Source organism: Salvia splendens, chromosome 8 (genome assembly GCF_004379255.2).
Source record: "Salvia splendens isolate huo1 chromosome 8, SspV2, whole genome shotgun sequence".
Classification (NCBI taxonomy): Eukaryota; Viridiplantae; Streptophyta; class Magnoliopsida; order Lamiales; family Lamiaceae; genus Salvia; species Salvia splendens.
The window spans coordinates 2,147,398-2,209,459 of record NC_056039.1 but is presented as its reverse complement, the minus strand read 5'-3'; the positions used below and the strand labels follow the sequence as shown (position 1 = coordinate 2,209,459).

General features: G+C 36.5%; 6 protein-coding genes across 8 annotated transcripts; 4 read left to right on the top strand and 2 right to left on the bottom strand.

Moving 5' to 3' along the window:
- The first annotated feature begins 8,099 nt into the window (after nt 1–8,099).
- Nucleotides 8,100–12,244, top strand: LOC121743527 (glucomannan 4-beta-mannosyltransferase 2-like). Of its 3 annotated transcripts, XM_042136845.1 has the most exons (9): nt 8,102–8,718; nt 8,827–8,925; nt 9,503–9,755; nt 10,456–10,566; nt 10,719–10,855; nt 10,947–11,060; nt 11,132–11,334; nt 11,430–11,636; nt 11,813–12,244. In XM_042136845.1, the coding sequence occupies exons 1-9, from the start codon at nt 8,395–8,397 to the stop codon at nt 11,985–11,987; spliced, it is 1,623 nt and encodes a 540-aa protein (XP_041992779.1). In that variant the 5' UTR covers nt 8,102–8,394; the 3' UTR covers nt 11,988–12,244. The 3 variants fall into 3 exon arrangements, with proteins under 3 accessions (XP_041992781.1, XP_041992780.1, XP_041992779.1); XM_042136847.1 differs by lacking the exon at nt 11,813–12,244 and having other exon boundaries at nt 8,100–8,718; nt 11,132–11,239; nt 11,430–11,617; XM_042136846.1 differs by lacking the exon at nt 11,813–12,244 and having other exon boundaries at nt 8,100–8,718; nt 11,132–11,336; nt 11,430–11,617.
- A 13,882-nt stretch (nt 12,245–26,126) lies between these two features.
- On the top strand, nt 26,127–31,422 carry LOC121744827 (glucomannan 4-beta-mannosyltransferase 2-like). The gene is made up of 9 exons (XM_042138487.1): nt 26,127–26,743; nt 26,832–26,930; nt 27,372–27,624; nt 29,328–29,438; nt 29,806–29,942; nt 30,032–30,145; nt 30,230–30,429; nt 30,506–30,706; nt 30,790–31,422. The coding sequence occupies exons 1-9, from the start codon at nt 26,414–26,416 to the stop codon at nt 30,950–30,952; spliced, it is 1,608 nt and encodes a 535-aa protein (XP_041994421.1). The 5' UTR covers nt 26,127–26,413; the 3' UTR covers nt 30,953–31,422.
- Nucleotides 31,423–34,768: 3,346 nt separating this feature from the next.
- Nucleotides 34,769–35,612, top strand: LOC121743640 (actin cytoskeleton-regulatory complex protein PAN1-like). The gene is made up of 4 exons (XM_042136969.1): nt 34,769–35,040; nt 35,116–35,226; nt 35,312–35,392; nt 35,464–35,612. Exons 1-4 carry the CDS (start codon nt 34,789–34,791, stop codon nt 35,524–35,526), a joined length of 507 nt encoding a protein of 168 aa, XP_041992903.1. The 5' UTR covers nt 34,769–34,788; the 3' UTR covers nt 35,527–35,612.
- A 1,036-nt stretch (nt 35,613–36,648) lies between these two features.
- On the top strand, nt 36,649–41,196 carry LOC121743211 (tRNA dimethylallyltransferase 2-like). Its single transcript, XM_042136443.1, has 10 exons — nt 36,649–36,928; nt 37,013–37,067; nt 37,157–37,236; nt 38,586–38,654; nt 38,830–38,902; nt 38,988–39,112; nt 39,491–39,565; nt 39,777–40,154; nt 40,463–40,538; nt 40,653–41,196. The coding sequence occupies exons 1-10, from the start codon at nt 36,752–36,754 to the stop codon at nt 40,949–40,951; spliced, it is 1,407 nt and encodes a 468-aa protein (XP_041992377.1). The 5' UTR covers nt 36,649–36,751; the 3' UTR covers nt 40,952–41,196.
- An 11,542-nt stretch (nt 41,197–52,738) lies between these two features.
- On the bottom strand, nt 52,739–53,638 carry LOC121743881 (dehydration-responsive element-binding protein 1F-like). The gene has a single exon (XM_042137272.1). The coding sequence runs from the start codon at nt 53,593–53,595 to the stop codon at nt 52,903–52,905; it is 693 nt and encodes a 230-aa protein (XP_041993206.1). The 5' UTR covers nt 53,596–53,638; the 3' UTR covers nt 52,739–52,902.
- Nucleotides 53,639–60,139: 6,501 nt separating this feature from the next.
- Nucleotides 60,140–61,066, bottom strand: LOC121744629. Its single transcript, XM_042138228.1, has one exon. The coding sequence runs from the start codon at nt 61,064–61,066 to the stop codon at nt 60,140–60,142; it is 927 nt and encodes a 308-aa protein (XP_041994162.1).
- Between the last annotated feature and the right edge of the window lie 996 nt (nt 61,067–62,062).

Genomic DNA, 62,062 nt, shown 5'->3' with positions numbered 1-62,062 from the left:
TTTTTTTGTTAAAAAGTGAATTAGTATGAAAAAATATGTCTAGAAAATTACGAAAACAAAATAGTATGGAATATCTTTTTGCCATATTGATGTTGAACCCCATGATTCATGAATATAATAATATTCTAGTTTTTGAAACCGCATTCTATTTTTTTATATTATGCCCCTTACTTGTATAACTCATTTATTAGCACTTATAATTACATAACCAAATTAAAGACTTTTAGAAATTTGAATATAAAAAATTAATGAGACGCATTGGGCCATGCGCTAAAAACTCATTTTCAAGTTGGTAAGATAGCTATTGGGCCATAAATTGCTACTAATATTCAAAAGCAAAATTAAGCCCAATTAGAAGAAAAAAAATAGTAGTCCATCATTTACAAAGAACACTCGCAAGGAGCGGAGTTGTGCAATCGAAGGTCGATGGAAGGTGGTTCCCGGCTATTCTCGAATGCTGGTGGTGGGTCGGTTGACCCTCTCCGATCACCCTAACTCTGCGGCATCTGCCCATGAACATATTGGATAAGGTAGTATTACATTATAGAAAAGTTAAAAATGAAAATGAGATAGGAGTAGTTGATACAGTAGTAGACAAATAAAAAGTGTAAGAATAATATTACTACAAAGTACAAAACATTGGTCATTGTTTGTTCAAGCTAAGGTAAAGGCAGTTGGTGTGAAAGATATAGAGTGAATAATGAAGTTGGTTAGATAGTTAGTTAAGAAGTTAGTTACTTGCTTCATAGAAATATCTAGCTCTTTGTATAAATAGGGAGCTCGTGTGTTGTTTGTAGATTAATTGGAGTTTGATGAATAATAAATTCTCCTTTTATCTCAATCCTTGTCATACAATTGCAGTTTATCTTTTTCCACATGATATCACTAGATATTTGATCATAATTGATCAATTTCTTCGCTTCCGCTCATATTCAGCATCTTTCTTCCTTCTTCAACGATGAATCGCAATCCACGCGGTGGAAATCCACCTACAATTCCTCCAATGGAGGATACTTCAAGTCCTTATTACCTTCATCCGAGTGATAATCCTAGTTTCCAGCTGGTTCCTCACATTCTCACCGGATCAAACTACATCAACTGGAGCAGATCGGTTACCACGGTGTTATTGGCGAAGAATAAAATTGCCTTTGTCAATGGAGTTCTTCTTCGACCGGCCGATGATGATCTCTTGTTTCCAGCGTGGCTCCGATGCAATAGTATGGTTGTATCATGGCTTCGCAACTCCATCTCACCTCAGATCTGTTCGAGCATCATGTATATTGATAATGCGCATGAAATCTGGTCAGATTTGCGCGATCGTTTTTCACTACTTGACACAGCTCGTGCATATCAACTTAGGCAGAAGATTATGTCTCTCACGCAAGGAAATGATGATGTCAACACTTATTTTACAAATTTGAGAATAATTTGGGACGAGTACAGGCATTCACAGCCTATTGCTTGGTGCGTTTGTGGCACATGTCGATGCAATAGTGCATCAAAGTGGCACACATACCAGGAAGAATAATGTAGTATGCAGTTTTTGATCGGGCTTAACTCCAGCTTCTCTCAGATCGGGTCAAGTATCTTGTCTATGATTCCTACACCTCTTTTATCCAATGTGTTCTCTCTTGTTTTGCAGGAAGAGAGGCAACGCACAATTGATGGCAATTCATCTTCTATTTTTGCTGTCAATCCTTCGATGAGCGAGCAGTTATATTATGCCAATGCCGCTCAATCATATAATAGAAACAACAGGCTGTGCTCTCACTATGGCAAGACCAATCACACAGTTGATAGATGTTTTGTGCTTCATGGATTTCCTCCCAGTTTTGGCAAAGGAAGAGGAAAACTGATTGATAAGGATAACAATTTCTCCAAATCAGTGAATTTTGTGGAAAAAAGTTTTGAAGATTTGTGTGAAACATCCACTGGAGCTGCCATGCCATCTTCTGAGCAATGTCAGCAGCTAATTCATCTTTTGCAGACTCAGCTTGCTGCTTCTGCCACTCTATCCTCACCAACACCTTCTCCTTCTGCCGCACTAAATAATGCCTCCCCATCCACAAATTGTACTTCATTCACAGGTACTATCTGCTTCATACCTTTTGTAGCTTCAGTAATCACATCAAATCCACATTGGCTATTAGACACATGGGCCACACATCATGTATGTTGTGATTTATCCATGTTTGATAGCTATACTGCCATTAAGAATGCTTATGTTTATCTTCCAAATGGTGCAACTACACCAGTTACACACATTGGTTCCGTAACTCTCAACTCATCCATCACTCTTATATCTGTTCTTTGTGTTCCCAGCTTTACTTTCAATCTCATTTCCATAAGCTCCTTGATCTCCTCACTTCAGTGTACTGTTGTTTTCACTCACAATTCCTTTGAAATTCAAGGAGTTTCTCAGGCAACTGTGATTGGGAGGGGTAGCAGAATAGGCAACCTATATACACTGGATATTTCCGACTCTCCAGAAAACAAAGGTTCTGCCATTTCTTCTCTAATAATTTATTCAGATCCTTCTTCTTTTTCAGCCTCATTTGTTGCTCCTTGTGCTAATCTTGTTATTAGTATTGATGTATGGCACAAGAGATTGGGGCATTTGTCATATAGCAAACTAAAATCCATGTTTGATGTACTTCCTTTCATCAATAAAATTGCCCCCTCTTTATGTGAAATCTCTCCCCTTGCAAAACAGAAGCATATTTCATTCATGAGATCAGATAGCATAGCAGAAAATTGCTTTGGTCTAATCCATTGTGATACCTAGGGTCCCTTCAATCCCTCCACCGATCAAGGTTTTAAATATTTCCTCACATTGGTTGATGATTGCTCTAGATTTGTTTGGACTTTTCTGATGCAAAACAAGTCTGATGTTGTGGTGATTTTGCCTCAGTTTTTTTTAACACAGTACTCACTCAGTTTGGAAGGAAAATCAAAGCCATTCATTGTGATAATGCCCCTAAATTCAACATTCCTTCCCTATATTCTTCCTTTGGTATTGTAGTACAACACTCCTGTGTTGAGACTCCTCAACAAAACGCCCGGGTAGAAAGAAAACATCAACACCTGCTGAATGTTGCTAAGAGTCTTCTATTCCAATCACACTTACCTGTCCATTTCTGGGGGGACTGCATTCTTAGTGCATCCTATCTCATAAACAGAATCCCATCCACTGTTTTACCACACAATTTGACTCATTTCCAAATTCTTTTCCAAAAACCACCTTCATATTCCCATTTGAAAGTGACTGGATGCTTATGTTATGCCTCAACACTACAAAGAGGCAGAGATACGTTTTCACCTAGAGCAATCAAATGCATTCTTCTAAGATATCCCTCATATTTCAGAGGATATAAAGTTTTGGATTTGATGACCATGCAAGAATTCATCACAAGAGATGTTGTTTTTCATGAGGATATTTTTCCTCTGTCACACTTACCCTCAGCCATTTTTCCAATCCCATCAGATACAACAGATCCTTCACCTGCATCTGCTGATGTCCCAACACACACTACAGACCCTCCTTCATCCTCAGACCACTCTACTCCATCTATATCTTGCCCAAACACAAATAATTCTGTTCCAACTACCTTCAAAACTGGAAGAAACATAAAACCTCCATCTCACTTAACTGACTTCATCTGCAATTCTGTCAGTTCAGGCTCTCCTTACCCTAATTTTTCTTACTTCAGCCTATCTAAACTCTCCCCAGAATATCTCAAATATATAATCCTCATGTATGCTATCTATGAGCCTACCACATATAATCAAGCCTCCTAATACCCTGGGTGGCTGCAAGCAATGCAAGAGGAGTTGTCTGCTTTCTTGAGAACTGAAACATGGTTTGTTACTGTATTGCCATCCGGGAAAATACCCATTGATTGCAAATGGGTCTACAAAGTGAAGTATAACCCTCATGCATCAGTGGAAAGGTTGAAAGCAAGGCTTGTAGCCAAAGGCTTCACTCAATTAGAAGGTGTGGACTTCCTAGACACCTTTTCACCTGTTGCAAAGTTGACAACAGTGAAGCTTCTATTGGCTTTAGCAGCAAGCAAAGGGTGGTCATTGACTCATCTAGACATAAATAATGCTTTTATTTATGGAGACTTGGAAAAAGGATATATACATGACTCTTCCACCAGGCTATGCTGTTGACTGGCAGACTGTTGAAGGGGCAACATCTCAATCCACACTGGTTTGCAAGCTAAAGAAGTCTCTGTATGGCTTGAAACAAGCATCTAGGCAATGGTACTTAAAATTCTCCGAAGTCTTGAAGGGTTTTGGTCTGCAACAGTCTGCATCAAATCACTCTTTCTTCTTAAAAAATGATAACAATGGTTTCTTTGGCATTGTGGTGTATGTTGATGACATCTTGGTGGCCACAACTGACCCAGAGATGACATAAAACTTCAAGAATTTTCTCTCATAGCACTTCAAGTTCAAAGATCTAGGAGCTCCTAAATATTTCCTTGGAGTTGAAACTGGCAGAAACAAGAAGGGAATTCTGATATCTCAGAGAAAATATATAATGGACTTGTTGAGAGACACTGGAATGATGGGATGCAAACCTTCTGCAGTGCCTATGGATCCTTTGAAGAAACTGAGAGTAGATTCAGGAAAGCCTATGGAAGATGCATCAAAATATAGGAGATTGATTGACAGACTATTATACTTGTGCATCACTAGACCTGATGTAACCTTTGTTGTGCACAAGCTGAGCCAATATGTGGCAAAGCCTACTGATGAACACTGGGAAGCTGCAGAGAGAATCCTAAAATACTTGAAAGGATCTCCAGGCCATGGCTTGTTTTATTCAAGCAACTGCAAGATGAATCTGAGCATCTTCTCAGATGCAGATTGGGCATCATGTCAAGATACAAGGAAATCGATGACTGGCTACTGTTTATATCTTGAAAACTCTTTGATATCTTGGAAGTCAAAAAAGCAGAATACCATTTCAAGATCTTCAGCAGAAGCTGAGTATAAGGCAATGACTCAAGCCACTTGTGAAGTAGTATGGGCAGTTGCTCTCCTTGCTGACTTTGGAGTGAAAGTTAATAAAGCTGTGCCTCTATATTGTGACAACCAATCAGCCATATACATTTGCTCTAATCAAGTGTTTCGTGAAAGAACAAAACATATTGAGATAGATTGTCACACCGTGAGAGAAAGGTTCTTGGAAGGAGTCATTAAGCCCTTGCATATCAGAAATAATTTGCAAGTGGCTGACATATTTACCAAGCCGTTAGGGCCAATGGCTTTTCGTTCTATACTTAGCAAGATGAATTTTGAAAGCCTCTACAATCCATCTTGAAGGGGCATGCCGCATGTGAAAGATATAGAGTGAAGAATGAATCGTGCATGAAACAGAGATGAGAAGAGATTGTGACAGAGATGCGTGTGTATGGAATAAAAGAGAGTTGCATGAGATGTGAAGTTGGCTGACTCAGCATCCAGCTGTCAATGACCGAGCATCCAGTCAGCATGAAGTTGGTTAGATAGTTAGTTAAGAAGTTAGTTACGTGCTTCATAGAAATATCTAGCTCTTTGTATAAATAGGGAGCTCGAGTGTTGTTTGTAGATTGACTGGAGTTCGATGAATAATAAATTCTCCTTTTATCTCAATCCCTTGTTATACAATTGCAGTGCATCTTTTTTCACAGTAGGTTTCTGAAAAATGTTCTGCTGAGCACTTCTTCTGAGCGACAGTTGTAGGCGACATGACACGTCAGCCCCTCTTCTTCATTAAATTAATCCAATCATTTTCTTTGAAACACAACTCCCTCTTTCTTATTGTCAAAAACCAAATTTCTTTCAATTTTCACAAATGATTACACAGATTCAATTCTCCAGAACACTGCATATTTTACATAAGTTAATTCTTCTTCATTTCTTTTTCTCTCATGGTGACACGCACAAGAAGCACTAGCATCGCCGTTCTTCCTCTATCCTTTTATGACTGTCACGCCATATATGTGCCCACACAAACGCCTTTATCGATTGCAAGCCTTCTCCTCCTCCAATGGCGGCCGCGTCTTTTGGGAATTCTCCCTCAAAACGTATCCCGATTCTACAAACTTGGATTCGCTTAACAGTTTGCCCCTTTCGAAACACTCAAGTTCTCCTGAAACACAACTGAATTCGCAGCTACATGAGACTTAATGTGACCTCGAAAGACTTATCCCATGGTAATTTCTTGCACACGAAACGTGATTCCTCCGCCATGATTTTCGATTTTTTTTCAATCAACGAAATTGTGAATTCAGACTTCAGAGAGAGGGGGGCGATACTTCATAATTGTGAAACCTTATGAGAAATTTAGTGATGGAAGAATATATTTTGAAAAAAATGTACGAATTAAGATACATGAAAATGAAAGAAAAAAAATAAAAGGAAAAATAGATAGAAGTGATTTGAGATTGTAAAAATCAGGAAACTAGCCTACGCAAACATCACGAATGAAATTTATATTTGAGATTTTTTCACCAATTATTACTCAATAAAAAAGTAGAAAATACAAAACGCTAAAACTTAAATATTCTAAACATTACCACCTTCGCTAAAAAAACGTTATGAAGCTAAGCTGTATACGCAACGACTCAACTATAATTCGGTCCAAATATATAAAGTACTAGTACACAAAATAAATACAATTTATTAGTTTTAAATCAAATTCATCACTTTCACAGAAAGTTTTTTATTTTTTATCAGACCATACTGTAAAAGTATTTATTTTTTATCGGACCATATTGCTTGATTCTTTATCACGTAGATATTTGCAAAAGGTTCCTTCTATTATTTGATTTAAATTGTATTTATATTGGACCATGCCGGCTAATTCATTTATATAAAAATACATTATTTCATTTTTGTAACTACGCCCACTAATCAAGTTGAACCATTTTATTCAAACTATTTTTTTTAATTCAATCGTGATCTTGAGACAAACAAATCATTATTTTCGATTCCAGCAATTTTGTAGAATCGAGATAATGTGCACACGTCCGTACAATATGCGTAGGTGAATGCGTATTTATTTAAGAAAAATAAATAAAAACTAAGAAAAGAACTATCCCAATATGGAAATTTGGAATGGCATTAATGAGAATTGGTATTGATGAATAAAATTTAATTCAAATTTAGTGGGTAGGTGGAATTGACAAAACAAGCATGTTTTGTTTTCACCAAACTTTCCTTTGAATTTCTCTATTCTTTTCATTTTGAACTTTTTGTTGTGGTGCGATTTCTTTTCATGAAAACATACTATACTTTTGTTTATAACTGCCCTTAACAAAATAAACAGTAATTTCTAAAACAATTTATTCATTTAGGTGAATTTAAAGAGCTTTGTGCATCAACGTGCTAGTTCGTTTATTTAGGTAGCCATAATCCATCCACTTCAATTGTTCATTTAAGGAAGCGGCGAGATCGCTTTCAATAGTTGGAATTAAAAATCTTTTAATTAATGCTTCACAAATTTGCTTGCCTTTTTCGTTTACAAAAAGTATTATTAATACTATTACTAATAGGGAATGCACTTCCATTTTTATCTGGTTTTCGACTCCACAACAACCTTCTTTAGTAGTAGGAGACTGCATCTTGCCCGCAAGGGTGTAGCGCAGTTGGCAACGGAGGGGCAGATCTTGCTGCAATGAGCTTGGGTTCGAATCCCACTGCGGTCGTGTAGTTGCTTCTATCTCATCTCTTAGGTACAAGTATGAGGCCTTGGGAGATGGGCTTCTGGCAGCCAGCGGGTTAGACCCTCCCCCTTAACGGGCTACTACGTACCCTGATTGAACCCCCTCACATGATGTCGGGCCGGAGTGTGAGGGGCCGCTCTCAGGTACAAGTGTGAGGCCTTGAGAGATGGGCTTCTGGCAGCCAGTGGGTTAGGCCCTCCCCCTTAACGGGCTACTGCGTACCCTGATTGAACCCCCTCACATGATGTCGGGCCGGAGTGTGGGGGCCGCCAAGGCCACAAAATCGTCTTTTTTTTTGCTGCAAGGAGACTGCATCTTATGACAATTATTATTGATTTTGAAATAGAATTGACGAATGTAGGATATTTTCATATTCCCACCACCATTCTATTTTCGTGGGACAAAAATGTGCACTTTCCACGTGAGCTTCGTTTTTGGCACTCTCTGTATGCTCCAATTCTCCCTCTCCTCTCAATCGCCATATTAACGCACAACACCACCAAATCTCTAAGCCCAGAGAGCGAAATGACATGTTTGAAAAACCTCTGAAATCCCCACCCCTCTCTCCCTTTTTCTCGATTGCTTCAAGATTGGGGGAAAAAACAAAACTAGAAGTGGAATAAAGTGACGAGACACAAAAAAGGAAGCAACTTGACAACTCCCACGAGCCGAAAAAATGGGATCGGCTTCGGCGGCGGAAATGGCTGCGGTGGAATGGCTTCTCGGCTCGCCTGCTGACGTCATCGCGCCGGTTTGGAATGCGGTGAAATTGTACGCGATAGTGCCGGTTTTGCGATTCTCTCTCTACCTCTGCTTGCTGTGGTCGTTCTTGCTCTTTGTGGAGTGGGTTCACATGATGTTCCTCGCCGCTCTCGCCAAGCTGATGCGGAGAAGGCACGCGGAGAGGTACATATGGGAGCCGTTGAGCGATGATTTGGAAGGTGGGAGCCTCGATTTCCCCATGGTTCTTGTCCAGATACCTATTTACAATGAGATAGAGGTCGGTTTAGCTCTAATTTGGGTGAAAATTTGTTGCTTTTTTTGAGTTTTTTTTAAGTCTCTCTCTTTCACACATATACACACATTGGTGAATGGTGATTGGTGGCAGGTGTACAAGATCTCCATTGGTGCAGCGTGTAGGTTGTCTTGGCCAGTTGATAGGTTGGTAGTTCAAGTTTTGGATGATTCTACTGATCTTGTTATTAAGGTATTGTTTCTTTGAACTTTTGCTGATTAATGCTCTTGATTTTGCATTGGAGTATGAATGAAGCCTTGTTCATGTTTCAAGAATCTTTCAATTTTTCGGGAGATGTGATTGATTGTGCATTGTGCCAAGAATCCAGCCTGTTATCTTGGATTTAAAAATGTTATTCATAATAAAAATGTTATCTTGGATTTAAAAGTATAAACTATGAATTAAAAATGTGGTTTTGTGAGATGGCTACCACTATGTGTTTGTCTTAATCTTGTGATTGATAACAAGATGGTTGCAGGATAAGGTATCGTTTCTTTGATTTTTGCTAATTAATTCTCCTGATTTTGCATTGGAGCAGGGATGAATCATTGTTCATGTTTCAAGAATCTTTCAATTTCTCAAATTTGCAGCTTAGGTTTTCCAGAGATGAGATTGGTTGTGCATTATGCCAAATTTCCAGCATGTTAGGCTTGTCGTTTATCCATGATTCAGAATAAAAATGATATCTTGAATAAAAAATGTGGTTTTGTGAGATGGCTACTGCGATGTGTTTGTCTTAATCTTGTGATTAATAACACGAAGGTTGCAGGATAAGATTGAGAAAGAGTGTATGAGGTGGGCGAGTGAAGGCATAAACATTAGGTACCAGCTTCGAGAAGGTCGGAAGGGGTACAAGGCCGGCGCTCTCAAGGAAGGGCTGAAGCGGGACTATGTCAAAGAGTGTGAGTATGTTGCCATCTTTGATGCTGATTTCCAGCCGGAGGCAGACTTCCTTCGACGAGCCATGCCTGTCCTGATCCACAACCCAGAGGTCGCACTTGTGCAGGCTCGCTGGAGGTTTGGTAAGGTCCTCTCTGCTGGTTGATTGTCTCCGTTTAGCATAAAATGATTGAAGAAATTTTATAGCATTGATGTCTAAGTGGCTGCCATACATTAGTGCCTGATTTGTTTTAGATTCAAGTCATCAAGCCAACAAAAAATTAAAGAGGCTTTTTGAGGGAATTTAGCCAAGAATTAGAAGTAAAACTAACAGTGCAAAAACTGTCAGAAGATAAAGAGGGATAGAGAGAACTGAGATGTATGCCTTCTTCTACGTGTAAAGCTGGACTAGTGAGCTTAAAAATGGGAAAAACTCGGGATAAAGGCAAAGTCGGACTAGGAAGCTTAATAAACAGTAGTGTGTTATCCCAAAGTTCTGGTGGTGAGTGAACATGAAGTAGATACTGAAGCTACTAGGAAATATAGGCCTACGTTTATTGTGTAGAATCCTATTCTTGTAGCGTAGCATCTCTACAAGGCATATGATAGCACAACATACGAGTACTGTATCCTCCCATGAGGATACTTAACTTTGGAACATACTGGAATTTGACTGTATAGAAGTTTAAGAGTGTGAAAATACTGATGTGGATAGTATATGATCATTGTAGCATCTTTCTAGTGATCGAAAAAATATGAATTGCTCTGCTGTACTTGGCTGTGACTGTGAGGAGTTGCTTAGAATTGAAAAAATTTGTGATAACTTTTTCGTTGATTTTGCAGTGAATGCAAATGAATGCTTCTTGACAAGAATGCAGGAAATATCATTGGACTTCCAGTTTGTAATTGAGCAAGAAGGAGGATCATCCATTCATTCCTTCTTCAGCTTCAACGGTAATTTTAATATAAAACATCCAAGGACTCAATAGGCATGAAAAGACACTCTTGTAAATCTTGGTAGCTTGTTAAAAAAAGATTATATGGACCATATGCATTGGCATTTTTATGCTAATTGGTTGCAACAACGCGCATTACACTTGTCTCAGGAAGCGGTGGAGTATGGAGACTCGGGGCAATAGACGATGCTGGAGGCTGGAATGATCGAACCACTGTAGAAGACATGGATCTTGCTCTCCGAGCTGGACTCATGGGCTGGAAGTTTGTTTTCTTAGGCGACATTGAGGTACGCTCGAGGCTTTGGTTGTCACTAACAAGTTTCTCAACCCTGCAGTTTTCGTTGTGTTTTTCACAATCAGTTCCTGTGTCTTCTACAGGTTAGGAGCGAACTTCCTAGTACTTTCAAGGCCTATCGCTCTCAGCAGCATCGGTGGTCCTGTGGTCCAGCCAATTTGTTCAGAAAGATGGTGATTGGAATTGTAAAGAACAAGGTTCGTTCAGTACCAATACATCATTCATGCATTGCACAGTAATTCAATATGGTGTGTTGTGTTTCTTTCAGGATATATCGCTCTCACGAAAGTTCTACATGATATACAACTTCTTCTTCATCCGGAAGGTCGTGGGAACTATGTTCGCCTTCGTTTTTTACTGTGTGGTGCTGCCTTTGGTAAGTCTGATGCCTGAAGTTGATTATCCTAAATGGGGTGCCATTGTGGCTACTTTGATAATTGCCACCGTAAACACGAGCATCTCGACTCCAAGGTGTAGTGTAATTTAATGCCTAGCAAGTTGTTTTTTAGGCCTTAATTTGAGAATCATTTGCATTTTCTGATTAATGTGTGGTTTGGAGATTACAGGTCATTCTATATGGCTATTCCTTGGGTCCTTTTTGAGAACATAATGTCGTTTCATCGCACCAAGGCTTTGATGATCGGTCTCTTTGAGGCCAAGAGGGCAAACGAATGGATTGTCACTGAGAAACTAGGAGACGCCTTCGAGGGCAAATCCAGAGCTGAATTTAGTGCACCAAAGGGTCCTCGGCAGCTTAAGCATCTCCTAGAGAGGTATGTTTTGATTATATCGCCTCACACGACACTGTTATATATGAATCGATCACATGAAACTAGACCGGTCATTTAGAAAGTGTTTTATGCTCGTCTCGGGGAGTGAGAGGTAGCGATGATCTGAAAATGTGTTCGATCATTTAGTCTGACTATGATGATCATATTTTTTTTTCCAGAATACTACTACAGGAGCTGGGAATTGCTTCGTTTCTTTTCGCTTGTGGATGCTACGGGATCTTCTATGGGCACGATAGATACTACCTGTATCTCTTCCCTCAAGCCATCTTCTTCACTATTGCTGGGTTCGGCTACTTTGGCACGATAGTCCCGAGCTGCCCCGAGCTCTCTTAGCAGCAGCCGGGGTCTTTCCTGACACATGTTTGGATCTTTAGCCAAGAATAGGACTAACTTAGAACTGCTGACACATTACTAGCAAGATTTGAGTTGAATTTTGTGCCTCAGTTTTGCCAGAAATTTGTGATTCTTATGCCAACAATGATTCTTGAGAATAAAACTAGCTAGAACAGCATATTTGTTGACCATTATTTTGTAATTTTGGTTTTTGGATATTGAAGATTCCTGTGGTAGTGGATCTTGATTTTCTGTTATATTCATTTGGTGTTATTTTGAATTCTTGATCTTATATAGCATTTCAAAGTGGAAGATTTATTCGAGTTTGCTATGTTCCAATAATATAAAAACTTGTGTCAATACTCTATATCCAATTAACGGGCAAAATTCGCCAAACATTATATCAGGCCAAATTGCTAGAAAAATTATAAATTTTGTTCAAATTTTGGTCTATTTTTGTGAATTTGAAGATTAGTGGAGTACGTAGTACAAATCACGAATCTTAACAATTTTCTCAAAATTTCAATGACGAAATGTTGCTCCCTCTGTTTCACTGTAGTAAATGGTGTTTTGTTTTAAGCACTAATTTTAAAAAAAATGAGAAAGAGTAAAGTAAAGGAGAGAAGAGTATTCTCTATATTATTAGCTCTCTTACTTTACCCTCTCACCACTTTAACTATTTATTACTATTATTTTTCTAAAACGAGTATTCAAAATGAAATGTCTCTACTACAGGAGAACAAAGATATTATGATTTTGTATTTGTACTATGTTGTTGATTTGGTTTACGCATATTTCAAATCGATGACATTTGTTAAGTGTGATGAAAACATGATACATTATTTTCATGTCTACAAAAATCTAAGCATTAAAATCGTATCAATCAAGCTCCCACATTTACCAAGAGGAATTAAAAATGAAAAAAACATACGTAGGTGAACAAGTAAAACAATTGGATCAAGATTTTCCACTGTCACCAAACCAAATAAAATTGTACTTTTTAGTTGCAACAAGTAATAAACAAATAATGTTGTAACAATAACCAAGCTAACAGCTATGGTAGTCCTCAAAATGGGTTGGCACTGTCACACACCAAAACAACTCTCTTTGTAGTATACAGTACTAGTAATCAGTGGCGGATCCAGGATCCGAAAATGGAGGGGGCGGAATATATAGTATTACCTTGGTTTAGTGCGGACATGGCTATTTTTTTGTTGTTCGGGGCGACGCCGGAGGCAAATGGAGGGGGCGGACATGGTAAATTTACATCCCGATAAGGGAAAAATAGTCGCACGGAGGGGGCGACCGCCCCCTCTGCCCCCCCAAGATCCGCCATTGCTAGTAATTTATACAATAGTAGTATTTTGTATGTATAATTAATTAAAACAAAACCCACATAAGGTAACAAAACATATTAAGAAATGTACAAACTGAAATAAGGAGTATTTTTTAAGGTTATTTAATTTTATGAAGTACAATTATATTGCACTAATGCACAATGATTGGTATTGGAAGGTTATTGTACCATCCAATATCCATGTATTGAATAATATTTGATGCATTGTTACAATGTGAAATTAAAAGTAGTTACACCATGAATCTGACAAAATTCTCTGTAAATGGACCCTGAATAAATACACCAATATTTATATTATATGATTGCCGACAGTGTTAAAGGTAATATTCTATAGCTCTTATAACAAGCAACGTATCTGCAAAAAGCATATTATAGTATTATTTTGTGGAACAAGAAATTAATTAATTGACCCAACTTGAGATGCTACTCTCTGTGGTCTAGTCGTATAAATTTGGTGCCACGTCCCAAAAATATTTTTATGATTTATTTTGTACTACTCCATCCGGTCCTGCTTTAACAATCATAAATATTTTTAACACTTATTTTATAAAAATAATAATAAATAATTAAAATAGAGAAAATAAGAGGGAGAATAATGGAGAGAAGACTCTTATCTATATTATTCTCTCTTACTTTATCATTTCTCCACTTTAACTATTTATTATCGTTTTTATGAAATAAGTGCTCAAAAGTAACAGAAAATAATTAAAATGGAGAAAATAAGAGGGAGAATAATGGAGAGAAGACTCTTATCTGTATTATTCTATCTCTTACTTTACCATTTCTCCACTTTAACTATTTATTATCGTTTTTATGAAATAAGTGCTCAAAAGTAACAGAGATTGCTAAAGCGGAACGGAGGGAGTAAATATATAAGTGTACGGTGACAGTGTCATATAGTTATCGGACCTTTATATCCCCTATTTTAATTTGTTTATAAGCATCGTAGTCACATATATATGCATTTGATAATGTGTTATAATTAACATAAATCAAAATTAGATATTTTTTGTATAATTTTTTCATTTCTTATTCATTAATTTGTATGTGCTTGCTCATTGATTTTATATGTTATCATCATCGTTTTCATTTCTCATGAAAACTCCAATTCTAATTGTATCCCTACCCATTATAAAAAAGACCAATCAATATTTTTTATAGTACAAGACAATTATATATTAAGAGGTTAAAATTGGCGAGGTAAGTAAATAAGAAAGAAAGTACAAATCAATTAATTGTCTAACTGAATCAACCATCTTAACTAAAGACGACAACAAGAACAGAACACAGTAAAACAAATAGTTACACCCGCAAACAAAAAGCCCACGACGATAAATAATTCGGAGAGACATAGTTCTCGAATGGATACCATTCACAAATAATTCAAGATCAATTATAATATATATTGCATAAATGAAATAAAATGATTAACAATAGGGGCTGGCAATAATCAAATAATATGATAAGTTGGGAATTTTTTTGTCAGTTAATTATGATAAGCCATGTGCTGAAGCTGCATATTAACATGCATGCTAGATGGCACTCCAAGTATATTGGTGTCACTCCACACTATAAAACACACATTTGATCCAATCACAAATCTAAGTTCTAACTAGCCAATTATGTCCATCAAGTAATTATGTAAAAACACTTGACCTAAAAATGACGAACAAACAATACAGAAGCAACAAAAAGATAATGAAAAAGTGTTCTATCTATTAAAATTCTTAATATCTTGTCCCACATCGACTTGGTAACGATCCTAGCTCATCTATAAATGTATGGATAATCCTCTCCCTTATAAGGCCTTTTAAGGGGTGAGTGACCCATTTATAATATGGTATCAGAGCGGGCCTAAGTCGATGATGGATTTTATTTATTTATCTCTTCTCTTGCCTACCCACGTGATGGAAGTCTGATGTGTCATTCCGGCCCACACGTGAGGGGGCGTGTTAAAATTCTTAATATCTTGTCTCACATCGACTTGGTAACGATCCTAGCTCACCTATAAAAGTATGGACACGGTGAGTGACCCATTTCTAATACTATCCTTTTTGTGTTAAGAGAAATGCTTGAGCCAAAGATTGACGAACAAACACTTTTATCCAAACTTATAAAAACACACACATCCACATAATCCGACTAACCATATGTTCACCCACAAGAAACGAATGGTCTCATAACAACTCCAAACAAAATGAAAAGTTAAAACAACAAACACAAAACACATGATAAAACAATTGCTAAAACAACAATGAAATACAAGAAAAAAGCAACACATATCACAACATTATCTGCTAAAAAAAATTGATCTCACGACAATGTTAAACATTTGAATAGGATACAATATTAAACTCAAAATAATCAATGAGCGTTTCTTATTAAGGCATAGAAAAAGTGATTTGTAAAAGTATAAAATCAAAATATAATTAGTAGAAAGCTGAGGAAGAATGAATTCAAATTTGTTAGGTGACTGACTGAAATACGAAATTTAGGTGATCCGATCTTGTAATATAATAAAACATGGCGATTTTTAATTCCTTTTTTTTTTCTACCTTAATAACCACTACATTAAAATAAAAATAAAAATTGAAAACTTTCTAATGTCAACGTGGCGCAAATATATAACTTTATCTCATAGGTAGATCTCCCGCATTTTTCGGTAATAAACGTTAACGAAAGTCTCCTCTAAAATTAAAAAATTTATAACCACAATTAAAATACTTTAATTAAAAAACTCCTAAATATTGATATTTTTGATACGCCTTAATTCCAAACCATTTTAACTGGCTTCGACTCTCTATAAATAGTGGTACTAGATGATTATTTTACTTATATGTAATATAATATTTGAATTAATTAACCCGTTTAACGAGGGGTGTCTTTCTTCATCGACTGCTCCATGTCTTATTCTATGTTGTCTCATTAATTTCTGCCCTAAAATATAATAACAATGGGACCATGGCTTCACTAAGTGTGACCTGTCCCTTGATCCATGGCATATATTGAATATTCCATATATCATGTTCATGCCAATACAATCCTTCTTATTTACTTCTTGATCCATGGCATATATTGAATATTTTCTTCATCCTTGATCCATGGCATATATTGAATAATTCATTAAGCAAACATGGATTGCAGTTTGAAGTAAACTATGGCGGGGAAGAAGCTTTTTTTTTTCCTTTTATAATAACGGTTAAAACTGTATTTTCACAACTTATTTATTAAAAAAATACTAACAAAATTGGCATTGTTTGGCGGCTTCTTCATCTTAAAAAAGTGTAGATCGACAAGGCAATAATAGCGTTTCTGGTCGATCCTAAGATAAAAATAAGATAATTTGAAGTCTCCTGCTACCTAAATATGCCGCTGATGAGACAAATGTTGACGAATTTTATTGAAAATGCTAACAAATGATGGGTGGCATAGTAATAAATAATAACTCTCTAGTTTGGTGTTGTATTTTAATTGTATTACACTTCACACGAATAGCAATATTTTTTTATGCGTTGTTTACGTAGAATTAGATGGATAAAATCAAATGCGCTTAATGTATTTTTTTTTTCATTTTTTGTATGTTTTGATTAGTAGCATAGATTGCACCATTGGTGCTATAACTACATGATTATTTTGTTGGGTAATTTTAAATGATACTAATATACAAAAATTACGTATGAATCAACCACAAATTCACATGATTTAAGAATGCCTTTGTTCTTACTAGCATTGGTCAAATTCCTAGAAGTTTAGTAGACATTAAATATATTCACTTTTAAAATATAGCAATTATTTTTATAAACAAATAAATATAAATTTAAAGATCACGTTATTTTAAACTTGAATTCTAGACCTTTGGCTTCAGTCACTAGTTATTTTTGTTTATGACTACTATACTAGAATTTCATTTTAGTCAAAGTATCATTACATAAAATAATAACGTAAAACGATAGAAAAATGAATTTAATACTCCTAATATAATATTCCATGGCTAGTCAACAATGTGACTGCGTAATTCTGTTTATACACCTATAATTTTATCTCGTTTAAGGAAATCCACGTAATTATACTGGCTCTTTTTTTCTTTGATCGAGGAAATCGTGATCATCAATAAATAAGTTTCACTGTAATGAATTACCCTAAATCAATGCTTAACCCAAGCTTATGTACTTCAAAATAATTATGGCTTAATCATGAATAATGAATATACTATTTCCTTAAATTTTATTTTAAGTAATTTAAAGTAGTCAATATGCATGAGTGATTTGCCTTAAAATCATAAATATGTGCATGACTTTTTTTTATTACTACTAGAGTATATATATTTTATTATGAGCATGTTTTCAAGTATTATTGCTTTCGAGACAAATTCTTTTTGGATCTATTACTAGTATATACTAGTAGTGTTTACTTTAAAAAAAAGTATTTACGGTGTGTAGTTGTTATACGTAAAAGAAGCTACCAAATATCAGTGTTGACACTGTGATTCTGTTATTTAAATTTATCTCGTACCATAGAAGTTGATATGTCAATTCGGAATAAACATTATGAGAGTATAATGTCAGTAGCGGGTGATATTTTATGGAATAATTTTAATATATATATATATAGAGGGTCATGATAATCTCCAAACCATCTATAATACAAACTATACAAACTTTGGGCGTTGACATTCCCCCCGGTGACAGAATTTGTATTAGGCGTTGACATTGACATTCCCCCAGTGACAGAATTTGTATTATGCGTTGACATTGACATATGAATCTCATTGCTAACCATTGATTACTTACAAGGAGTGTGTAGGATTAAATTTTGTAGTTTGTATTATAGATAGGGGTTTTTATTTGATCATATATATATATATATATATTTGTGTTAAAATGATAACACCTCTTAAAGTGGCACCATACCACCATTCCTAGCCAATCATTTGTACACGTGGACGAATAATCAGCTGTCATGTGACAATCATAAAAAATGCTTAAGGGCAAATTTTCTCGGGCTGCAATATCCAATACGGTAGACTACAATTTTGCCATGCTGCAATATCCAATACGTTAGACTGCAATCTATAGATTGCCGTGTAGCGTTTATACTAATGCAGGCTACGTGATGTCACAATATCACTTTAAAATGTGTTGTCATTTTAACGCACCTCTCTCTATATATAAATAGTTCATTAATTATACCTTTATTCGACTAGTTTAACAATTGAAAATAATGCAATGGTAATCCAAATTTGCAATGTTCGCATCGTTATAACATCATGAATTCCTATTTTTCAAGCAGAAAAATCCTACCACTTAATTTGTAAATTAGCGCGCGTTTCATACAAAAGTTGCTAGGCAAATTAATTCCGGAGGTAGTTTTATTGTGTCCGTGATACGATCATCCTCTACATATTATTAGGGAATATTCATAGGATATTATTCTATTTAGTTAATTGTGATTCACCATATCTTTCCCATATTTGTTTAGATATTTGTTTCTTGTTCATTAAGTTAGGGTAGTAGTATTCTAGTATTATAAATAGCAGAGCTTGTTATCATTCAATCAATCAATGAATTACATATTTTCCCTAAACTTGTCTTGAGCAACAAGAATATTATCGTTCCATATTTGCTGCCCAACGGAGAACGTCCGTGGAACCGCAAATCGTGGCCTTTCCTTCGAGCACGTCGAAGGTTCGATCACCTTATCTCTCCGAGAAGTTAGCCATCCGGCCTCGTTACGGAAAACGTCTGTAACAACTGGTGCTTTCATCCCGTACTCATGACGTCAACATACCATGGCCCATCTACGTCGGAACGGCCGACGAGGGAAGCAACGCCGGCGCTGCATATAGGCCCGCCGCGTCGTCCCGACCAATCGGGGAAGGCTTCGGTCGACCCAATCACATTAGGGTTTGATAAATTAAATGCACGCCTCGACAGTATGGATCGACGGGTGGACAAATTGGAGTCGCGTATGAACGCGAACGACCGGCCACCCCCACTTCTGACTCCAGCACCGCCGTACGCGCAGCGAACCCACCACAACTATCTGGCCCACAGTCGGCCGCCCTACCCGCCGGACAGGTACAGGGGCGGGAAGATCCACCGAGCAGGTACATGGGAGCCGCCTTATTGGCTACATGATTTCACGGCCAACGATGGAGACCAACATTGCCGCGCAAGACAACCATGGCGAGAACCACCGTCGCTCCTGTTCTCGGATGGACAAGATCCTCCACAAATTCCTAACAGGAGGTATCGGGGGCGCTTTCATGACCAACCCCAACCTCGAATCATTGATAACAATTGGGATCAAGGGGGCTGGCACGATCGTGGAAACAACCGTCAAAGCCAGAGTTCTGAACACTATCCGTGGCGACACCAGCAGCCTCAAAACGGCCACGCCGAGCAGCTCCATCAGCCCTCGTGTTGGGACCCACCCGACTATCGCCGCCAGGGGACCTTCCACGCAGGATATCAGCAATGGCAGCCGACTTACCACCCGCCGGAAGTGCTGTACACGCAGCCTACATACCAGCCACCACGGTGCAACCGATCGTTGGATAACCGCACAGAACCGTTGCCTACTGTCGCCCCGCCACGATCTGGCTCCACGCACCGGCCTCAACAGTCCAGCAAGTTTATTGATTCAGGGAAGCAACATGGTCTTCCCAATATTTCCAGTCTCAAGGTTCGTTCGCCTTGCCCGGCCCAACCAGCTGCCGTAAGTGATTACAACGAGAAATTGCGTATTTATAGATTGGAGCAAGCCGCCCTTCTCGTCCGGTTGAATTGCGTATTTGAGGATAATATTGATGACGAAAATCTAGTTGAAGATGTTTCCAACAACCCCGCTCACAACGGGGGCGCTAATCTTGATGTTCCAAACGACGAGTCCATGGAAAAGGTCGTGAACGTCAAAACCGACAATATGCCTCGGCAAGTGCTCGTCGGGGTATATGATGAGAAGATTGGTGATTTTATTGTTCCACCACATCAGGAATTGGAGATGACAGATGTCGATGATTGGAGGAAATTTACATTTGACGTGGTGTTTGATGATGTCAAAAGTGGTGATCTTCTTAATCCCACACAATGGGAGTTAGAGATAAAGGAGGAGGTAGGAAACGGATCCGCATTTGCTCAACTCCAGCGACCAGGCACATTTGATCCGGGAGGAGATAAATCACCAATGCTTCTTCTTTTAACTCTCTTTGTTGCTTCGTGGTTTCCACCTTGAGGACAAGGTGAATTTCAACCGTGGGGGAGTTGATACGATCATCCTCTACATATTATTAGGGAATATTCATAGGATATTATTCTATTTAGTTAATTGTGATTCACCATATCTTTCCCATATTTGTTTAGATATTTGTTTCTTGTTCATTAAGTTAGGGTAGTAGTATTCTAGTATTATAAATAGCAGAGCTTGTTATCATTCAATCAATCAATGAATTACATATTTTCCCTAAACTTGTCTTGAGCAACAAGAATATTATCGTTCCATATTTGCTGCCCAACGGAGAACGTCCGTGGAACCGCAAATCGTGGCCTTTCCTTCGAGCACGTCGAAGGTTCGATCACCTTATCTCTCCGAGAAGTTAGCCATCCGGCCTCGTTACGGAAAACGTCTGTAACAGTCCGTCAGTTGTTTTGTCTCTAAATTTTTATTTTTGATTGCTTCTATATTGACTGTCACGATGTTGTTATCATCTTTTCGGTTCAACATTTTGTAACATATCAAAATGGGTATGTTGAGGGCATAATTTCCCGTTGGCGACGATGGACAATGGTATTTGACTGGCGGCTCTGTTTGGTAGCCATGTTATAATTAATACTGATAGTGGGTATGTTGAGGGTAAAATTTCCCGTTGGCGACGATGGACAATGGTATTTGACTGGCGGCTCTGTTTGGTTATAATTAATACTTTATCAGTATACAAGGACAAAAATGTTTTACTTCTTAACTGTAAATAATTATAATTCTAATCTTGATTTTGTTTTTATCCTTAACTTTGTCATAGAGATAAGTTTGAATCTTCACTACCAATACACACAATTCACTTTTTCAATATTTCTTTTCTATTTTACAAATTTTACATTAAAATTTGTAATGTTCATCCTGTATTGAAAGAAGGTATTACAAATTAATTCAATATTGCCAAATTAAATTAGGCATTCCTCAAATTATCAATGGCCCATGAAATCAAATAAGAAATCAATGGATTATTGAACCAACCAGTTTTGATTTGGCACATTGTATATTAACGTTAGAAAGGCACCGACGGTCCCATAACATCTCATAATTTTCCAAATCTCATTATTAACTAAATTTGAAAAAAAACTCTATAGCCTAATTTGGAATCTTGCATTTAAATTGAATTATTTAGTAGTAGTAATTAAAACGAATCCATACATATCCCGAATTCAATACGTATTTGACCATTTTATACAAATAAAAAAAACAAAAAAAATGGTTCGGTCTTCCCCACATATAGTTTTATTAGCATGTTTTCCAAGTAATACCATATTTAGAGTTTATACTTTATTACTACTATATACTTCATACCTTCTTGCTAAAAAATGTAAAACTTGTTACATGTATATTATCTTATTATAATTAAATTGATGTTAGGATGAAAACGAACGTGATTGAATAATATATATAGTGATTAGTTGAGATGTCTATTTCTATTTACCTTTTATCCTATTGAGGATCTTGCTAATTAATTATTTTCATATATACTATATTTCATTTCTTCTAATAAGACTATATCAATCTTTAAAAGAAGCTAGTAGTGACCAAGAAGGCCCTTAAGAAAAGTCAATTGTTACGGACGCTAGTGTTCTACATCGGTTATACAAGTCAATTTGCATGGAGTCTGTAAATGAAATAGGCTATTTTGTTTGAGACTAGTCTCTTAGGACTAGTTCTCATATTTGGTTCATAACACTCTTTGGAAAAAAAGGAGAGACAACAATGGGAAATAACAACATGCTCTATAATTAGGAAGGGTATTGAGATTAATAAAACCTTTAGAGACTATTACTAGAAAATAAACGATCACCTAATATGTTAGAGACAAATTTGAATTAGATTTCAAATCTTCTAAGATAGTACATCAATAAGTCGTTCCACCATATATACTTAAAACTTAAAATTAATTGAGAGTCTTCTAAGACAATTTAGTTGTAACTACCTTTTTTTATTTATGTCAAAGAGCATAATTTTGATTCACGTCTTCTTGTGCTAAGCCCCCCTAACACAAAATAATTAATTATTATCGCTCCATAGTTATTTATAAAATAGCAAAAATAAGATGGAACGATTCAAAATCGAATCAAATTAGGAGTGGATTAAAAATATTAAATAATTAATACAAATAGGTGGAGTGAATTAAGGAGACGAATACGACCGACAAAAGAGACATTTGTTGAGGTTTTGGGTTTTGGGCAACAAATCTCGCAATTTCATGCGCTGCTTTCAGTCCATTTCTGACTAAATTGGTCAAAAATTAAAAAAACTTTATTAAATTTTCTTAAAAAAAGACAATGAAAATAAGAAATGCGACATGTATTTTAATTAAAATGGTTAAGTGTGTGGTGAGGTCAGAAATTAGATTAGTGGCTAATAATGCAATTTTGGGAAGATTTATAGTGAATATAGTTTGTAGTCTAAAATGAATGAATAGATGAGTGAGAAAAGATATTTTTACTTCAACGAGAGGAAATTATAATTACAAAATAACAGTGATTTAAAAAAAATCCCAATATTACAATATTATTTGACGTCTTATTTTTATTAAATTTTTATGCAGTTTGGGAAGATCGTGCGTTCTCGGCAAGGGAAAATTAGGCACTATGGCCATCACCTTAAAAACATGGTCAATAATGATTAAAAATGTATGTGGTGTATATTATATCGTGAGATAATATTTATTAGTGAAAATTAACAATTTGTGTAGACATACTAAAATTGCAAAAGTGAAACAAGATAATGGAGGGAGTCAAAAATAGGTAGAGGGCCTACTTATAATTTTCTAATGAAATAAGAAAGCGACCATATATAATTTTTTTGATACCTAATCTAACCTAGATTTAGAAAATGAGTCGAGTCGCTAATTGTTCCTTAATTAAACATAAGAACATTCAATTAGTCATTTTTTTGTTTGCTTTTGCGGATAGTAATTGTTATGGTCAAATTGATTTATTCTCATTCTTACTTTATAAAAAATAAAAAATTATCATCCTTTTAGAGTAAAAAGTTAAAATTTATTAACACCAATTAAAAATTAACTAGATAGATGTGGTATAGTAGTGCAACATGAACTATTCACATAAGAAAATAATGATTTAAAAATTGAAATGAATTATTTTCATGATAGCTCATATATTCGTGCCACATACAATCTTGTTGGTATTTAATGAAATTGCTTATTTTTATACGCAACTTGTGTCTTTGACCACAACAACCAAATTAGTTAACTTTTTTTCTTTTCTTTCAAGAATTGTTAAAAGGTTTATTTTATGGACTTGAAATTTAGCAAAGGACTATTAGACAAATGTTCATTATGTGACATATTAGAGCAGGAATGATTTTACAAAGCAAACACATACAATTATGTGATCAACCCATTATTAGTTACTAGTACTACTATATGCTTTGCCTAGATCTGAAAAGAAAGTGATTATTCATCATTTAGATTTATTTCCATAAACTACCATTTTATAGGAATAAATATGGAAAGTCGTCATTGCACTTTTGAACGGGAAGGCGGATTCAGGTGGAATTGTGAGGGGTCGACTGATCCTACCGTCACTTTATGAGGACCGAAAAACTCCATTAGTCTAGCATTAGAATTGCCTGGACCCCACATTGCACCAATTCTTTAAGGTAGAGATTAACTTCCGTTCATCGTGAGCCATCTATTCTTAGCGACGATTGTCATTTACATTCTTTTTGGAGGCAATAATGTGTTTTGTTAAGTAGAAAGAAAAAAAAGTATCTGAATATATAATTATAGAGATAAAATAACACTATTAAAGTAATAATGAAGATGGATATAAATGGTTGACTACATTAATGTTGATTTACTTATTTTCATAAATAGAAAGTTGACATATTTGAGATAAACCTAAAATAAGCGTATACTCATTTTATTGAATGAGGGAGTAGTAACTAACATAAAATTGATTTACTTATTTTCATAAATAGAAAGTTGACATACTTGAGATAGACCTTAAAAAAAGCGTGACATCTTTTTATTGAATGACTGAGTAGTAATTAACATAAAAACTCTTTCAAACGTAGAAATATACATTAAAAATTATTTAAATGCCTTTAAAGTGCAGTTTTGTCAAATTTACAGTTCAGCCCCTAATATTGGGTGCGGTTTGCAATTCGAATATAAATTAGGGAGGTGAGATGTTATTATGCTATAATCAAACCTTTATCGGCAAATGTAAGGCCGCCGTTTCCATTGGTAACGCGACTTAATTGCGTAAATTAATGTGCCAAATAATTTCCCACTATTTTCGAAAAGGAATATGAAATTATTACAATTTAATTCACCTTTCAAGTTTTACAAAAACGTTCATTATTGCATTTTCCATCAAAAAGATGGAAATTCAAGAAATATATGCAATTTATTAAAATAATAAAATATTCCAAAAAAAAATTAACCAAGCACAACCTCAAAATATCCAAGCTAAAAGTATGAAAATTACAACTACTACTCTATAACTAACATGTGTGTTGATTTTTATCATATTGTGTCCCCCACATAAAATAAATCGATTTGTTTATATAATCACAATGCAACTTTATTTGTGTAACGTATGATAGTGTTCCGACTTATAAGACAAAAATATATTATATTCTAGTATATAATAATATATTAAAATAATCACACTAACAAATCATCTCTATCTCCACATGAACTAGCTACACTTTTGTCACATGAATCTTGCAAAATATGCCACTTTTCTTCACCTATACTTCACCATATACACATCACCCAAACCATTCACATTTACTTTAAACAATAACATCTATATTTTCCTTCTCAGTTGTTCCTCTAAATACGACATTGCCCAATATAATCATATACTCAAAAACAATAGCGAATTTGGAAAACAAATTTTGTAGAGTCGAACACATTTAACAAGATCCATAAATTTGAGGCAAAATGCAGGCTTTTTGGAACTGTGGGATCAATAACAACCTAAAAAATCAAATTTAATAAAGATTTTCAATATCTACGGATCGGCTGAGCCTGTCTAGATTTAATGGAGTTTTCTAGTTTTCATAGGTCGGCAGAGAAGTTGGTTGACCGCACCAAGTCTACCTAGATTTAATAGAGTTTTCCAAATCCTTATGGAGATGAGATTAGTCGACTCCGCCGACCGTGGATACGTCGTTAGTTAAAAATGCAGTAATTCATAGTAACTAGTAGTATGAAACAAGCCAAAAAGCACCCAGTCAAACTTGCATGTTATTCCAATTCATCAATCTACAATCATAGAAATGCCAACTTCTTGGATCACTCCATATTTTGGCATGGCATAACATCCCTAAACTATAAAGTCCACGTCACTTATAGTAAAACACATAATATACCCAATAGTATTATTTACCACTAATTCAGTCACTTATCTTTTCAGTAATTTCCTTAAATTATTAAATAAAAGAAATAGTGTCCCACCATCTCCATGATTTTGTTTAAATAATTAGGGAAAAAGAAAGTAGAGATATTAGTAGCAGAAATCGTTAATCAAACCAAATACGACTATAAATCCCCTCACTCCTCACTCTCTCCCTCACCACCATTGCTCTCTCGCTCCTCTTTCTCTCTCCTCACAATGCCGCAATGCTTTGACGTCTCTCTTCTGTTGTGAGGAAACGCAGAAGCATTGCTCGGTATAAAATTGGATCTGAAACTCGCCAATTTCATGGAGTCGCAGCAGATCTATTGAGTTTCAGTAATCCAGAGTGAGAGAGAGAAGCTGAGCAGAGCAATTTCCCCTGTTTTTTTTTTCATTTCTCATCTGAAAAGGGGGGGGAAAAGTGAGCAACAATGGCGGAAATCTCGGGGAAAAATTTCATACAGGAGTCGTTCCAGGGCTACACGCCGGACATCGCGGGGCAAATCGGTCTACTTTGGGAGCTAATTAAGGCGCCATTGATCGTGCCGCTGCTCACCGTCTGCGTCTACATTTGCCTGGCGATGTCGATTATGGTGTTCATCGAGCGCCTGTACATGGGCGTCGTCATCATCCTGGTCCACCTCTTCTGGAAGAAGCCGGAGAAGCGCTACAGATATGAGCCGATGAAGGACGATTTGGAGAGCGGCAACGCCGGTTACCCTATCGTCCTTGTTCAGATCCCCATGTTCAATGAAAAAGAGGTAATGTTTCTCTTCTCCATTTCACACACGCACGGGTATGTGTGAGAAACTCACGGATTGTTGCTGTTTTGTGTTTTTTTGTCGGCAGGTATATAAGATCTCCATTGGCGCAGCTTGCAATCTCTCATGGCCTGCTGATCGGCTTGTGATCCAGGTTCTAGATGATTCTACTGATCCCGTCGTCAAGGTATGTGTGATGAGAGAGAGATGATGAAATCTTAAGTAGTGATTTGAATTGGTTGGATGAAACAAGTAACTCAAAAGTTCTGATTTAGGAATTCATTTTTTTGCAGTTATCAGTTTTGGAATTGAATTGTTTTCTTCTTCTTTTTCTCAAATTCTCACTCAATTTCTTCGTAAAATTCAATCATTACACTCTCGTCGCCATTGGAGCTTTTTCATTTTTGTACTTTCCGTTTCCTACTGAAAGAGAAACACAATAATTTTATTTACTTATTTATTTTTTGGCCATGATTTCACATTTATTGATGTGCAACCATTTTGTAACTAACCCTGACAGCAAACCATAATTAACGAATGTTGCCTCATTAATTGCTTTATCTTTGTATTACCAAAGATAATAATTAGCCAAAAAATTTAAATGAAAACTGCAATTTATTTCTTTTAGGATATGGTTGAGAGGGAGTGCATAAGATGGGCAAACAAAGGCATAAATATCACCTACCAAATTAGAGAGACGAGGGGCGGCTACAAGGCCGGAGCACTTAAAGAAGGGCTCAAGCGCGATTACGTTAAACAGTGCGAGTATGTCGTAATCTTCGACGCGGATTTCCGGCCCGAGCCTGATTTTCTCCGACGATCCGTGCCGTTCCTCATCCACAACCCTAACATTGCTCTCGTTCAAGCCCGTTGGCGATTCGGTAAGCCGCGCTTTCTTGATTATATGCTTAATTGTTTTTGTTGGACATGCGTTTCATAATCATTGGTTGATATATTTAGAAACAACAAACAACTTAAGTTTTTCACGAAGTTAGTTTTTTATTTATATTGTATCACTACTCTAAAGCTACTATCATTATAACAAAATTAAAAAAATTTATTGAATTCGAAATTAAAATATATAATCTCTATTCAAACAAATTTACGTGCCCACTTATGCTCACGATTAACAGTAATGAAAATGTCACAAAATTTTGATTTAGTTTAAATATTGTTTTAGGTAAGTTGTTGTGTACGTGAAGTGTCGGTGGTGTTAGTAAATTCAATAGTAACATCAATTTAATTATATAAGTATAGGGTGCACAAATTATCTTATTTTGGTGGGGCCCATTTGACGGGGGAATTCCCCACGCCGTGGGGCAGTTTTCGCCTGCTTTCCTCTTTATTTAACCACCACAATTCACGGCGTTAGTTTCTCCTTGCGGATTGATTTTGGATTGATTTTTAATAAATAATTCAGACATATAAACATATAAAATCAACACATTTACTTCTTCAATTCTTTTTATATTAAATACAGTCGATAAAAGAGAATATACAAGTCACTGCTTTTATGGTGGAGTGTGAGAATTAATTAATTGCAAGTTATTTTTTATAACCTAGTTATGGTTAGCGCGACGTATTAAAATTTCACACTCTAAATTTTAGTCAAACAGAATAACATGAGCTATTAAATAGAATAACTCGCTTTCCTATATAGTTATGGATGGTGTTGATATTGAGTCATACTCTCTCCGTCCCATTAGAAGTAAAACATTTATTTTTGACACGAGATTTATGGAAGTATTGTTTTATGGGTTAATGAAGAGAGAATATAGTAAGATATATGAAAAAGAGAGATAATGTTGTTTCTATTTTAAAAAACGTTTCATGTCTAATAGAATAATTCATAAAGGAAAACGTTTCATTTTTAATGGAATAGAGAATATAACTGTGGTTCAATAGAATAAATATAGTCGATTTAAATCTTGAATAATTACATGAATTATGAAGTAGAATTATTAGTAGTGTTCATGTTCCTATATAGTTATTGGTGGTGTTAATGTTGTTCAATAGAATAAATAAAACGTAAATTTTGGCATAGAAATTATTCAATAAAATTCGCTTTTCTCGATGTGTGGAGCAGTAAGATAAAAGTATCCTTTCTTGGTAATACTTAAATGACAGAATAATCCCCGTTAAATTGCATGCTCTACTACTCGGCAATGCAAATAGAGTGGTAGATTTTCGGGATAGTTTGGTCCTTTCCTTCCTCAAACCGACAAATGAATAGGGCTATAATGGGGAATTCGGTCATCCACGTGGTGTGATGCTCTGTGCAGAGCCGCAGACACCAATGGTGGAGCCGCACTAGCTAGATTTAATTAGTCTATTGTTTTTGAACCCAGTTGTCAACACCGACAAATTAGACAAGCAAAAACTAGAATCCACCATCAGTGTAGCCAGTTGTCAACGTCTGACGTGGCATCGATTAGCTGTCGTGTCACGTGGTGTCAGAATTAAAGTACCATATGGTTTCCTCTTTTCATTTTCATTTTTTGTGTGATTATTTAATAATGAAATGGCTTTTGACTCTTTTCTAATCTACTGTACTAAATTATTTTTTAATTTATTTATTTTACAGTGAATTCAAACGAATGCTTGCTGACGAGGATGCAAGAAATGTCATTGGATTACCATTTTAAAGTTGAGCAAGAAGTTGGATCAGCCACTCATGCATTCTTTGGCTTCAATGGTAATGCTTTAATTGTGACTCAAGCATCATACTATCTTTCTTTTATTCTAAGTTGGGATTTTTTATAATGAGAACCCCCTTTTATTTTTTTATTCTTGCTCATGTAGTGTAGATGTTTAAAAAGGAACTATGCATATAACTGTATAAGATTATGCAGCCTAGCTAGAATATTTATTGTGATGAATGATAACAAATGATGCCATCATAAATGTGGTCACTTCCTTTGCTACTAAGAGACATCAATTGTTAAAAAACTTCCCACTTTCTAGTGATGATTTCGGTATCAAATGAGTGTAGTGACTATGTAGACCACCACAGCCGTTTATAGAAATAAACGACGACGGCTAATAATGCGGCAATGTCACAGGAACCGGAGGGATATGGAGGATCGCGGCCATAAACGAGGCCGGGGGATGGAAGGACAGGACTACAGTTGAAGACATGGACCTTGCTGTTAGGGCTGGTCTCAAGGGCTGGAAATTTCTCTATTTAGGAGACCTCCAAGTACATTTTCTATAGCCATATTTTCCTTCATTTTCGTCGTTTTCTTTATCTTCGAACGCACTCAACTAACTTTTATTTCATAACAATAGGTGAAGAGTGAACTCCCAAGTACTTTCAAAGCATTCAGGTTCCAGCAGCACAGGTGGTCTTGTGGCCCTGCCAATTTGTTCAGGAAAATGGTGGTGGACATTGCAACAAATAAGGTTTGTTTAGTTCAAGAATGTCTCTTTTTTCATCTTTTCCTAACCCTTAACTGATATCAAGAAACTGTTTGCTTGAGAATGCAGAAAGTCACTTTGTACAAGAAGTTCTATGTGATCTACAGCTTCTTCTTCGTTCGAAAGATCATTGCTCACATGTTCACTTTCTTCTTCTACTGCGTTGTTCTGCCATTGTCAATCCTCGTCCCAGAAGTCCACGTTCCTAAATGGGGAGCCATATACCTTCCATGCATCATCACAGCCCTCAACTCAGTCGGAACTCCAAGGTACACATTCTAACATAAGTTAACCATTCTAATTAATACTGATGAGCAAAATCACTAAAACCTTTTTATCACTTAGGTCATTTCACCTGTTGTTCTATTGGGTACTGTTCGAGAATGTGATGTCGTTCCATCGCACAAAGGCCACATTTATCGGTCTATTGGAGGCTGCAAGGGTGAATGAATGGGTGGTGACTGAGAAACTCGGAGACACACTCAAGAACAGCAAAGCAGGCAAAATAGCATCTAAAATATCCCTATCTAAGTTGCTAGGAAATAGGTAAGAATGTTTGTCACATTTGAAGCATGATTAAACACTTATGCAAGAACAGAAGTGTTGATATAACAGTTGGTTTATTTCAGGATCAACCTGCACGAGCTCGGATTTGCTGTGTTTCTCTTCATCTGTGGCTGCTATGACTTCATGTATGGGAAGAACTGCTACTTCATATACCTGTTTCTTCAAGTCATCACCTTCACAATCGCGGGGCTCGGATACGTTGGCACCATTGTTCCCAGTTCTTGACTTATGATGATGAGCATCTCTCCGCCTCTCACATTCCTGTATTTGTATCATTACAAAAAAACAAATGTACACAAGATTGCTTGCTTGCTCTGTTTTGGTGGTATATTCGCCCGCGATTTCTGTCAGCAAATACTGGCAGGAAAGCACAGAAAAAATGCAGGAGAGCATGTTATACAGTTGAAGAAGAAACAAATGATGAAGGAGCATAAGTATCATAAATATTATAGGATAGGAATAATATTGTTTCCCTTTTGATATTTTCTCTAGCTTATATAGTGGTTGTTGTAGTTGTGTGACATTGCATTTCATTTTGTTAGTTGGTTAAAGTTTTGTGATGAAATTTTTATGAATTTTTGGTGGGATTTTGGTGCATCCATGCAGTGAACTATATGTATTCCCTTCTCATTCTTTAGACACATTATTGTTAACATGTGTATGTTTATAAATAAACATGGAGTATTTATTAGTGATTCTTGTGATAAACATATTCCTTTATCTCAATGAAATTTATTAGGTATTTATATGTATTCCCTTCTCATTTTTCAGACACATTATTGTTAACATGTGTATGTTTATAAATAAACAGGTATTTATTAGTGATTCTGGTGATAAACATATTCCTTTATCATAATGAACTTTTAGAAATTTTGACACGTTGATCTAACTCGCGATCAAAGGATCGAAAATGATTCTCATCCATCGTAAGCCTTCGGGACTGAATTACTGAAAATGCAATAAAAATGAGTTTTTATTTGAACTTGTCTCTATCTCACATATTTACATTTAGATTTTTGTAATTCGTGATTTAAATATATTAGTTGTGATCAATGTCGAACCCTTCTTAAGGACCGAACTAGAGACCAAATTAGTGCCATCCATTTTCTTAATCTTGTGGTTAGGATTAATTTAATATTTTATTCAATAAATACTTTTTAAAATTTTATTTTATTTTTAATTTTTCTATTCAATCAAAACTTGCTGGAGTAAATAATGAACTATATTCACTAAATAATGAACTAAATGAACGTATGTTATGAATTAATTTTTCGCATTCATTACATACCGAATTTACTTCAACTGAAAGATAAGTATGTCATAACACATTATGAAGTAATAAACTAATGGAATGAAGTAATAGCATGACTGAATGAAGTAATGAGTTCATTACTACTGCTTGGCGTTTAACACAGTTAACATTGTATTTTAATAAAATGTCATATTTACTTCATTACTAACGTTCGTTTGGTTCATTATTTATTGAATATAGTTCATTACTACCGCTTAACGTTTAACACTAAAATTTATTGTATCATTAATGTATTTCAATAACATGTCAAAATTACTTCATAACATACTTAATTTAGTTCATTATTTAGTGAATATAGTTCATTATTTACTTCGGCATGTTTTTATTGAATAAAAATAAATTTTAAAAATTCTAAAAAAAATTAAAAAAATTAAAAATAAAATAAAATAAAAATTAAAAAATAAAATAAAAAAAAGTTTTTATTGAATAAAATATTAAATTAATTGTAAATTAATCTTAACCACAATATTGAGAAAATGGAGGACCCTAATTTGATCTCTAGTTCGATCTTTAAGATTAAATTTGTGAATAATGAGACTCTATTGTTAAATACTCATATGCTTTGTAAATTAAAGTGACTTCTCTCTGTTCTTTATTTTAAAAATATTGAGAATAATATTCCTTTTCCAATGGGCTTTTCTTCATAACGAGCTCGGGCTGGGCTTTTATTTCCCTACCCACAAGAGAATAAAGCTTTTTTTTTCTCTCTGAAAAAAAGACACTAATTGCTTTTAGGAAAATAAAATTACATACTATTTTGCATAAGTTATATTTTCAATTAATTATAATTACAATACAATAAGAAGTAAATAAAATAAGCAATAATTCTATTATACTATGCATCTAACATAAAACAAACAAATTTAAATGAAATAGACTGGTGTGGTCAGTACTCCTCTGTGATGCATTTTGATCTCACGGCCCGATCAGCCTGTTGGGCTTCGGTATCATATTTTTTTTATTCTATAAATACTCCTCTTTCACACACACAAACACACATATATTCTTCTCAAACCATCTCTCTTTCCTCTCAAATTTTCATATCAAATCATCTCTTTTATTCTTCTACCAAAGTAAATCCATTCATGGATCCATTTGAGCAAATCCGTCGAATAATGGAAGAATCACTTGAAGAAGATCGACGTAGGGAGGCGGAGGAAGCCGCGCCGCCCCAAAGAAGATCCCGGACTTACATCCATTGTAATCGGGAGGAAGCCGCCGCAAGGTTAGTACGCGACTACTTATGTGATAACCCGGTATGGGGAGATACCTACTTCCGTCGCCGTTTCCGCATGCGGCGATCGTTATTTCTCCACATCGCAAATACATTGGCAGCCCGGGAAGAGTTCTTCCAAGAAGGATTCGACGCCGTCGTCCGTCCCAGCCACACGACGCTGCAGAAATGTACTGCAGCAATCCGTCAGCTTGCGACTGGACAAACGACGAATTTGTTAGATGAATACCTCCACATTGGAGAAAGCACTGGGAGAATGTGCTTGATGCAATTCTGCAAAGGCGTCCGGGCAGCCTTCACCGATGAATTTCTCCGGAAGCCAAGCACGACAGATTGTCAGTTTCTGCTCCACCTTCACGAAGAAGTGCACGGATTCCCCGGGATGCTTGGCTGCGACGATTGCATGCAGTGACAATGGAAGAATTTCCATGTGGCGTGGAGGGGGTCATACACGAGCGGCCACAAAGGCACCCACCCCACCGTTATACTCGAGGTCGTTGCCGACTACCGGCTATGGATTTGGCATGCGTACTTCGGGGTCCCCGGTTCGAACAACGACTTCAACGTGCTCAACCAATCCGACCTCTTCGCCGAAGTTTTGGATGGTAAAGCGCCGGCCATCAATTTCATCGCTAACAACCGGCGGTATAAAATGAGGTACTATCTTGCCGACGGCATCTACCCGAAGTGGCCAACCTTCGTGAAGACGTTCAACAGGCCGGTGAACGAAAAACAGACTCCTTCTGGGCAGAAGCAGGAGGCTGCTCGCAAGGATGTGGAGAGGGCGTTCGGGGTTCTCCAAGCGCGCTTCATCATTATCAAAGCCCCGACTCGTACGTGGTTCATGGAGAGTATGGTCGACATCATGTATACGTGCATAATCTTGCACAACATGATTGTCGCCGACGAAGGACCCGAGGCGGGAAATTGGTTCGACCCAGAAACCCCTGGAAGCTCTACCCCAAGTAGTCCGCCTCGCAGTGGAGTGCATCCGTCTTTGCAAGATCGGTTGTCTATCCGGCTAAGGACACGTGATTCTACCGCCCACGCCCAACTCTAAGATGATCTAATGGAGTACATTTGGGCAAAATTTGGCAACCGGTAGACGCACATGATCTTTCTTCTGCTTCTTTGCGCTTTTAGATTTTGAATTTAGAGAGAGTGAGCGGAAGAAATTAAATTATGTATTTTTAAAATTTTTAGGATTTTTAATTATGTTTTTTTTTTAAAAAAATTTAAGTTGTAATTTTATTTTATTTAATGAAGTGTGTTTTTATTAATTGAATTTGTTGAAAATAAAAATAAAAAATGAAATTGAATGAATAGTTAAGAGATGAGATAAGAGATGGATAAGAGATGGAGGTTTGCAGGTTCTGTCTCTTAATTAAGAGATGAAGTGAAAAGTACCGTAGGACTCATGAATAGTTAGTGGATGAGACGGAAGATAGACACGTAGATGACCTAATGAAAAAATGTAAATAAGGGGAGAGTCGAAATTGGAGTTCACAGAGCACAATGACAACAGAGGACCAGCAGAAACAGTCACAAACAATGCCGTGTTTGCAGAAGAAGAAGAAGATGTCAGAGATGATCGAAACACCAGAGACCGACGACGTCCCTACGCTCCCCGACCAAAACTCCGCCCTCGCCGCCTTCCGCGCCAAGGAGGAAGAGATCGAGCGGCGGCGGAGCGAGATCAGAGAGAGGCTCCAAGCGCAATTCACACGCGTCGAGGAAGAAGCCAAGCGCCTCCACCTCATCCAATCAGTAAGTTTTTTCATCAATTCGTCAGTTGTAGATCGTGAGGAACTATCGATTGATTGGGGATCCGTGGCTGATTAGGAGCTCGATTCCGTGACGGATCCGATGAGGAAGGAAGTTGCGGCGATCTGCAAAAAGGTCGAAATCGTGAACCGAGATGTGAAGATTTTGGGGATCAACTGTCAGAAGAAGGTTTGATTTGATGATTTGACGAATTTTCTTATTCGCATCTCTTCCGATTTCCAGATCGATTTATCTCTTTCTTCGGATTTTGTAGGAGAAAGAGTATAGAGAATCGGCTGAGGCTTTCGATGAGAAGAAGAAGGAAAAGGCGCAACTCCTTGCGAAATTAGCAGAGGTAGATGAAGCTGTTGCTTTACTGATTTCAATTTTTGCAGATATGTTGTTGATGTTGTTTGATTTTTGCAGTTGGTGAGTGAAAGCGAGAAGCTGAGATCGAGTAAACTAGAAGAGCTCTGCAAGAACATTTAGAATCGAATTATCCCTTTGTTTTTTCTTTAGTTTTCTTGTGTTCTTCCATCTTGTTTTGAAGATTTCTTTTTCCTTTTTGTGATTAAGATCCAAAAGCTCACTTCTAGTTCGACAGATCCTCAAAATATCTTTAAAAAAAAGCAGCAGCAGCAGCAGCATATGATTTAATATAATGGATTTCAATAAAATAATTAACTGCTTTTAGGCTAAGCAAGTGTGGCCACTAAGTCAGATCGCCACTGTCTATTTAAATACAAATAATATGTAAAGGTTCGAATTAACTTAGGGATTGCTTCTATTAATAAGCATCTCAATATGAGAATTTGAGAATTTACATAAGCACATAGTAGTACATAGTGGGTGGCACAAACTAAATCAGTTGTTAATGAATAATTCTCAATTCTCTTTCAAATAAACAACACGCTGATTTTAAGATAATTTTCAAATAAACAACTCATTAATTTTATTATTGTCAATTTTGATTAAGTTCTCAATCTATTTCAATTTTAAAAAAAAATTAACTAAGAAACTAGTGCTCCTTCTGTCCTATTCAAGATGTCCACATTTTTTAGTGACACAAGATTTAGGAGTTGTTAGTTGGATTAAGTAGAGATAAAAATTAGTTGAATATATTTTAATGAAAAAAAGAGGAGAGGGAGATTTATTTCCAAATATAAAAAAATGCATATTTCGAGTGAGACAAATTAAAAAGAAAAAAATGCACATCTTAAATTTGACGGGGAAGTATTAAGTTTTAATTTTTATCAATTATTCCTGGTTGAAAATTTTGATTGCCTAAAATAACATTCTTTTATGAATAAACAAACTTTGTTTACTTGTTGAAGAACAATTTTACCTAAAATAATTGCCATATGATTATTGCAAACAATTAAAAACTTAATTGGTTTTGCGACTAATTTTAAAAGTCATGAAATCAGATTGTAATTTAACAAAAATTCATGTAATTTTAGTAATAGCGCCATATGCTATCTGCATATTATATGAATTATAATTAATTATTTAATTGATCTTAATTTAAGATTTAATAATTCATATAGTTACTTATAAGTAACAATGAGCATGTAGTTGGGCCGAAGTAGAATATTCATATCAAGCCCAAAAGTAATAATCTCGGCCCTTTTATCGATACTTCATCCCTAAACCTTTCCAAATTCTCGCCGGCGAATAGCCCTAGCGGCGGCGAGGCAGCGGCGGAAGTGCGATTATGGAGACCACAAGCCCGCCCGAAGAGAAATCATCCGGTAATAATCCTAACAGTGGATCCAATTCAAAGCCCAAAATCGTGGTGATTATGGGCGCCTCGGGATCAGGCAAATCCAAATTGGCGATAGACCTTGCATCTCACTTCCCGATTGAAATAATCAGTGCCGATTCCATGCAGGTACCGCTTTTTTGTTTGCTTAAATTTGTTATAACTGAAGTGTATGGCGGTTTCAGGTTACTGACGACTACGATTTTGCCCTAGGTTTATCAAGGGTTGGATGTTCTTACTAATAAAGTGCCTTTTGATGAGCAAAAAGGTTGTTTCTCTTGTTTCAGTGCTAAATTATGGAGCTTTAGTTATTCATTTGCTTGTGTGTGTTTGTGTTTCTGTACCTACTGTTAACAGGAGTTCCACATCACCTGCTGGGGACAATTTCTCCAAATGTTGAATTCACTGCTAAAGATTTTCGTGATTCCGCTATTCCGGTGAGATGATTAAGGAGATTAGGAGAGGAGGAGGAGTATGAGGAGGAGGAGTCGGGGAGGAGGAGGAGGAGGAGGAGGAGATTAGGATGAGGATGAGTAGGAGGAGGAGGAGGAGGATGGAGGAGGATGAGGATGGAGGAGGAGGAGGAGGAGGAGGAGGAGGAGGAGAGGAGAGGAGGAGGGTAGAGGAGGAGGCGGAGGAGGGGCGGATGGAGGGAGGAGGAGAGGAGGAGGAGGAGGAGGCGGAGGGAGGAGGGAGGATGGAGGGAGGAGGAGGAGGAGGGATGAGGAGGAGGAGGAGGAGGAGAGTAGGAGGAGGAGTAGGGAGGAGGAGGAGTAGGAGGAGGAGGTGATGGGAGGAGGAGGATGAGTATGAGGAGGAGGAGGAGGCAGGAGGTAGAGGATGAGGAGTAGGATGAGGAGGGGATGGAGGAGTAGGAGAGGAGGAGGAGAGGAGGAGGAGGAGGAGGAGGAGGAGGAGGAGGAGTAGGAGGAGGAGGAGGATGAGGAGGAGTAGGAGGATATGAAGGAGGAGGAGGAGAGGAGTAGGATGAGAGGAGGAGGATGATGAGGAGGAGGAGATGAGGAGGATTATTATGAGGTAGGAGGATGAGGAGGAGTAGTATGAATGATTAGGAGGAGGAGGATGAGGAGAGTGATTATGAGTATTATTAGGAGGATGGATTAGGATTAGTAGGAGGATGAGGAGCGGATGAGTATGAGGAGTGAGGAGGGATTATTATTATGAGGGAGGAGGAGGAGTAGGTAGTATGAGGAAGTGGAGGAGTAAGTTATTGTATATTATTATATTATTATTATTATTATGATTATGATGATGAGTATTATGAGTAGTAGTATGATGATTATTATTAGTATTATTATATTATTATTAGTATTATATGATTAGATTATTCTGATATTATTTTATTATTATTATATTATAGATATTATTTATGATTAATATTATATTATTATATTATTATTATTATTATTATTATTATTATATTATTATTATATATTTATTATTATTAGTATTATTTATTATTAGGAGGATATGATTATTATATATTATTAGTATTATTATTATTATATTATTTATTATTATATATTATTATTATGAGTATGATTATTATTAGTATTATTATTATTATTATTATTATCATCATTTTCAATATAGCTCGATTTCATGTTTCTTCTTGTTTTTAGTCATTTCCGTTTGTTTTTGGTCTCAATTTTATGGAAACCTATTATATATTGACATGAATGAATGATTACTCTGTAGTTGTAATTTCATGACAATCTTCTGCAGTTTCAATTACTAATTACACGGTATCTAATTTGCTTCTTAGCTTATTGATGAGATCTGGTCTCGTAATTGCTTGCCTGTTCTTGTCGGAGGAACAAATTACTATATCCAGGTTAGCTTCTATCTTGCTCTATTGTCATGTGCAAGTAATCATCATCAAACTGCCTTGTTACTAGCATCTAGTCGTTTTATTTTTGTGAATCTGAGAGCCTGCCTTTTCTACTCATTTAATGCTTAAGACCATCATGGTTCCAACTTATAGATATCTGCTATCCTTGTTTTGTCAGGCTCTTGTAAGCCAGTTCCTATTGGACGACAATGCAGAGCCTCTCGAAGCAAACTGCATAATGGATCATCATGGTGGGAAACACATTTGTTGCTTTCATTTTGTTACCTAAACAACGATGTTAAACGATAACAGTTCTTGACTTCTTTCTCTGTATAGGAGATAATGAGAAACCAGATATTGAACTTACACCACCAGATGAAGATTGTCTTTATACTTACAGTCGTCTTAAGGACCTTGATCCAGTTGCAGCAAACAGAATTCATCCAAATGACCAGAGGAAGGTGAGAAACTTCTTAAGATGATGAGATCACATTGTCCTCTATTTCCTAGCATTTTTTATAGCTTTACTCCACATTTCTACCCTGTGTTACCTTCATGTTGATCTATATGCAACACTGACACATACATAGGGTGTCCCAAATTCTGTAAAAATGGTTCCGATACTTGTAGATGATTGATTTTTACCATCACACTATTTTATTCGAATTAATCTTTTCTCATTTGGGAAGTTGCATTGGAGACAGTAGTTAAGAGGCTAAACTGCTATGTTGTTAAGTTGTAGCCTTGGCTATTCATGTGAGATCATTTGATTTTCTGTTCTTTGTTTCGTCTGTAAACCTAGTGAAGATTAACAATCACATATGTACTGGTTGTTGCAGATCAAGCAATATCTTAATTTATATTCACATCTTGGAGTTCTTCCAAGTAAACTTTTCCAGGGGAATACCATGCAGGTACTTTCTACTCGGTTTCTTTGCTTATGATAAAATCTCTGAGCACACTTCACTTCTTAAACCATGGCCTAGTTAATAACAGTAGTAGTACTTAATATGTCTTGTCATGAAACTACTGTATTTCCTATCCGGATAAGTGTTCAAACATGACAGCATTGACTGGATCATATAGCTCTCATTTAATTTCTTAATTTGGAATATGGCAGGGCAGAACTGGGGTCAAGCTGATAGTTTAAGATACGATTGCTGCTTTATTTGTGTTGATGCATCTCTCCCGGCATTGGATCTATATGTCAACCAGAGAGTAGATGTCATGGTTTCCACCGGTCTTTTTGAAGAAGTTTGTGAGATTTACAAGTCGAATGCAGATTATACACGAGGGCTAAGGCAGGCAATTGGAGTCCGGGAATTTGAGGATTTCCTAAATTGTTGGAACTCACAATCTCAAGAGTTGCCTGCATGCCCAGAGCTGCTCAAAGAAAATATCCACCATATCATGAATTCCTCCGATGAAGACCAACTGACACTCAAATTAAGAGAAGCTGTTGAGAAAGTGAAATTGAATACCAGAAGACTTGTTCGTCGGCAAGTAAGTGAATTATCCTATGTGCATCTTCTATGAGAAAATGCGTTATAGGCAAAGATGTGATTTGACGAATAGTATATGGCTTTTTATGAGTTTTGGTGTATATTTGTACTTGGTTTCGAACTTGAACAGAATTCTATTTTCTCGTCATCTAACGTATATCCTTAGCAACCTATAATACTTTTCAAAATCTTTCTCAAAGAGTTTATGCCAGTCACTGTCTTCTGGCATTTGCTGTTGATACACGGGTTTTGCTATATCGTTCTTGCTATGTTTGAACTTGACCAAGTTGTTCACTATTTCCTCAACAGAAGAGACGGATCAGTCGACTTCAAATGCTGTTCGGATGGAACATACACTTTGTTGATGTCACAAGTTGCTTGCAAGGTACACATACTTTCCAGTCTTTGTACATCAATCTCTGTAACTTACCACCATAACCATGGATCGAGTTCACTTCATGCATTAGCAAGTATAAACTGAGACGTCCCGTTTCTACAGGTGCTTCCGACAATTCATGGTCTGTTAATGTGGTGGAACCATCAGTTAACATCGTCAAATCTTTCCTTGATACACTTGCCACCGCAGAAGCTACCGAAAGAGATGTCCAAGAGACCAAACTGTCTGATAGAGACCTTTGGACTCAATACATTTGTGAAGCATGCGGCAATAGGGAGCTTAGAGGTGCTCATGAGTGGGAACAACACAGACAAGGGCGCAGCCACCGGAAACGAGCTTCACGGCTGAGAAAGTCGGGCATCTTATCAGGTGTAATAACCAAGAATACCAGTGTCGATTAATCTTTGCTACTACTATTATTTTAAGTGATGCAGTCGAATAGATTCGGAATGTTGAGTTGAGAAAAGTACTTTAGCCTCTTCATGGCTTCGAAGCCATCCATTTGCTTTGCTGCTTTGCCCCACCGGAAATATATTTCCCGTCGTGGTTTAAGTTTATATTCGTTGCATCAATGCATGTCGCTTGTATAGTATAGTATGAACACTAAATGCGTCATGTGATGAAATGATGTAGTACAAGCTTGACATATAGTATTTGTTACTGTGCTTTGTTTACTATGCTATAGTTAAACGAAACGTGTTTTTCTAACAATAAAATTAAGAAAATGGTGTTTGGTGAAATTGTGTGTTAGTATTATATAAAGTAAAAGAGAGCATAAAGTATAAGTGAAGACAAAATAGGACATAAATAAAGTGATGAGATTAGGATTCACTCCAAAAAGGAATACAAATTTAGGAATACAAATCGATTAAGTCTAAACTGATCGAGTAAAATGAGTGTATGATATTTAACCCCAAACTATAAGGAAATGGTCCCCCTTTTTCCAACTAAATTGAAGTGGAAAATAAAATCCCATTGTTATGTCAAAAAATGAAGTAAAGTAGTCAACGAGTAAAAATTTCATGCTCATTCCATATCAAGTGGCATGATGATGTGGTATATCTCACTACTAATTTATTGACAAATGGAAGTAAAAAAGGTCTCACATGCCACATAAATTTAACTCCAATCACTATACTAAAGCGCTCCATTAATCAATTTATGGAAGGTAGCATAATTCTAGTATTAGATATGAAATGGCTATATCCTAGAATTTGACAATATCTCTCTTATAATATAAAATATTTTTATGTGTATTGCAATTCGGTCTTATCATACAACACAGAGAAGAGAAATCATCTCCAATTCTCCATTCCTTTTGAATTCAATGGGTAGGTTTTCCTCCATAGCTTTATATGATGTATATGTATGTGTGCTTGTTTGACTACATAGATAGTGGAATATGTAATTATTTCTATTTTGTAATGTATTTTTGAAAATATTCCTTATTCTTGATTTTATAATTGAGGTTCTTCTATTACTAACAATTTCATTTTAATTGCATAATGATAAGATAGTGAATCCTTTATTTGAATCTATTAACATATAGTAGTATTTTTAATTGCGTGAATTTATATTGAATTATGCATATTTTTTATGAACGAAAATTCCATCTGATTCCTACGTGCATCATGTGGAGACTGAATTTATATTTAAACGTGGAATGACTTTTATGAACGAAGAAGAAGCGTATAAGGGATATAATGCATATGCCTTCAGCAAGGGATTTGGAATTCGTAAAGGTAAGAAATTTTGTAATCGTAAAAGCGAGCTTCGAGGATACACGTTTTCATGCTGTTGTGAGGGATACTCAGAATTTGCCCCCTCCGATGATAGAAAAACTGAAAGGTCACTAAAAAGATGTGGGTGTATGGCTCGAATTAGATTTCATATTGAATGAGATGTTTGGGAAGTGGTCGAATCCAATGATTTTCACAATCATCCTTTTATCGAGGATAATCAAAGCATTTGATTAGATCGTGTCGAAAGATTATAGAAACGAAGGGATGCATTCTTAACACCATGGTAGAATCAGGGATTAAAGCCACAAAAGCTTATTCTTACCTAACAAATGAAGCAGGGGGAGCACAAAATGTTGGTTTTACTCTTCAGGATTGTAGAAATTTTTTACAGTCAAAGAGGATGAACTTAATAAGTGCAGGAGATTGTCAAAGCCTTTTGAAGCATTTACAGTCTTTACAAGCTTTTGGAAGTAATCTATTCTACTCGTTCCAAGTTGATGACTAGAATAGAATGACTAATTTTTTCTGGTGCGATGGTGCTTCACGAATAGATTATGATTGTTTTGGTGATGTTGTCGTGTTTGATACGACGTATCGTACAAGCAAGTACAACATGGTATGTGCGCCTTTTGTGGGGGTTAATAATCATTGGAAGAATGTTTTATTTGGTTGTGCTTTTATGCTAGATGAGACAATAACCTCATTTATTTGGGTGTTTGAGACTTTCTTGGAGGCAATGGAGGCAAGGCACTCAAAACAATTTTCACTGATTAAGATAGTGCAATGGCCAATGCTATTGGCAAGATTTTCCCGAAAAGTGTTCATCGGTTATGTGTTTGGCATATCTCTAAAAATGCCACCCAACATATTTCGCATCTTCTTTCGGATTCTCAATTTAAGGAGAAATTCAATAAAAATTTGTATGAAGTTGAAATGGAGAATGAAATGGAGCAGCTTTGGAGAGATCTATGTGAAGAATGGATGTTTCTGAAAATAAGTGGTTGTGTAATTCGTACTTGTTGCGTCATAAATGGTGCCCCGCATTTAACCGTACTAGTTTTTCGGCTGGCATAAGATCTACGCAAAGAAGTGGAAGCAGAAATAATGTTTTCAAACATTTGTCTTGTAAGACAATGACATTAACCGAGTTTGTTAATCACTATGAGAAGAAAGCAGAAAAGATGCGTGAAAATCAAGCGGACGATGATTTCGAATGTACTCGAGGGGTGCCAAGAGTTGGAGTGGATTGTGGCATTTTGAGGCAAGCGGCACAAGTATATACTCTAAAGATATTCAAAAAATTTCAAGCGAAGTATTTTCAAGGACTTTCATGGCATGTGACAAGTTCAAAGCATGATAGTGGAGTTTACACTTACACCTTGAGGAAGGAATCTGGTCATGCAGAACATTCGGTAAGTTTTGATTCAAATAATGTTATCATCTCATGTACATGCAAATTATTTGATTTATTGGGGTGGTTATGTTGCCATGCATTGACAGTGATGAATAATCATCTGAATGTGACTACTATTCCTATGCAATATATATTAAAGAGGTGGACGAAAAGTGCAAGACGAGAAGTTCATCATGATGACGGTGGTTCGTGCTCCTTGGATTTGACAATGTCAAAAACTTATCATCTGAATGAGTTGATGCGCCAATTTTTTGACGTCATGAGCTCAAGTGTAAATGACATTGAAACCGTTAAAATTGCAAAAAGGAAACTCCATGAGCTTGATGTTGAGATTAGAAATTATGCCTCCTCGGTTTCTAAGAGTGAAAAATATAAGTTATAGTCATAAATTTTATTACTACTATGAAACAATTATAACGTGAAAGTTATGTAATAGTATGATTACTTTTTGTGGATAAAATATTACTATTATATTATGATCGAAGTTAATATGGAGTATATTTCACGCTAATTCTAGGATATTATAAGAGAAATATTGGAGTATCAAATTTATGATTTTTATATTATAAAAGAGATATTGGAGTATCAAATTCTAGGATACAACCATTTCACATATAATACTAGAATTATGTTACCTTCCATAAATTGATTAATGGAGCGTCGTTAGTATAGTGATTGAAGTTAAATTTATGTGGCATGTGGGATCTTTTTTTAGGGTTTTTGGTTTTAAAAACCATAAACTTTTCCTGAATTTCGGTTTTTCCCACCAACTTTAAGATTAGTTTTTAAAACCACGAACTTTCGATTTGTTTGCTTCTTCCCACGGCGGGTCAGAGGTGAAACCCGACTGATCTATGTGTCATTTTAAATCCTATTTGGGAGTAAAATCATAAGTGAAGTCCTATTTGGCAATGCCACATGTCTATACTATTTTGCCATATTTCCATTTCCCACCCTTCATCTTCCCCGAATTCCCATTTCCCACCGTTCATCTTCCGCTGCTGCTCCCCCCTCAACGGAGAGATGGAACACACTTTCGCGGACAGGGACGGAGCTGACCGCCGCGGTGACTGTCAGACGAGCTTTAGGGTGTATCCAGAAGCAAGGCGGCGGAGACGGACGGAGATGGTTTCATTGCCGAGAGAGAGAGAGCTAGACGGAGGTAAGGCGGCGCCGACGAAGGGCGCTGAGTTTCCGTGAGAAGGAAGAAGAGACAGCGGGTTTTTAGAAATAAAAGAGGAGTTTTCCAAGAAGGAGAAAAGAGATGGAGAGGGGAGTCAACTCCAGCTCGCACGCCGGCGACAGTGTTAGAATAGTATCGAGAAACACAATCAAGAATCAATGAACAAGAATGATGAACACACTTTGGGAAAAATTTGGAAAGCTTTCTTGAGAAAAATCTAAAAAATGGATGTTATCTGTTACAAACTGAAAACATCTCTCTCTCGTTCTTATGTATGAGAACCGAATAAGAGAGCTTAACAACTAACAAACTAGAAAGCTGAAACAAACACAAAAAACTGTTACAAATCCAACGGCTAGTTGAATCTACGGTTGACATTCAATCTTGCAGATGGCGCGCTTGATCGGACGGCTCCTGAAGCTCGGGAGCTGTGACCTTCTTCTCGGCAGTTACGAGCTCGGGACTCTTCTCGTCAGTTACGAGCTCGGGACTCTTCTCGGCAGTTACGAGCTCGGGACTCTTCTCGGCAGTTACGAGCTCGGGACTCTTCTCGGCAGTTACGAGCTCGGGACTCTTCTCGGCAGCTCGGGACTTTACTATTTTCCTCACACTCAGCAACTAATAATCATTATTCACAATCTCCACCTTGAATATTATTTGCTGAGTGATCAACTTCTTTTACACATCCCAACCAACTTCAAACACAACTCAAACTTCTCCCTCGGTAAGGTTTTGGTGAGCATGTCGGCTGGATTTTCCAAGGTGTCTACCTTAAACACCTTCACCCTTCCCTTCTCTATCTCTTCACGAATGAAATGCAGACGCACATCTATGTGCTTGCTCCTCTCATGAAACACATTGTTCTTAGCTAAGCTGATGGCACTTTGGTTGTCACAACCAATGGCTACTGCCTTCTGACTAACACCAAAATCTGCAGCTATCCCCTTCAACCAAAATGACTCTTTCACAGCTGCTACCAAGGCCATATACTCGGCCTCTGTGGTGGACAATGCAACCACACTTTGCAAGCTGGATTTCCAGCTCACTGCACTTCCATATAGGGTGAAAATGTAACCTGACTGGGACTTTCTACTGTCAATATTCCCAGCATAATCACTATCACAATAACCCACCAACGCATCCCCTTTTACCTCCTTATTTCCCTTGAACAGGATCCCAAGGTTTCCTGCTCCATTCAAGTACTTTAATATCCACTTCAAGGCTGACCAATGCTCCTTGCCATGGTCACTCATGAACCTGCTGGTTACACTGATGGCTTGAGCCACATCTGGCCTCGAGCTGATCATTGCATACATGATACTCCCCACAATATTGGCATAAGGGACTTTCTGCATCTCAGCTCTCTCTTCCTCAGTTTGTGGCTTCTGCTCAACAGACAATCTGAAGTGTTGGGCCAGAGGAGTTGCTGTAGGTTTTGTGTCTTGCATCTTGAACTTTCTGACCAATCTCGAAATGTAATCAGACTGGTTCAACCAAATCTCCTTCTTGGATCTATTTCTAACAATGTTCATGCCCAAGATCCTTCTAGCATTCCCAAGATCTTTCATATCAAATGCTGACTTCAGATCCTCTTTGATCTCTTGAATCACCTTCTTGCTTGAACCAGCAACTAGCATATCATCCACGTACAAGAGCAAATAAGCCACCACCAGACCCCCTTTCTTCTTGATATAAACGCATTCATCATATTTCGATCTAGTGAAGCCATTTGCCAAGATATGATTATCAAACTTGATATGCCATTGCCTACTAGCTTGCTTGAGGCCATATATACTCTTTTTCAATAGACAAACTTTGTTTTCCTCCCCAGCTTTGGCAAAGCCCTCTGGCTGTTGCATAAAGATTGTTTCCACCAAATCTCCATGCAAAAAAGCCGTTTTCACATCGAGCTGCTCCAGCTCCCAGTCCAGCCTTGCAACCACTGCCAAGAGAGTTCTTATGGATGTGTGCTTCACCACAGGAGAGAAGACCTCACTATAATCAACTCCATACTCTTGTGTGAAGCCCCTTGCTACAAGTCTAGCCTTGTATCTGATTTTCACATTATCAGCCGACTCCAATTTCTTTTTGAATATCCACTTGCAGCTCACAATCCTTCTTCCTTCAACTTTGTCTACCAATATCCATGTCCCATTTTTCAGCAAGGAGTCTATCTCCTCAACCATGGCTTTCATCCACTCACTTCTTTCTTTGCATTCCATGGCAGCTTTATATGTGGCTGGTTCCCCAAACTCCACCTCCTCAGCTACACATAATGCAAAGTAAAGCATCTCTGAGTCAGCATATCTGGCTGGCATTTTGACATTCTTTCTCCTGACTCTATCTCGAGCTAACTGATATTGACTGAGATCCTCAGTCTCTGCATCTGACCCTTCTTGTGGCTGATCAATATTTCCATCATTTGCTCCACCTGGAACCACCTCTTCAGACTCCACTTCAGGCTCCACCTCAGGCTGTATTCCAGATCTCATAGCTTCATCAGATACTGCAGCAGCCTTTGCAGAACCTTGTGACTTATTGAAGGGCATCACAAACTCATTGAAGACTACATCTCGGCTCACAATGATCTTGTGATTTCCAGGTTCAATGCTCCAAAGCCTGTATCCCTTTACACCAGGTTGGTATCCCAGAAGCACACATTTCACTGCCCTTGCATCCAGCTTACTTTGCTTGAGGTGTGCATAGGCTTGGCAGCCAAATATCTTGAGATCTGAGTAGTTTCCATATGTCCCATACCATTTAAAGTCTGGAGTGTCACTCTCAATGGCTGAAGAGGGACATTTATTCAATAATTTCACAGCAGTTGCAGCAGCTTCAGCCCAAAATTTCTTCTCCATTCCTGAACTGAGCAACATACACCTTACTCTCTCTAATATGGTGCGGTTTGCCCTTTCTGCCACCCCCATTTTGTTGGGGGTTTAGTGGAACGGTTTTGTGGCGTCTGATCCCTCTATCCTGGCAGAATCTATCAAATTCTTTTGACAAAAATTCGAGTCCATTGTCTGTCCTCAGACAGCCCAGAGATCTGCCTTTCTCTCTTTCAACCATAATGCACCAATCTCTAAACTTAGTAAAGGCCTCAGATTTTTCCTTCAAGATATATAGCCATATTTTTCTGGAATAATCATCTATTATGGTCATATAATACCTCCCTCCTCCAACTGAATTCACAGGGGAGGGTCCCCACAAATCACTATGTGCATAATCAAGAGGTGCTTGTGATAGATGTTTACCTTTTGGATAAGGGAGCTTCTTTGACTTGCCAAGAATACACTCTTCACATGGCTCACCATTCTTGCTTTCCAGCCCATGAATAACTCCCTTTTTAATCAACTCCTTAATGCTCCCAGCTGCTGGATGCCCGAGTCTCATGTGCCAAGTTTTCACAGATTCTGGCACAATGTTGTTCAGTTGACTGCCCCTGATCCTGACTGCAGCTCCACACAAGTAATAGAGGCTTCCCTTCCTCTCTCCATGCATAATCACAGTGGCCCCCTTCTTGATTTTCATCACTCCATCCGAGGACTCAAAAGTGCACCCCTTCTTCTCAAGCATCCCTAGTGATATAAGGTTTCTCTTCACTGTGGGGATCAGCCTAACATCGCTCAAGATTTTCTCAGAGCCATTATCCAGCCTGAGTTTTACATTCCCTATAGCTTCAACATGACATACTTGATTGTTCCCAAGTATAACTGTCCCAGTTGACTCTCTCAAATCAGAGAAAAATTCCACACATGGACATATGTGGAAGCTGCACCCGGAGTCAAGAATCCATGAACTCCCATCCTCATATGCCATAATATTCAATACCTCAGGGGACTCCTCAGCTTCTTCCACAAAATCAGTGGTGTTCTTCCCCTTTCCAGATTCAGCAGCTTGTTTCTTTTTCCAAGCGAAGCAATCCTTCTTTAGGTGACCCGGCTTCTTGCACCAAAAACAAGCTCGAGTCTCCTTTTGATCAATTGAGGGTGCCTTGCTATTCTCACCAATTTTCTTGAACATCTTCTTGGCTTTGAACTTTCTGACATTGAGGCTCTCTGGAACAACTTCAGCCTCCTTGCATCCCTTCTTGTGCAGTTCTTTGGCCCTCAGAGCATTTTGAACTTCTTGGAAAGTAACCGTGCCTTCCCTTCCAAAGAGTATGGCATCTCTCAATTGATCATAGGACTTTGGCAAGGCATTTAATAATAGTATGGCCTTGTCTTCATCACCAATGGAAACATCAATGTTTTCCAAATCATCCACTGCCTTATCAAAGTCTTCCAGCTGCTCTAGTATTCCCTTTTCCTGCGAAAACCGGTATGAATATAGCCTCTGCTTCATGAAGAGGTGATTTGCGAGGGACTTTGTCATGTATAGATCCTCAAGTTTCTCAAGAACCCCAGCGGCGGTTGTCTCTTTTGCAACTTCCCGCAACACCTTGTCGCCCAAGCACAGCACCACCGTGCTGTGTGCCTTTGCAAAAACCTCTGCGCGCTTGGCCTTGGCCTTTTCATCGAGCACTTGGCCTTCACCTTCCTTGCTCGCCGGCGCCAGAGCCTCAGACAAACCCTGCTGGATCAACATCGCCTTCATCTTCATTCTCCAAAGGCTGAAGTCGTTTTTCCCGGTAAATCTTTCTGCTTCGAATCTTGAAGCCATCATCAACACCGATTCAATCTGATTTTGATCGATACTCTTGCCGGATAGTTCCCACAGACGGCGCCACTTGTTAGAATAGTATCGAGAAACACAATCAAGAATCAATGAACAAGAATGATGAACACACTTTGGGAAAAATTTGGAAAGCTTTCTTGAGAAAAATCTAAAAAATGGATGTTATCTGTTACAAACTGAAAACATCTCTCTCTCGTTCTTATGTATGAGAACCGAATAAGAGAGCTTAACAACTAACAAACTAGAAAGCTGAAACAAACACAAAAAACTGTTACAAATCCAACGGCTAGTTGAATCTACGGTTGACATTCAATCTTGCAGATGGCGCGCTTGATCGGACGGCTCCTGAAGCTCGGGAGCTGTGACCTTCTTCTCGGCAGTTACGAGCTCGGGACTCTTCTCGTCAGTTACGAGCTCGGGACTCTTCTCGGCAGTTACGAGCTCGGGACTCTTCTCGGCAGTTACGAGCTCGGGACTCTTCTCGGCAGTTACGAGCTCGGGACTCTTCTCGGCAGCTCGGGACTTTACTATTTTCCTCACACTCAGCAACTAATAATCATTATTCACAGACAGGATAGACCTCGATGGAGGCGACACAAGGGCAGCAGCAGTAATGTCGGCAGCGGATCTTCGCGAGATGAAATTGAACAGGAGACAACGTGAATTGAACAGGAGCTAGACGAGAACGGAGGCTGGACATAAGATCCCCGGTGAAGATGGGAACGAAGGTGGCTGCATCTGATCGCTCAAGCTACCTTCAAGTCGACGGAGGCTGCAAAGCAGAGAATTGAGGCAGAGCTGAGACACAGGTTTTGGCAGCATGAATTGCAGATTGAAGAGCTCTCGGTGAAGGAGTATCTCGAGAATTGCAGATTGCATCTCCAGAAATTCATTCAAGATTATTTCTTAAATTTTTTGCAGATTGAAGAACTCCAGAATTACAGATTGCATCTCCAGAAATTTTCTTTGAAGATTACTTATTTAATTTTAAGTTTTAATTCAAAAAATAGTGTTATTTCATGGTAAAAAAATCAGTTTCCAAGTCATGTTTCTGACTGTCCACGTTGGACAATTTTGACCGGAGATTTGGTATTCGGGCCGGGTTGGAAAATAGCAAACAAATCAAAAGTTTGTGGTTTTAAAAACCAATTTTAAAGTTGGTGGGAAGAACCAGAATTCGGTAAAAGTTTATGGTTTTTAAAGCCAAAACCCTCTTTTTTACTTCTATTTATCAATAAAGTAGTGGTGAGGTATACCACATCGTGCCAATACTCGTAGTCAATACTTCACTCAATTGATTGATACCCAATTTATGTGAAAATAATTAAGGCATAAAAAAAAGCATGTGTTTGTTGTTTTGTGTCTTTTCTTTGATAATACCTCATTGATAAGGCATGTCACCCTCACCGGCCATATCATGTAATTTCTTCTGAAAATTCTATAAAATAGGACCATTAAGATATTCCTTTTCATGGCTAAAATCCCTCAATACACATTAAATTTATCAATAGTTGTGGTTCAGAATGTGTAGTAAACATGTAGGGCATCTTTGTTTGGTGTGAATCTATTATGTGAAAGTAATTTTATTCTTGTTTATTATTTTTTTTTGTGTGTAATTTTTTTATAAAGAGTAATAAGAATAGATTTTTATTTTCTAGTTTTTCTTAATTATTTTTTTCTTTCTAAGTGTCTTACAAATTTAGATATTTAATACGAGTATTATTTTATTAAAACAAATGTAATAATGTTATTATTTTCTAGTACGGTTATCATATCAATTAATAACTTATTAAGTAGTAAATCTTAATATTTTTTATAAAAAAAGTATCGTAAATCATAATTTAAACTGTAGTATCTTAATAAAATTATTGTTGTATTAATAAATTGATAATTTAAGTAGATAAATTTGAGAGAGTGAGGTAGGTAGGTGTTTTTCATGTATGGTGCAGCTTCACGTTTGTTGTGGAAACTACCGATGAAAAGATGTGGAAACGAATATTCTATATTAAACAATTTAAATATAAAGATAAAGTGGTAATGGTTATAAGTGACACCAATATATAAAAAGTCAAGAATGATTTTCAGGTCCACGTGTATATTTTTTATATGTTACACTATAACTTAATAATTTATGTATTCATTTACATCCACGTGCGAATTTCCGACTTTGTAATCAAACATGGTCTGTGTAACTGTATTAGTACTTTAGATTGAAGTGCTCAGTTACTACTACTTAATTAAAAAATACTAAACGCATCTCTTCTCTCATTTACTAATAATTTTCAGAATAAAAAATTACTCGATATCTCAAAAATGGAGATGTAATTACTCAGTTTATATTTATATATATAGAAAATGGATTAAATCAGAACCACGAAAAATAACTTACCGATTATTTAATATATTATGGAATTAAAACTAAATACTGATGAAAGTCAGTTGCATGGGACGGTAGTAAAATGTGTTGTGCCAACTCTACTATTTTTAAATTCTAAGTATCATCTTTTTAATTTGGTTCAACATCGACTAAATTTTAGTCTTGTATTTTAATACTACAGTATTAGTTTAAATTTGGTATTCTCGATTATAAAATATGTAGTCAATATTGCATCAAGAAAATATGTTGTGGATATTATTGCTAAGAAAGAGTTGTAAATTATCGACCTACTAATGCATGTTACATTAATCAAAAAGTATATAAGTTTGTTTAATTAATGTTACGTGAAATCCAAAAAAAGTGATTAGGGGTTTTCTCAATTGCTTAAGATAACTTACCGATAATATAATACGGAGTATATAGTTGAATTAAATTTAAGAAATAAAATTGATCGATTAATATATTTGTTGATGACATATCGTCACACTAATATATTCATTATTTCTTGTGTTGTAGAGTAATTATTATCAACCAATAAAATATCATGATACCGTCCATCTATGTATATGCCATATATCAAGAAATATATTCACCAATCTTTACTTCTTGCATAAAAAAGAAGTACTACTACTTTGTAAGATTTCCCTTTTTAATGTATGAATTTACTCAAAGTTATAATTCTCACATATTTTCAACGTTAGAATTGGGAGTATATTTTAAAATCACAACATTTCCAACATTTTGCGTAACCAAACGACATCGTTCAAGCGATCAATCAAAACAAACTTTATTTTTGAAAATCATACAATTGCGAAAAAAATGAGAATCAGATCTCATAAATCACAAAAGACGATAAAATACAACTTGCCAGTGAGACATTTCTCCTCAACTAGTGATTAGGTAGGTTTGGATCACTACGAGAACATAAGTAAAAGAGAAACCATTATCATCATTGTAGCCTAGTCCACCCACAAATTAAACTCCATGCCTTGATCATCCACCTCTTCATATTCACTCCAATTGAACCCTTTCTTCATACCCAAAGGAGTTAGAAGCATCCCCTCCGCCATACTATCTAGCAACGCCGGCATGTTAAACACCGCCTCCTCGTCCACAAATCCGGCCCCCAACGTATCACTTTGACCGCCCGACCAACAATCCTCAGACGATTCTGTCTGACCAAGGTCAACAAAATCGTCCTTTTCACCGGGCAAATTAGTGTATGGTGAATTTATTATTATTTTATTCTCTCGGGAACTAACCCTAGTGGACTGAGACGTCCAAATAGGGCAGAAATCCCGGGCGGCCTCTGAGGCTGCTAGCTGGATGTCGTGGTGGGAGGCCGACCGGGGGCGGGGGAGCCGGGCGGCAGCCTCCGGGAAGTTGAGCGGCGCGTGGTCCCCACGCAGGGCCAGGGAGGCCACGTCGTGGGCGATCGCGGCCGTCTCGGGGCTAGGGAAGGTCCCTAGCCATATTCTTGATTTCTTGTTAGGCTCACGAACCTCGCAAACCCATTTCCCGCCGTTCTTCCGCCGCACTCCCCGGTAGATAGGGTGACGCGTCTCCTGCACTACCTTCCGCCCCGCCCGTTTCTTCCCTGCCGGAGTTGGTTTTTCCGGCGGAGGAGAGTGATGGTGGCGTGCGAGATCCATTTTTGCATTCGGATTTAATGAGAAATATTGGGAGAATTGTGAGTTTGAATTTTGATTATGCATGAGGATAGAATGAGAGAGGGGGCATATATATATATATGTGAAATAGAAAAAAAAAGTTGATGAACTTTTGAAAAAAAAAACACTAAATAAGATCTGACCGATGACGTAATATCTTGCATAGTGATGGTCATGTTTTGAATTTTTTGATTAAAAATGTTTTTTTATTTACTTGATGTGTATATTTGTGTTTTTCTTGCTGAGTGTGATGTTATGTTTTGAGATATAAAGATCTAGAAATAAGGGTTTTCTTTACTGTGGCGGATTCCGATAGAATTATGGGGTCGACTGACTCCATAGCGGCCTATGAGGGAAAAATTCAAAGCTTTTCAATTTGTTAATGACGGTCTTCTTTAGTGTGTCCGATCTCCTGTGCATATTGAATTACTTTTTTTTCTTTCTTGAAAGAAAAATGTAATCTCAATATAAAAACATTATACTCCCTCCGTCCATAAAAATATGTGCATTTCATTTTTTAAAATGTATATCAATTTAATAATGTGGGTCTCACTATCCACCCACACTACTTTAACTACCATTCTCCTATTCTCTCTTACTTTACCATACCATTCACCTCCTCTCTTATTTTACCATTTTTTCTTAATTCTCATGGCATATCTATTACTTATATTTTTATGGGACATATGAACTATAATCTCGATTTTGATGGCTACAAGAAACATGGTTTATCGATACAAACATTATATAATGTCGATTAATAATTATTTCGTTTTCTCAACATAAAAAAATTTGTGGTCTAAAAGATATAGCGTAACAATTACTAATAAACAGAGGTTGGATTAAAAATCAATAAAAAATAAAAACACGTGGAGGTGTGGGTATTTAAGCACGAGTGGAATTAGAAAAGAAGCACGTGTGGAATAAAAATGGAGACAACAGCAGTTGGATATTGAAAGAAGAGACATATAGACAAATGTGGAGAGATAATCGTCTGCTTCTTGACTTTTTGGCTTATGGTGGGTACCTTTTTTGCGGCCGCATGATCCACATCTATTCCATACTTCACTCACCACTTTCAGTTTCACTAAACGATTTTATTATTCTATTTTTATTTTCTATATTGCTCCATATCTTCACGAAAAATAATTCAATTTTTCTATTTTGAGCCGTTCATCAAAATTATTCACTATTTATTTATAATAGTTTTTTTCACTCTAATACGGTGAAATCTTGATTTATAATGACAATGCAATAAAAACTCGTACCGTCCATAATTTTATGTTTTTTTTTAGTGGAGGTAGTATCATTTTTAAAAAATTTCCAAGATATCCTTCTTGCCGACAACTAGAAGACTAACCCTTGTCCCAACGGTCAGCATACTGAGCGGTAGTGGACTGGCCAAATGGTTTGCACCATTCACATAAACAGAGATCTAACCACTGACCTCAGGCTTAAGGGTTGAAGTGTTGAACCACCACCCCAAACCTTCTATTTGTTAGAAATCTCAGTTTGATAGTCCATTTGTCCCATATCAAGAGTCACATTTTGTCATTTCGGCCTGTCCCACTATAAGTGTCATATTTCACTTTTACGATAAATGGTAAATAGGTCTCACATTCCACTAACTCATTTCACTCACATTTTATTATAAAACTAATATAAAAAAGTGGGTTCCATTTCAATAACTTTCCAACCCACTGTTCTTTGGAGTACATTTCTTAAAACTCGTGTTCACATCAAATGTGATTCTTATTGTGAGACGAAATGAGTATTTTAATTGGTCAATCACTAGAAGTCTCAATTTGATATTTTGATCAACACAAGTTTGTTTTGATTTTGACCAACACAAATTTATGAGGAGTTGAGTCGGGTTAGAAGATGGACTGACATCAAGCATAAGGCTAAGGTTGCAATCTAAGAACACTAAAAGATTTGTCTTGCCCTCACTATGGTGTAAAGCTTTGTTAGCCTTGCTTGCTTGGTGCTTGGTGCTTGGTTGCGTGTGGTGTGAGCTTTGGGCATGGTCATATGCCCGTTTTTACTTTTGGTTTGACGCTGGGTCTTAGTTTTTGCATTTGGCTTGGTTGATTAGCTTTTTATTTGTGTGTTATTGTTAAACTCTTACTCACCATCTTTTGGTTTGAGCCTTTTTTTTAATAAAAAAAAAGTTTGTTTTGATTTATTTTCTAAATACAATGTCGTGTCACATGTAGATTGCATTCGTTCATATTTTTATATATTAATATATGGTTGTTAACTGATTTTATGGACAAAATAGTCCAACAATCTAAATATAAAGCAATAAAACAGTTATGCCACGAATAAAAGTAAACTAAATTAGACAATGTGAACTCCAAAATTATTTCGATTCGATTGCACTCTTGCTGCGTGTTTCAAATAGTTATCGATCGCTCTGTATTTTTTTTCAATTTATAATTAGTATGATTATTAATTATTTTAATGATTTGTTAAATCACATGTGGATTGTGGTGTAAATTCAATACTAGTATATTAATAACCATCCCTGTCACGTGAAGATTCACATAATTTTATATTGACTTTCTAAATCAGACAATTCACATGTTTGGTTAACATAATATATATCTTCTTAACAACCATGGCAATTTACAAATGTCTTTCTACATGTAGGTCCCTTCACTTTCAATTTTTTGGGATTTTATTGGTGAGATAATGTGTTTATATTCTATGCTATAATTGATAATTATACTCCCTCCATCACATAAAAATTATGAACTTTGGGGTCGTTACGAGTTTTAATGCAAAATTGGTAAAATATGAAAGATGTAGAAAGATAAATGATTGAAATATTAATAGTGGAGAATGAGGCTCATCTTATAAGAGTTTACTTGCCACAAAATAGAAAGAAAATATTTTTGTGGGACAAACTAAAATGCTAAAAGAAGACTATTTTTATGTGACGGGGCCAGGGGAGTATCAATTATCATTGTTGAGATATTCATATTTGAGTTCTTACATGGCAAAAATGTGTTATCAAAAAGAATTTAAGTTAAATATATAATGATTGAAATTTCTAGTAGGTTTTGGCCCATCTTGAGCCTAATTTGTCGTTGAAGGTGGCAAGTCATGGGTGATCCTATTTAAATAGAAACAAATGCGAAAGACTGACGTGTGAAAGGACGTGTTGAGATAAAATATTCACATGTGAGTTGTCATAAATCGAAATATAATATATAAAAAATAATTTAAATATATATAGTGAGTCGATTCTCATATCGTCAATTGATTTTATGATGGAACATTACTCGTGAATGGTTGTTCTCCCTTCACATATTATGTAAGCTTCAACCAACGAGACCTTACTTAACCTTATCGTGAGCTACATTTTTTTGAGGTTTCTTGGTTCCATATTTAGATAAGTTAGACCCAAAGTGAATAATTGGGCCTATTATATAGAAATGTTTCAGATTAATTGGGCCATAATTTATAGATAATGGGATAGGAAAAAATGCTCTAAATTTTAAAGCCTGTAATCGGGTTGTGAAAAAACTGACGCGGCCCATTTCATTAAATTGATTGGGCCATATATTTTTTGGAAAATAACAATAATTATGACAAAAGTCCATAACATAGTAATTATAATTTTCAGATATTTAGATTTTCAGTCGAATTCAAATAATTATTTTTTGGATATTTCAGATCTATTTATATATTTTTCTCAAATTATGTATTTTTGGATGGGATGGAACTAACCGCAAATTCAAATTGAAATCAAAATATTCACTCCTACTTTTTGAAGATGGTAGTAATAAAAATAATTTTAGCACATGAGAAAGACATGTAAAATGGGAGCATGCAAAGGCTTTAGGAAAGTCGTAATTTGCTAGAGAAAGTTGGTCGCTATTTACTCCTAAAATTAGCATGTCATAGTGAGTTACTCTTCCTTGAACATGTGAGCTCCACCAGTTCAAAATCATTTTTATTATGTCAAATTCATTATAGGATTAATTATTATGTACTATATGTTTTGTATATGGAGTGGAGTATTAATTTAATTTAATTTAATTGAATAATTGACTATATTATACACTTTTAGTTGGATAAAATATAAATAGGAAAAGGGGTCTAAAATAATACAATGAATAACTATATGTGGTCCTAAAATTTAGGTAAGGACATATATCTAAAATTAATATGGGTGATGGCATGGTAACCATAAATAGCTCCATCATGTGACATTTTTTTATGCTACTTTATTTCAATATTGTATTTTTTTATAGCATGTGATAAATATATAGTAATGCTATATTGCTATATGTGTGTAACAACAAAATGCACCATCTATAGGCATGCAATATTAAAACATTGCATGCCAAAATTGAAATTTATGTTTATTTGACTCAATTAATCATTTTTAAAAAAAGGCATTGGCCTATTTGTCTGTAATTTTTTCATAAAAATAACATTCTAACGTGGGTAGAAGTAGAAAGCCTAACCATAAATTGCTCCAACACTCTTACTATTAGTACTAAAACAAGATCCCAATTTTGGAAATATTATAAATAGTTTCACCGAGTATGAATTACTAGTATTTCTTGTTCAAACATTAGCAGTGTACGATATATACAAGGAAAAAAATATAATTGGTTATAAAACTATAAACATAAAAAATAATAAATGACATCAAATCGAGTAACGAATTAATGACAATAGACATCAAACTGAATGACAAAATGACATTAAAATTGAATTATAAACGGAGTGAAATTAAATGAAGACAACTAAAAATCAATAATTGTATTACATCTGTTGTTTATGCGCTGACACAATCAGTTGCCATTTCGAAACAAATAGGTTTTCTATTAAAGATTTGTAATAAAAATATTGGACCCCATGAAAATGTGGTCCATATAAAGAGAGATATTATAAAAATATATGAGGAGAATAATACAAAGAATTAAGATGAGATTTTTGGAAGTCTCTTATGCTTTTACAATAATATTAATACTATATTACTCCTAATTAATTAAGTACTGGGATTGATGAAAGATTAAAATTTGAGTATATTCTAGTATTTTGTATTTTCACATAAAATAGTATTTAAATTAGGGCTAATTAAACACTCCTACTAGAAGCCTCGATATTCTCTCTCCACTCGTAAAATATTTTGCCCTTTTTCAGGTGGTTATATATGCTTTCTTGATATAAGTGAAAAGGCACCAAAAAGCATATAAACGGCAAATCAAATCTTCATTGCAAACACTTTCAAAATTCGAAATGATGATTTTGGATTCCACTTTCTTTCACCTTTTCATAATGTGGAGTTTCTGAAAAAACAAATGAAATGCTATAAATTAATGCAACAGTTATAAATTTTTATCACTTCAGCGTTACACTAAACCATCCACAATACTACGAAGATTTAAAAAAAAAAGAGTAAATTACTGATAAAATTCATCAAACTTAGATTAATTTCTAGTAAATCCTTTAAATTTTATAAATATATAATTATATTATAATTTTGATATTTTTTTCTCGTGAAAGAAAATTATTTCTCGCTGTCTGCCCGCCAATTAATATCTCAATTCACATTTACTATTTTTAGTAAATGGACATTCTACTCATATTTTATTACTATAAAACTAGGATTCGCACTCTATTAACGTTTACTATCCAGTTTCTTCATAAAGTCAACTAATTTTTTAAAAATTCGAACCAATCAACTATGAGACATTTAATCATGAACAACGTTAGTATATAACACAAGAGCAAAATTCATTGTCTTACATTTGTATATCACCCAGGAAAGTTATAGACATTAGTATGAAAATAAGACTACTTCAAATTGATTTCCAAATCATACACAAATTTTCCTCAAATTCAAATCCAAATCCAAATCAATAGACAATTAAGAAAAATGTCAAAATAATATTACAGTTAGTTACTCCATATTTGAAATTGAGTAATTGATCAGAAATCAAGCAAAATTCATAATTTTTCTAGACAATTTGCCAAAAATATGTGTATGGCAAATTGCCACAAAAACAACACCATAAAATCAAAAATTAGCTTGAAATTATAGAACTTTTTATTTTTAGCAATTTTCTGTATCTATTATGATATCCATAAAATTATTACTACTACTGTACTAAATAGATAAGTACCATGCTAAATGACTGTGTCAAATAGTATTAAAAATATATTGCACGGTGTTGTTCGTTCATTGCACCAAAAACTACATCAGCATTTCATTATAAAAAATAATTACGAATAAATGTAACCATAATTTGACCGAAGTTAATAATTTTTGGCAATTTGCCAAAAAAATAAGTACTCCTTAATAGGATGATTTCATGGTCGGCCATAACATAACATGTCCAATCTACAGTTTGAAATTACAAAACTACACCAACTAAAATCACAAAATAAAATTAAAAAAAATGAGATTGAATTAAGTGCTCCATAATTAAACACCCAAATCCTAATTTCTAATCCCCCAAAACAAGAAGAAAATTGTTAAAACTAGGAAATTATTCATGAAAAATCAAAGATTCTTACAAGCGTAGATCATGAATGAAAACTCATGCTTATCTTCATCTTTCTTCACCATCTTCTCCTCCAGCCACAGCCTGCTATCCATCCCGCTCCTCGTCCTGAACATAAACACCGCGCATCCAGGGCCCGAGCCCGAGCCCGAGCCCGAAAACCAGTCGTACACATCCCACATCAAATCCACCAGCAATCCGTCCAGGAAAATCGTCTGATTCCCCCTGAAATTCCACTGCAGCCTCTTCACTCTTATCACCGTCTTTCTATCCACGCACACCGACAGCACCGGGTGCTGCTTCATCCCCTCGCCATCTCCGCCTCCGCCGCACTGGATCACGACGTCGTGCGCCGCGCCGCCGTCGCGGAATTTTGCCTTGGTCGAGTACATCGCGTTCCCAGATAAGTGCTCCTGCCGCGACACGAGTGCGAATTTCGCCATTTTCGCCCCCGATTTCAATTTCCTGAGATAAACCTCCGGTGCCGATCCGCCGCCGCCGAGGATCGGGCTGAGCGCGGAGTCGATAGCGATGAAGACGTAATAACCGTCGATTGGCTCCGCTCCGGACTCGTACCTCGCGTCGGAGAGATCGTAGAAGATCTCGATCTTGCTGCCGTGGGATTCTAGGGTTTTCGCGCCTTTCAGCTTCCGGAAAATCCTAGAATTGGTGGTGAGCTTCACCGCCGTGGATTGGCCGTCGCCGAGGGCGATCGTCAGCGATTGAGAGACGCTGCTGCGGCTCCACGTCAGCGTCACCGGAATCTGCTTCTGATTTGAGAGAGTCGCTTTGTAGAGAGAGGTAACCGCATTTTGAACGGAAGGGGTTAAATTTGGGGAAATGCAGGAATTCGGCGAGTAGTTTGAGCACGATGTCTCCGAAATCTGCACCGAGTAATCGCTGAAACACGATGCTAAATCTCTCATTTATGCGTTTGGAAAAGAAACAGAGGAAGGAGGAGAATGGCGATGGCAATGGAGTTTGTATGTATATGTAAGTATTGAATTGAACTCTTTCTCTCTCTAAACTAGAATAGGAATGGGGAAATGAGTTCAAAACTGAGAAGGATTCTTTTATTTATTTCGTGACAGATAATGACTCTGAGATATCCGAATATTTAACATTGGAAAGAAAAACTAAATGTGTACTAATTATAGTGAATGAAATAGAGAAAAACCATAAATATGAATTTATTTGTAAATTCGCAATTATTAGATGGTGTATTTTTTTCCAAATTGTATTTAATATTTATATATGGATGCGATGCACTACTAAAAGAAAATAGCGTTCATTTGATTCGAAAACGTGAACGATGTGTTACAAAGCAGGTGACCATATATTAGAGCATCCACAACCATGCTCTTGCCAGCGGCACGGTTGTGGGCACGGGCGGTACTATTCATGCCTGCTCTCTGGCAAAAGCACAACACCCACAATTGTGCTCTTCCGCAAGGACGAGCACAATTAATATAAAATTCAATTAAACAAAAACATTTCCATAATATTAAAATCCATTTAAAAACCACAATAAATATTACAAATTACAAATAAAATTAAAAAATACATAATTAAAATCCTAAAAATTAAAAATTACATAATTAAACTCCTTAAAATTAAAAATTATATAATTAAAATCCTAAAAATTAAAAATTACATAATTAAACTCCTAATAAGACTACGCATCCGGCGGGATCAACCCCAATTGTTTTTGGAGAATGGAGATGAGAATGGATATGAGAGAATGGATATTGGAGAATGATGATGAGAGTTGTGTAGTTTGATGTGAATTTTTGGGGTAAAATTGGGGGTATTTATAGATGAAAGTGTGTATTTTTGGGGTAAAAAAATTAAAAAAAAATTAAAAAGGTGTAAAAATGGTTATAAACGGATATATTTTTTTGGGGAAGTGAATTTTTTTTTAT

Excerpts from the sequence above, each read along its gene's own strand:
- LOC121743527 (XM_042136845.1), top strand. The coding sequence starts at position 8,395 with ATGGGATCGGCTTCGGCGGCGGAAATGGCTGCGGTGGAATGGCTTCTC. Across the intron at positions 9,756-10,455 it reads GCAGGCTCGCTGGAGGTTTG|TGAATGCAAATGAATGCTTC; the intron begins GTAAGGTCCTCT and ends TTGATTTTGCAG. Across the intron at positions 10,567-10,718 it reads TTCCTTCTTCAGCTTCAACG|GAAGCGGTGGAGTATGGAGA; the intron begins GTAATTTTAATA and ends CACTTGTCTCAG.
- LOC121744827 (XM_042138487.1), top strand. The coding sequence starts at position 26,414 with ATGGCGGAAATCTCGGGGAAAAATTTCATACAGGAGTCGTTCCAGGGC. Across the intron at positions 26,931-27,371 it reads CTACTGATCCCGTCGTCAAG|GATATGGTTGAGAGGGAGTG; the intron begins GTATGTGTGATG and ends TATTTCTTTTAG. Across the intron at positions 29,943-30,031 it reads TCTATTTAGGAGACCTCCAA|GTGAAGAGTGAACTCCCAAG; the intron begins GTACATTTTCTA and ends TCATAACAATAG.
- LOC121743640 (XM_042136969.1), top strand. The coding sequence starts at position 34,789 with ATGACAACAGAGGACCAGCAGAAACAGTCACAAACAATGCCGTGTTTG. Across the intron at positions 35,227-35,311 it reads GGATCAACTGTCAGAAGAAG|GAGAAAGAGTATAGAGAATC; the intron begins GTTTGATTTGAT and ends CGGATTTTGTAG. Across the intron at positions 35,393-35,463 it reads TCCTTGCGAAATTAGCAGAG|TTGGTGAGTGAAAGCGAGAA; the intron begins GTAGATGAAGCT and ends TGATTTTTGCAG.
- LOC121743211 (XM_042136443.1), top strand. The coding sequence starts at position 36,752 with ATGGAGACCACAAGCCCGCCCGAAGAGAAATCATCCGGTAATAATCCT. Across the intron at positions 37,237-38,585 it reads TTCGTGATTCCGCTATTCCG|CTTATTGATGAGATCTGGTC; the intron begins GTGAGATGATTA and ends TTTGCTTCTTAG. Across the intron at positions 39,113-39,490 it reads ATCCAAATGACCAGAGGAAG|ATCAAGCAATATCTTAATTT; the intron begins GTGAGAAACTTC and ends TGGTTGTTGCAG.
- LOC121743881 (XM_042137272.1), bottom strand. The coding sequence starts at position 53,595 with ATGGATCTCGCACGCCACCATCACTCTCCTCCGCCGGAAAAACCAACT.
- LOC121744629 (XM_042138228.1), bottom strand. The coding sequence starts at position 61,066 with ATGAGAGATTTAGCATCGTGTTTCAGCGATTACTCGGTGCAGATTTCG.